Source organism: Hordeum vulgare, chromosome 4H (assembly GCF_904849725.1).
Source record: "Hordeum vulgare subsp. vulgare chromosome 4H, MorexV3_pseudomolecules_assembly, whole genome shotgun sequence".
Taxonomy (NCBI): Eukaryota; Viridiplantae; Streptophyta; class Magnoliopsida; order Poales; family Poaceae; genus Hordeum; species Hordeum vulgare.
The window spans coordinates 574,373,275-574,445,363 of NC_058521.1; the positions used below are offsets into that span (position 1 = coordinate 574,373,275).

The following is a 72,089-nucleotide window of genomic DNA, read 5'->3' on the forward strand; positions in this document are numbered from 1 at the left end:
CGTCTCCATCGTATCTACTTTTCCAAACTCTTTTGCCCGTGTTTTGGACTCTAATTTGCATGATTTGAATGGAACTAACCCGGACTGACGTTGTTTTCAGCAGAATTTCCATGGTGTTGTTTTGCACAGAAATAAAAGTTCTCGGAATGACGTGGAAATTTACGAGGATTTTTTATGGAATATATAAAAAATACTGCGCAAGAATCACCGGGAGACGTGGAGCCAGGATCCCACAAGCCTAGGAGGCGCGACCCCCCTGGCCGCGCCTGGCAGGCTTGTGAGGCCCTCTGGGCTCCGCCGCCTCCAATTCCAGCTCTATATATTCTCTCTCGCCCGAAAAAAAATCAGAGAGAAGAGTTCATTGCGTTTTACGATACGGAGCCGCGGCCACTACGTGTTCTTCCTCTGGAGGGCAGAGCTGGAGTCCGTTCTGGGCTCCGGAGAGGGGGAATCGACGCCTTCGTCATCATCAACCATCCTTCATCGCCAATTCCATGATGCTCTTCATCGTTCGTGAGTAATCTCATCGTAGGCTTGCTGGACGGTGATAGGTTGGATGAGATCTATCATGTAATCGAGTTAGTTTTGGTGGGGATTGATCCCTAATATCCACTATGTTCTGAGATTGATGTTGCTACTACTTTGCTATGCTTAATACTTGTCACTAGGGCCCGAGTGCCATGATTTCAGATCTGAACCTATTATGTTTTCATCAATATATGTGTGTTCTTGATCCTATCTTGCAAGTTGTAGTCACCTACTATGTGTTATGACCCGGCAACCCCGGAGTGACAATAGCCGGTACCACTCCCGGAGATGACCATAGTATGAGGAGTTCATGTATTCACTATGTGCTAATGCTTTGTTCCGATTCTCTATTAAACGGAGAACCTTAATATCCCTTAGTTTCCATTAGGACCCCGCCGCCACGGGAGGAATGGACAATAGATATCATGCAAGTTCTTTTCCATAAGCACGTATTACTATATACAGAATGCATGCCTACATTACATTGACGAACTAGAGATAGTTACAAATCATCCCATGTTATAGCGGTTACATGATGAATGTCACCCGACATAATTATCCATCACCGATCCAATGCCTACGAGTCTTTTCCTACTGGTCCTTGCTACGTTACTTTGCCGCTACTGTTGTAGTGATGTCACTGTTGTTACTGCTACCGTTGCTATCACACTACTTTGCTACTGAAACTTTGCTGTAGATACTAAGTATTTCAGGTGTGGTTGTATTGACAACTCAACTGCTAATACTCGAGAATATTCTTTGGCTTCCCCTTGTGTTGAATCAATAAATTTGGGTTGAATACTCTACCCTCGAAAACTGTTGCGATCCCCTATACTTGTGGGTTATCAAGACTATTTTCTGGCGGCGTTGTCGGGCATGCATAGCTCTATTCTCTGAGTCACTTGGGATTTACGTCTGTTGATCACTATGAGGAATCCGAGAGATCCAAAAACTGAAGTCTTGCACTCAACTACGAGGACAGATAAGGAACTGCCATCTAGCTCTGCACTTGATTCACCTTCAGTTATGAGTAAGTTTGCGGTACCACCACTTGCTAGAAGTTCTTATATGTCGCCTGTGCTTGATGATGCTACTTCTGCTATCCATGATTCTTATGATGATGCTTTGCTTGATACTGCTTTGCCACTGGGTGCATTCCTTGATGCACAAATTGCTAGAGTTGGTGCTGAATGTGATGATACTTCTGAAACTGCTGAGATTATTGAAGTAGAACCTGCTATTTCACCTGTTAGAACTAGCTCTCCTAGATATGAATTGCCTGATATACCTGAGGGTTATGTTATGGAGGGAGAGGTAGCTGAGGACTTTCTTGCTTGTAAGGATAGCTATGATCTTGAGAACTTATTGCCCAAGTGGAAAGAGAAATCTTTGAACGCTAGAATGAAATACGATCCTAAGTTTGCTACTTCGCCTATCTTTGTGACCGATAAGGATTATGAATTCTCCATCGATCCTGAGTTAATCACTTTGGTCGAATCTGATCCTTTTCATGGTTATGAGTCTGAAATGGTTGTAGCACATCTTACTAAGTTGCACGATATAGCCACCCTATTCACGAGTGAGGAAAAGATCCGCCACTACTATATCCTTAAGTTGTTTCCTTTCTCGCTAAAGGATGACGCTAAGACTTGGTTCACTTCTCTTGCTCCTGGTTGTGTGCGTAGTCCCCAGGATATGATCTACTACTTCTCTGAGAAATATTTTCCTGCCCATAAGAAACAAGCTGCCTTGCAGGATATATATAACTCTGTGCAAGATGAACAAGAGAGTCTCCCAGAAGCTTGGGGGAGGCTTGTCCAGCTACTGAATGCTTTACTTGATCACCCTCTTGAGAAAATTGAAATACTTAATATCTTCTATAATGGACTAACCGATGCTTCTAGGGACCACCTAGATAGTTGGCTGGTTGTGTTTTCACGGAACAAACTGTGGAACAAGCTGAGATTCTATTGAATAATATCTTGTGCAATGAGAATGCTTGGACTATTCCGGAACCACCTCCGAAGCCAACTCCGAAGAAAAGAGGTATCCTATTCCTCAGTCCTGAAGATATGCAAGAAGCTAAGAAATCTATGCAAGATAAAGGCATTAAATCTAAAGATGTCAAGAATCTACCACCTATCAAAGAAATACATGGTCTTGATAACCCGACACGGGTAGTAGAGGTAAATTCTCTTCGTAGATTCAATGAGAGTGATATTCCTTTTGATAAACCTGCTAGCTTATGCTTAGATGAATTTGATAACTTTGTTGCCAAACAACAAAGTTTCAATGATTATGTTAGCAGACAATTGGAACACAATGCTCGAACGCTTAGTCATTTAAGTGCTTGTGTGGATAGAAATGTCAACGATCTTCAGCTTTTGAATAAACATGCCTCTATGGTCACTACTCAAGTAGAACAAGTACTTAAGGCTCAAAATGACTTGCTCAGTGAATTGAATGACAATTCTGTTAGAGTCGTCACTAGAGGTGGTAGAATGAGTCAGGAACCTTTGTATCCCGAGGGCCATCCTAAGAGAATTGAACAATATTCTCAAGGAGTTAGCACTCAGGCACCTAGTCATCCTAGTAATAGGAAGAAAAAGAAAGATGATAGGAACTTGCATGCTAGCAAACCTACTGCTGCTACACCTGAGAATCCAAATGATATCTCTGTTTCTGATGCCGAAACACAATCTGGTGATGAACATGAGCCTAGTGATAATATCGATAGTGGTGTTCATGATGATGCTCAACCTAGCAATGATAAGGATGTGGAGATTGAACCAGTTGATCTTGATAACCCACAACCTAAGAATAGGAGATACGATAAGAACGACTTCATTGCTAGGAAGCATGGTAAAGAAAGAGAACCATGGGTTCAGAAACCCATGCCCTTTCCTCCCAAACCATCCAAGAAAAAGGATGATGAGGATTTTGAGCGCTTTGTTGAAATGATTAGACTTGTCTTTCTGCAAATGCGTTTGACAGATATGCTCAAAATGTCTCCTTATGCTAAGTACATGAAGGATATTGTGACTAACAAAAGGAAGATACCTGAGGTGGAGATTTCCACCATGCTTGCCAATGACACCTTCAAGGGTGGAACTACTAAGAAACTAGGTGATCCCGGAGTGCCAACTATACCTTGCTCCATTAAAGGAAACTACGTTAGAACTGCTTTATGCGATTTTGGAGCTGGTGTTAGTGTTATGCCTCTCTGTCTTTATCGTAGACTTGAATTGGATAAGTTGACACCTACTGAAATGTCTTTGCAAATGGCCGACAAATCAACTGCTTTCCCTATCGGCATTTGCGAGGATGTGCCTGTTGTGGTTGCTAACGTTACTATCTTAACGGACTTTGTTATTCTGGATATTCCCGAGGATGATGCCATGGTGGTCATCCTTGGAAGACCCTTTTTAAACACTGTAGGGGTTGTTATTGATTGCAACAAAGGCAATGCCACTTTTCGTGTTAACGGTAATGAGCATACGGTGCACTTTCCGAAGAAACAATATCGAGTACATTGCATCAATGCTATTGAAAAAACTTCATCGATTCTTATTGGAAGCTTTGAATGCCCTATACCTACTGTTAAGATGAAGTATGATTTGCTTGTTGGGGATATGGACATCCCCGTTGAGGTAACCTAGTGACTATTCGAAAATTCTCCGGTTTTATGCGATTCGAAAAAAGTTTGTCAAAGAGACTTGATCAACCTCATTGACATATTTCGTTTGATGACCATGAGATGGATGAATCTAGGAGTCACAACCCTATGTTCCAAACTTTTACTTTCGGTTCTTTAGAAGAAAGATGATAAATTCAGCTTTAGTTTTTCATGTTTTCTGTTTTTTGCGTCCCTTAGAAAAGTGTCCCGAAAATAAAAGTTCTTCAAATGCCCTGAAAATCAAGTATGATTTTTTTTGGATTTTTGATTTTTTTTGAGACAAAGAGCTAGTCAGGGGGATGCACTAGTGGGCCACAAGCCTAGGAGGCGCGGGCACCCCCTGGCCGCGCCTACCAGGCTTGTGGGCCCACGTGCCCCCCTCCACTTATTCCAGGTCCCATCTCCTTCTCCTACCTCCAGAAAAAATCATTCCACAGCTCAAACCCGTGTTCTTGCTCTTCTTGCTGCGTTTTTCGATCTCCTTGTGCAAGGCCTCATTCACCAAACTGTTTTGGGGGAATTGTTTCTTGGTATGTGACTCCTCCATTGATCCAATTAGTTTTTGCTCTAGTGCCTTATTCGTTGCGTATTTTTGCTGCCTTGGTGACCCTGTTCTTGAGCTTTGCATGCTAATTTTAGTTGGTCCCAAGTAGTTTTGATGCATGATATGGCCTCTAGGCACTTGAAGGAGTAGTGGCTATGAGTTTTGTTGAGCCTTGTTCACTTTTCTTTTGAGTCACTAAAAATTTCAGAAATTTTCACAGAAAGAGAAAGTAAAAGATGAGGAGGTTCCTAAGAGGCTCTTCAAGCTGCAACCCCAAGGAAGATGAAAATGAGAAGAAGAAACCCAAGTATCCGGTCCCCCGAGTTGCAGAAGTTCGAGCGTGCGAGTCGCCAAGCGATGTGTTCTTACGTGTCGCCGGTCTTTATGAGGATTTTTATTACTTGGTAGAGAACACAGGCCTTACCGCATTTGTTGAAGATAAGTGTCCACAATAACTCCTCCTCACTAATATTTTTGTGTAAAGCTTTAATTTATATCCAAGGAAGAGTCCTCCTATGGTTGATTTCAAGTTATATGATATCCCCCAGTGCATGTCACTTCAGGATTTTTGCAATTTTTGCAAATTACCTTATGTTGGGGATATTCATGAACCTCGTCCACGAGACTTGGAGGCTTTCATAGATACTATTGTTGTAGGAGAGGAGAGAGGAGTATCTTGCGCTAGAGTTGTTAGCATACATTTTCCCGTGCTTCGGTTTTTCTCATTATTCGTGAGAAAATGTTTGATTGGTCATGGAAAAGCTGGGGCTCTTAGCTCCACAGATCTTGCGGTATTGCGCGAAGCTCTTTATAATGATAAAACTTATAGCTTGGGCGCTATAGTGGCTCAACGGTTGAACACGAACCGTACTAAAGGCGTTGTTTATGGAGGTATCTATGCTACCTGTCTTGCCAAACATTTTGAGATACCTATTAGACTTCATGAGGAAGAAGAGATGCTTCTTCCCGAGAGATATCTAGATTATGATAGCATGGTTCGCCATGAATTTCTCGATAAAGATATAAATAAGAGGATGATTTATAACTTGGTATTTAGTCAGGGTACTCGTGAGACTATTACTTTGCCTGCTCCTTCTTTGTTCAATCTTCATCTAGGCAGGTACATTATTATGCCCTCGGACATCTACGCATATTGGGGCATAGCGCCACCACAGGCGCCCATGCCCGAGTTACCAATCGAGTACCAGACGCCAGTTTATCAGTGGGAGCCAGAGGAGCTCACCCAGCAGTGGCACCCTCGGTACACTCCGGAGTACCCCGGAGACGGTTACTTCCCACCTTGGGAGTAGACCAACTTAGGCCAAAAGCCTAAGCTTGGGGGAGTACGTGTTTCTCACCGACTTTATATTCATGCTCACGCTTTCACTTTGATAGTTGATGTTCACACTTTCCCACTGTATCATCCATGCTAGTTTATTTCTTTTTCTCGCTTTCTTCTCGTGTGTTTGTTTAGACTGAGAAAACCCAAAAAGATTTCCCGTTCTTCTTCTACTTGCTGGGAGCTTTCTCGTGTAAATAGTTTTCTTTTTCTTTGGGTCAAGGTAGAAGACCATGTTTAAAATGTTTAGTGGCTCTCAGATGCATATCTTTTTATCCGTCAAAGAGCCATATTACTTTGTCTTCTCCTTTGTGTTTGCTTGCGGATTCCAGCTTAGTCCAATGCACGAACACTCTCATTATGATTCACATCATCCGGTCGTGCAAGTGAAAGGCAATAATGACGATATATGATTAAGTGACTGAGCCTGGAAAAGCTGGTATGAACTCGATCTATTTTGTTTTTGTAAATATGACTAGCTCATCGTTCCTAATTCAGCTTTGTTATGAGAGAAACATGTTTGCAATGACAACTTAGAGATCATAGTTTCTGATGCCATGCTTAATTGGCTAGGAGCTTATAATGGTTTGTCTTGGATGCCAACATGAATTTCAAGATGATTATGATGTAGTATGATAGGATGGTATCCTCCTTTGAATGATTCAAGTGGCTTGACTTGGCACATGTTTACGCATGTAGTTGAAACAAAATCATCATAGCCTCTATGATATTCATGTTTATGGTGATTTATGTCCTACTCATGCTTGCACTCAATGTTGGTTAATTTCAATGCATTTTGATGACTGTTGTCGCTCTCTAGTTGGTCGCTTCCCAGTCTTTTGCTAGCCTTCACTTGTACTAAGTGGGAATACTGCTTGTGCATCCACTTCCATAAACCCAAAGTTGTTCCATATGAGTTCACCATACCTACCTATATGCGGTATCTACCTGCCGTTCTAAGTAAATTTGCATGTGCCACTCTCTAAACCTTCAGGTGATAATCTGTTTTGCATGCCTGAACCGCTCATGTGGTGACAAGGGGCGGTGAGTATCTTCCATGCTAGGCGTGTTATCCTCGATACGTGTTTATTCACTACCACTCACGAGAAAGGGGCCGGTAATTGGAATGCCCAGTTCCATGCTCAAATCGAAAAGATAATTGCAAACAGAACTCCCCCTGGATTGTTGTTGGTATGGACGACACCCGAGTATTCGGCTAGTCGTGGAGTGTGATTGATCGGTGGTGGGGGAGTCAAAACTTTACTTTTCTGTTTGGGGACCGCCTATAGCATGTGTAGCATGGAAGATGGTGAAAACTCTTGGTCATCGCGTTGACAATGAAAGCATGCCACCCAAAATTATTTATCTCTGTTTTAAAAGCTTGAGCTCTGGCACCTCTACAAATCAATGCTTCCCTCTGCGAAGGGCCTATCTATTTATGTTTCTGTTGAGTCATCCTCTTCTTTCAAAAGGCACCAATTGGAGAGCACCTCCGTCATTTTTATGCTTTGCTTTTAATTGTTATTGAGTATGACTGTGACTGGATCTTCTTTGCCATGAATTACAATGTTCAGTCAGCCCTTGGTCTTTGAAGGTGCTCTGCATTTATGTTTTGTGGTCTCAGAAAGAGCTAGCGAGATACCATCTGTTCATATTGCTTCATGATTGTTTTGATTGAAGTGTTGACGTTTGAAACTTATTATTATTGCTTGCTAGTTGATTATGCCATTGATATGAGTACATCTTGGGACCTAAATGTCATTGCTTATGTGGTTAGCTTATGATTTTGCTGAAAATCTGAATATGAGTTAGACATAATTGCAACAACAAGATCAAATAGAGTTCGTAAAAGTTTTTCTTTTGTCTCTTTCAGTTTGTCAACTGAATTGCTTGAGGACAAGCAAGGCTTTAAAATTGGGGGAGTTGATACGTCTCCATCATATCTACTTTTTCAAACTCTTTTGCGTTTGTTTTGGACTCTAGTTTGCATGATTTGAATGGAACTAACCCGGACTAACGCTGTTTTCAGCAGAATTGCCATGGTGTTGTTTTTGCGTAGAAATAAAAGTTCTCGGAATGACCTGGAAATTTACGAGGATTTTTTGTGGAATATATAAAAAATACTGGCGCAAGAATCACCGGGAGACGTGGAGCCCACAAGCCCAGGAGGCACGGCCCCCCTCCTGGTCGCGCCTGGCAGGCTTGTGAGGCCCTCGTGGCTCCGCCGCCTCCAATTCCAGCTCTATATATTCTCTCTCGCTCGGAAAAAAAATCAGAGAGAAGAGTTCATCGCGTTTTACGATACGGAGCCGCCGCCGCCACTTGTTCTTCCTCTGGAGGGTAGATCTGGAGTCCGTTCTAGGCTCCGGAGAGGGGGAATCGACGCCTTCGTCATCATCAACCATCCTTCATCGCCAATTCCATGATTCTCTTCATCGTTCGTGATTAATCTCATCGTAGGCTTGCTGGACGGTGATGGGTTGGATGAGATCTATCATGTAGTTGAGTTAGTTTTGATGGGGATTGATCCCTAGTATCCATTATGTTCTGAGATTGATGTTGCTACTACTTTGCTATGCTTAATGCTTGTCACCAGGGCCCGAGTGCCATGATTTAAGATCTCAACCTATTATGTTTTCATCAATATATGTGTGTTCTTGATCCTATCTTGCAAGTTGTAGTCACCTACTATTTGTTATGACCCGGCAACCCCGGCGTGACAATAGCCGGTACCACTCCCGGAGATGACCATAGTATGAGGAGTTCATGTATTCACTATGTGCTAATGCTTTGTTCCAGTTCTCTATTAAAAGGAGAACCTTAATATCCCTTAGTTTCCATTAGGACCTCACTGCCACGGGAGGAATGGACAATAGATGTCATGCAAGTTCTTTTCCATAAGCACGTATGACTATATACGGAATGCATGCCTACATTACATTGACGAACTGGAGCTAGTTACAAATCACCCCATGTTATAACTGTTACATGATGAATGTCATCCAACATAATTATCCATCACCGATCCAATGCCTACGAGTCTTTTCCTACTGGTCCTTGCTACGTTACTTTGCCGCTACTGTTGTCACTGCTGTTACTGTTACCGTTGCTACCGTTGCTATCACGCTACTTTGCTACTGAAACTTTGCTACACATACTAAGTCTTTCAGGTGTGGTTGAATTCACAACTCAACTGCTAATACTCGAGAATATTCTTTTGGCTTCCCCTTGTGTCGAATCAACAAATTTGGGTTGAATACTCTACCCTCGAAAACTGTCCCGATGCCATCCGAACGTTTCGGGAACCCTGGGGTCCGGTTACGGGGAACTCGTGAAAACTCACATTTTTCCTATTCTTGCAGTTTTGGCCTATTCTGGCCACGTTTGTATGCTATTAGTCACGCATTTTGGGTCCTCTTGTGATCCAAACATTTCGGGAACTCCGGGGTCCGGTTACGAAGAACTCATCCAAACTCGTAGTTTTGGCCTATTCCGGCCAAATTTGTATGCTATTACTCACCGATTTTGGGTCCCGCTATGATCCGAACGTTTAAGGAACCGCAGGGACCGGTTACGTGGAACTGTTGAAAACTCGCAGTTTTGGCATATTCCGGCCAGTTTTGTATGCTATTAGTCACTGATTTTGGGTCCCGTTGTGATCCGAACGTTTCAGGAACCCCGGGGTCTTGTTACGGGGAACTCTTGAAAACTCGCAGTTTTGGCCTATTCCGACGAGTTTTGTATGCTATTACTCAGTGATTTTGGGTCCCGATGTCATCCGAACGCTTTAGGAATCCCGCTGTCTGGTTAAGGGGAAATCATGAATACTCGCTGTTTTGGCCTATTCCGGCTAGTTTTGTATGCTATTACTCACTGATTTTTGTTGCCGTGCGATCCAAACGTTTCGTGAACCCCGGGGTCCGGTTACGGGGAACTCGTCAAAAATCGCAGTTTTGGTCTATTTTGGCCAGTTTTGTATGCTATTACTCACTGATTTTGGGTCCCACAACAATCCGAATGTTTCGGGAACCCGAGGGTGCGGTTATGTGGAACTCTTGAAAACTCACAGTTTCGGCATATTCCGGCCAATTTTATAGGCTATTAGTCACTGATTATGGGTCCCGCTGCGATACAAATGTTTCGGGAACCCCGGGGCCCGGTTACGTGGAACTCGTCAAAACACGCAGTTTTGGCCTATTCTGGCCAGTTTTGTTTGCTATTACTCACTGATTTTAGGTCACGCTGCAATCCGAACGTTTCAGGAACCCCGAGATCCGGTTATGGGGAACTCGTCAAAACACGCAGTTTTGGCCTATTCTGGCCACGTTTGTATGCTATTAGTCACTCACTTTGGGTCCTTCTGCGATCCGAACATTTCGGGAACCTCGGGGTCGAGTTATAGGGAACTCGTCAAAACTCACAGTTTTGGCCTATTATGACTAGTTTTGTATGCTATTAGTCACTGATTTTGGGTCCCGCTGCGATACAAATGTTTCAGGAACCCTGGGGTCCGGTTAGGTGGAACTCGTCAAAACACGCAGTTTTGGCCTATTCTGGCCAGTTTTGTATGCTATTACTTACTAATTTTAGGTCCGATGCGATCCGAACGTTTCGGGAACCCCGAGGTCTGGTTACAGGGAACTTGTCAAAACACGCAGTTTTGGCGTATTGTGGCCACGTTTGTATGCTATTAGTCACGCATTTTGGTCCTCGTGCGATCCAAACGTTTCGGGAACCCCGGGGTCCGGTTACGGTGAACTCGTCAAAACTCATAGTTTTGGCCTATTCCGGCCAGTTTTATATGCTATTACTCACTGATTTTGGGTCCCGCTACGATCCGAACGTTTAAGAAACCCCGGAGACCGGTTACGTGGAACTGTTGAAAACTCGCAGTTTTGGCCTATTCCGGCCTGTTTTGTATGATATTAGTCACTGATTTTGGGTCGCGTTGTGATCCGAACGTTTCGGAACCCCGGGGTCCGGTTACGGAGAACTCGTCAAAACTCGTAGTTTTGGCCAATTCCGACTAGTCTTGTATGCTATTAGTCATTAATTTTGGATCATAATGCCATCCGAGCGTTGAACCCCGCGGTCCGGTTAAGGGAACTCGTGAAAACTCGTAGTTTTGGCTTATTCCCGCCAGTTTTGTATGCTATTAGTCACTGATTTTGGGTCCCGTTGTGATCCAAACGTTTCAGGAACCCCGGGGTCCGGTTAGGGGGAACTCGTCAAAAATCACAGTTTGGGCCTATTGTGGCTAGTTTTGTATGCTATTACTCACTGATTTTGGGTCCCGCTGCGATACAAATGTTTCGGGAACCCCGGGGTCCGGTAACATACTAAACCTATTTGTTAGTATTCACGAACAAAGTACAAAAAATAGTGGTTTTGTATTGTTGAACTTGAGCAGTAGAAAATAAACCACACAGATGTCACAATTTCGTATGAAAATAGAACAATAGGTAGACTTGACCAGCAAACTCTGCATAGTGACACTGAGTCTTTTTTTACGGTTAACGAAACTGAACCTCGCACACAAGTAGTTGGAAGACGGTTTGATGCTCAACTAAGGCATGATCTAGGGTGCTTTTTGCATATTTCACACGGGAGGAGCTACCTATCACGCATGCATTCATCTTGTCCATTCCAACATGATCTAACACTCCAGGATCAATTGTAGCATCATACTGTCGTTTTTAGTCTTCATATAAATTTGTTCAAAGTCAAAGTATCTCTACTTTGATTAGATTTATAAAAAAAGAAATATCAACATTCATAATGCCAAATCAATATTGTTAGATTTATTATGAAATGAAGTTAGTTTCATAGTAGGAATTGACTAGGGAGCGGCGCCGCATATGTGCTCTCCGGTGCGACGACTGCTTGGGCCAATACGCACTAAAAGCCCGCAATTCCATGTCCCTTGGGCCATCTTCCCGCCGGGCCCGATGCGCGCGTCCGCATGGATGAGCTATCCGGTGACTAAAAAGCATACAACGCCTCAGACTGTCCACTCATACTAGGTTTGCCACTTAAAAAAAAGCAAAAAACACTTACAGAAGGCTGGCACTATATGTATGCACCTAAATAAAAAAATTGTTGTCACCATTATTATAAGTACGATTGCCAAGTTTTGCTGCAATACTTGCTTTCATGGTTGCCAGATTAATCATGTATCAAATTCTCATGAATATTTCATACGTTTTGTCATGCTTGTATACCCCTAATTGCCGTGAATATGCTTGTCATCCTAGACAAGCGTCGTTGCCATATAACATACACATGGTTGTTGTTTTTAAGCAAACATAATTGTCAGATATATTACATGTAGTTTGCATGTTTAAACTGGTGCAGCTGCCAACTTTAAGCGAAGGTATTTGCCAGATTCAAACAGTGGTGGTTGTGGGATTTAAGCAAAAAATAATATAATTGACCGATGAATCAGATTTAAGTGGGTAGTTGTCAGATATATATACACGTGGTTGTGAGGTTAAAAAAGATATAGTTGTCGGATTTAACACCTTGTTGGATTTAAGCTAAAATAAGAGCCTGTCTGGGACTGCTTCAATTCACCAAAATCAGCTTTATTTCATCAAATTCACTTTGGAGCAGTTTCATATAGAAGCTATAACCCTATCAAGAGAATGTTTTGCTTCCATCTAGCTCGGGCTTCAAGAATACTATAAAATTTGATGGAAAGAATCCATTTGATTGATTGAGGGGAAAGAAATGAAGGGGTATCCACTTACTGATGACAGTGGTGGATAATTTCCCCCTAACTCAAGCTTCTAGAGTTTTTTGGAACACCCTTTCAGGAGCTTCATAAAATCTTTAAAGTTTTACTCCAGATTCTTTTTTTTTACGGAGCGGCATATTATGGAGCTATCCCGTTTGGCTTGTCTTTTCTAAAGCAGATGAATTTTAAAGAGCAAAGTAGTCCCAAACAGACTCTAAGTACAATTGGCCGCTGGAAAAACATCGTACTTGCCACATTAAGTCTCAACGGATGAAGATAACTTACCAGATTAATTATCAGTTCTTCCCTAAGTTATATTATGCTCACATGCTTTTAACGCAACTAATGACTGGACCTGGAAGGGAAGATACGTGGGTGTTGTAATATTATATGCGTATAGTAAGCTGTAGCTAATCTCTTTAAAGAAAACCTGACATCTTTTGTTGTAGCGGGTCAACCTTTTGCATGCGAGCACCGATGAATGGTCGCACCAAATTTTACAATGATGTACGTCGGGCGCGATTTGTTGAACCAAACTCAATAGTCAACATTTTGCGGGCTCTGGATGAGGTGCGCGTGCGTGTAGTCCTGCCGCACGGGTCGACCTCCGTGCGCACGTTGCAATATAGATTTTTCCTTCATATTATACATTTACTATTTATAGATGTTGATATTTTTATATAAATTTGATCAAACTTTGTAAAATTTGACTTGATACAAATCTAATACTCCCCCGTCTCGGTTTATAAGTCATCTTACGAAACCAAATAATCTCAAAACACTAAGACGCAATGCATTAACTTTCACCTTGTTTTTTGTTTTTTTACTTGAATAAAGAAATCAACCAATAATAGATATGATGCATTATGTTTTTAATGACTTGAGACTAACTAGCACGACATGCACTGGTCAATTCATTGCATGCAATGATATTAATTAGCAAGTTAATATTATTTTTTCTTATTTTCCTTTCCATCTTAGTTGCATTACACAACCTAACATGACGACAGAGCGAGTACAAAGGACCGAAGAAAGTATTACTCATTAGCTATAATCAAAATATGAAGCAAGAGTACCTTTTTTTTTTGAAGAAAACAAGATCTTTATTCATTAGCTATAATCAAAACATCGTTTAAGAGTATCGATACAACTTCATCTGGTGGTTCATCAAACCAGTCAGAAGCCCTAGAAAATTTAGCTAATATAGCAAATTCATGAGCTACTTTATCAACTTCTCTATTACAATGTTCAAATCTACTAGCAACAAAATCACAAGCAAAATGGAAAACAGTCATAAAAAATTGTCGTCGCCGCTCCCGCAGATCGTCCTCCTTCTTCATTGTCTCAATAACCTTCATATTATCCGAGTTGATAATGAGACGATTACATCCCACCTTTTACGTCAGAGTTAGACCAAATCTAAGTGACATTGCTTCAACCATCAATACATCCGAACAATGGTCAATCTTGCTATTACCCCCGTAATGAAATGAAGAAAGTATTACCTAGTCTAAGTTACTCCCCACTATGACGGGCTTAAGAAGCTGTATCACCAGATGTATTCTCGTGCTCAGAAATAAAACAAGCCTACTTAAGGTTCTCCGCCGTGCTCATCTTAACCATCCATCGACGCTTGGTTTGCGATCAGACGGCCACGAGCGCGCCTCCAATCGACGAAAAGACACTAAAAACTGGACCCACCTGCCAGTCAGGTCCCGTTTCATCGGCGGCAGACCCCACGCGTCCCTGGTCGGGTCCCACTAGCCGCTTTCTTTCCCCACTCCAACCCGGCTCCGTGGAACCCGAAGCAAACCCCCGCACCGCACCCATCCATTCCCCAGTTCCGTTCCGACCCGGCTCCCTGGCAGGCGCAGGCGCTTCCGGAAGCATCCCCGAATCGGCGGCAGGCGATCGGGGGGTGTCGCCGGCGCTGGAGACGGAGATGGACGCGCCGGAGAAGCTGCGGTGGCGATTCCCGGACGGCGGCGTCACCGATCTGCTCGACGCCCGCAGTCTCCACGGCTCCCCCGTAAGCCCCCCCCTTGGAATGGCCGACCCCTTCCGTCCTCTCCGCGTTCTAGGCGTGGTGGCGCCTGTGCCTGTGCGCTCTTAGCTTTGGGGTGAAGTTTCTGGCCCGAAATGCCCTATTCGGCGGGATGGGTTCGCGTGGGCCAATCGCCGGTTGGCTCGTGAGCCGCGGGGGCTGGGGCCCGTGTCGCATTTCTCGGCCGGGGTTTCTCGACCGGGCTGGCATTTGGGAGGGTTTATGAACGTGAGGGATTCCATCGCTGGTTTGAGCCGTTCCTATGTTGGCACCGGGTTGGTGCGGATTATGGTAGCCTTTTTGATCAATTAGTTCGGGGTCTGCTGCAGTGCTGCCAAATAGCTCGACTGCTTGGAGTCTGAGAGCGATGCAGTTGCTTGTTGATGTATGTATCGGTTGGGTAATGTTGGTTCTGAAGTAATGTTATGTTGGTTCGCAGCTCTTGAGATGATTTTTTTATTCCGTGGGTAGATGCTTCTCTGGAAATTGGAATTGATTCTGAACACTGGGGGACGCCAGTATTACCTGTTTTATACTGTTATATGTGCAAGTGAGTTATTTATAATGTATGTAGGCGAAAGAATCAACAACCCTCCTAGTGTAGTTTTTTATGGTGTGGTGTTTTTAGGTTGTATTGTAGGAGAACAATATGGGCTGTGGCTAGTGAATTATTCCATTACTTGGCAATGTTATTGGATACCAATGTCTACTGTATTAGAAGTTGGAACTGTGGTTTGAGTTTGGGAGTTCATGATCTATGTGCTATGCTCCCGAGCCAGTTTCTTATCACTTTGACCTTGTTTCCGTATATGGTTTCCTTGAATGGAAACTGACTTTTTTTTTCTTTGCGGCAAGAATGGAAACTAGCGTGAGATGAATTCATAAGAACTAGTATTTTTTTTCAAAACCTCGTGTTGGATTCTTGGGCATTCTGCAGTTATGCCTGTTTTAATCACATTAGCAGTCATAGAATAATACCAATACATCTAGATACAATTAACCAATTTCTTCTTTTCCAGGACATTGGAAAGAGAATGCAGTTTCATTCTTCTCTAGTACAAAGGCTTGCTTTAGAAAAGGAGATTGAGGTATTTGATTTCTGTTGTTGTTTATATCTTATCATATATGCTAGTTTCCTCATAAGAACAGGGAGATTTGTTTGTTTCATGTGTTGGAATTTTTTTTTGCTTAGAAGGAAGCTGAAGTTGTGAAGTTCCTCGCTCTATCCTTGATTAATACTGGGATTGTCTTTTGGTTTCCTGTGCTATTTAACAGGGTCACGTAGGTTGCGTGAATGCTATTGCATGGAACTCAAGTGGCTCACTTCTGATATCAGGATCAGATGACACCAGAGTAAGTTTTTGGACGCCAATATCTCATCCATTATTCTCATACTCTCTGTAGCTGGTAGAGTTGCATGAACTCTTTACTTGTCTTGCAACATACTCCCTCCGTTCCTAAATATAAGTCTTTTAAGAGATTCCACTACGGACTACATGCGGGGCAAAATGAATGAATCTACGCTCTAAAATATGTCTATATACATCCGTATTTAGTCTTTAGTTGACTCTCTAAGAAGACGTATATTTAGGAATGGAGGGAGTATAATTTTTTTCTGCACTTATATTTACCTTTTTGTTACAACCTTAAGTGGAAAGCAATCTGAATGATATAACACAATCTTGAAGTTACAACCTTAACTGAGATATACCATTTTCTTGCAAAATAAATGTTGCTCAGAGCTAGAGGTGAAACAATCTTGAAGTTGAACATTTTCTATGTACATGATTTTGTTTCCAATGGTATATCCTTGGACTGGAAAAGGCCGGAGAGTTTGATGGTTGATTCAGTGTACTTCTGTAACAATACTTGTTTTGCAGGTTAACATCTGGAATTATGCTAATCAAGAGCTGTTGCATGAAATTGATACCGGACACTCAGCAAATGTATTTTGCACAAAATTTGTACCGGAAACATGTGATGAAGTAGTAGTTTCAGGAGCAGGAGATGCTGAGGTACAACCTTTTCTGGGATATGTTTTCACTTTTATCTTTCCCTGTTATCCTGAGGCATCCTTTTCAGGAGAAGTTTATTGATTCTTTTCCAGGTTCGTATTTTCAATTTGTCTCGTTTAAGTGGCATAAAGCCTAGGGAAATTTCCATGGAGCCAGCTGCAGTTTACCAATGTCACTCAAGGAGGGTCAAGAAACTAGCGGTAAGATCCTAGTCTTATGCTGAACGCCATGATTGGAATGTGGAACCGTAGAGCATGATGAATATGTGTCTTTGAATTGCATCTAAGTTTGACAAAGCGTTGAGGCTGTTCCTAAAATGTACACCCTTCTAGATTTTAGTATCTATTCGAGAAGAAGGAACAATGTCTTATTTTCAGATCTTCGCACTACTTGAGTTATGTTCTACTTACTGATGAATTAAGATTTCACACTGCCTGGTTCAACATTCATAATTATGTTTATCTGCAATATGTAGGTCGAAGTTGGCAACCCGAATGTAGTGTGGAGTGCAAGTGAGGATGGTACTGTAAGACAGCATGATTTTAGGGAATGCAGTTCCTGTCCTCGTGCAGGATCGGTTAATCAGGAATGCCGTAACGTGCTTGTGAGTATTCTATCTGTTGGGTTCCGCTTCTGATTCCACTTGAATTTAGCTTTTGTCCTTGAGAGCCAAATACAAGTGGCCACTTTTACTATGGTAGGACATTTTGTATTACTTTTAAATGTATCTATTTGTGCATCACTTTGCTATTTACCAGATAGGCTCAGTTGTATTCTAGCTGTTTGAATTTTGACTTGGTTCTCTGTTCTGTTCCATGAACCCTTGAATAAGAACTGACAGAACTAAGTGAGCCTATGTTGTCTTATGCTTGTGCATCACTTTGCTATTTACCAGATGAATGCACCTGTAATGCTTATGCGGACTATGGTCATATATTTAGTTTTAACTTTGCGACCAGCATGTTGTTGCTTTCAGTCACCTCCTCTTAGGATCGGTATGATCTCTTTGTTATTACGAGTCCTTTCGGAAATGCCATGATAAATACATCCATAGGATAAATGCTGGCTGTAAACTTAGCTTAGCTGGGTGTGGATTTTGTTTTGATTCGAGTTTCTATGTTACATGTGTTTTTGACAGCTAGATCTACGAAGTGGAGGAAAGAAGTCTTTAGCTGACCCCCCCAGACAACCGCTGGCGTTTAAGTCTTGTGATATTAGCTCAGTTCGTCCTCATCAGCTCCTTGTTGGTGGGAGGTAACTTGTTGTCATAAATTAGTCAGGGCATGACGGGCCTTGCCCTTCAACTTAAAAAACATCACCTCACAACTTGATATTTATGCAGTGATGTGTTTGCCCGGCTGTATGATAGGAGAATGCTTCCACCATTGAGCTCATGTCAGACAAGAAGGAAGCCACCACCTTGTATAAAAATGTTCTGTCCATTGCACCTTGCTGAGAATGTGAGTTTCCTCTTGTGCTTGAATAGTTTGTTGTGCTGTTCCAGATTGTGCATAGTAAAGGTGGCAGTAATTACTGCTTGCTGGTATCATATGGACTGCTCTTATATTTTAGAGCTGCGGGTGTGCTTTGACTTGATTATTTGAGAAAATACTTCTCTGAGTAGTTCTGATTTCTCCCAGAAATCGTGCTACAGTATTTGACATAGAATTGGCAACTTTGTCTAGTTGAATTCAGAATTCTGTTACCTGTTGCTTTCAAAGTGACTTTTCTTTACATACGTTGACATTCGACCTCTGCATTGTAATCAGAGGAAGTCAAATTTGCACCTTACCCATGTTGCGTTCAGCCCGAACGGGAACGAGGTTCTTTTGAGTTACAGCGGTGAACATGTATATCTATTTGATGTCGACCCAGGTATGATTGTTCAGCTCCCTTTGCGTATGTATCCTCATTTTTGATATCACACTTCTGCTTGCTTTCAGTCCACTGCCAGTGTTGGTATCTTTAATACTATACTGGTCAATCTGTATATATTTTCAGACAATATGAGTCCAGTGAGATACACAGCAGATGATGTACGTGATCAGTTATGTTCACTGCCTTTTCACAAAGAACCAAGAAAAAAAGAGCCAAAACGAGATAAGTTTCCAGCTAAGAGAAATTTGTGTAGGGTGAGCAATCTTCTCTCTGTGCATTTGCTTGGTTGCGCTTGCGCTTGCGCTTCTCACTTTCGTAAACATGGCCTCTTTGCATCACATTATCACATATGTTGCCTGGTCTGCGAGACATGAACTTCTCTGCCTTTCACGGCACCTGTTTCAGGTAGATATGTTGAAGAAACTTATGCAAGTCATGATAAAATCTTTGGAGACCGGCACAAACCTAATGCATGGCATTGAAGCATGCTGTGAAATACTCGAGGACATGGAATCTGATATTGATGATAGCACGAGGCATGATTGTTTGTGTACCCGTGCAGGATTGTACCTGAAGGTTTGCTATCATTTGTGTATTGGTTATTAAAATCTCTGTTCTGTAAAAAATACTGAACTTATGATTTACAGCGGAGGTGGAAAAATGATGTTTACATGGCTATTCGGGATTGCAACGAAGCAAGGAGTATTGACTTCGCATCATTTCAGGCACACTTGTTCATGGCTGAGGCACTGTTACAGGTAAAAATGTGTAATTATGTCAAAGATGCATGCTTATACTGCAAATAATGCTGTACCATCATACAAAATTGGTCTAACCCTAGTACCTCGAGTTGCTTTGCGCATGGTACCTCAAGTTGCTTTGCCTTTGTTAGGAGATTATAAATCAGTGTTCAAGCCTGTTTAGAATGTTCTGTTTGTGCTAGCTATTCTTTGTAAGATGTAAATGAGCATATTCTAAAGCAATTCTGGTTAGTTATATGCTTAGATCATACTGATTTGATCACACCTTTGGTTAATCATGTCTGATATGATTGGCTCCTTGTTATTCTATAAATGATGTATAGACTTATCCACAACCACATGCCTACCAATTGGTGCGTTTTGTTATCTCACTAGAATTCTTTATCTCCTAAATCCTCCCCCTTTAGTCTGGAGTGATGAATGAAGAGATGGTAAATCGGTACATTCTCCATCTCTTACAAATACGTGCTTTGCTTTTTGTAGTTAGGAAGACTGAAGGAGGCATGTGAATATGCAGAGGGTGCACATAGTCTTGTTCCACCAAATTCGGTGTCTGCAGAACAGGTGGAAAATATAAAGAAGCGACTTGCTGGTGGTGAGTTCATTTGACATAAAAAAAATTGTTTTGTCCCTCATAGCTGTACCATGTGAATTTATTATTTGGAGATTGTTATGTATTCACAGCTTCGCATGCTAAAAGATGGCCTCTCCAGTGCAGATAGCTCAGTAACCTGTTAATATTCCGTGTTCGGTAGTTATTTCTGTTAAGATGTTAGTGCTCACAATAAACATATAATATGCAAATGCACCAGTACTTCTATATATATAATATTTCATATTCATTTGCCATGTAATTTCTGCTGCCGCAGCTATTCGTAGACCCATTGTCTTTATTTTACAGCTTCAGGTATTGAATTTGAGGATTTGTTGAGATTGAGAATTCTATGATGCCAACGGATTCAATACTTGGTTGTTGCTTGTATCCAGAATATGTGATATGTTGCTGTTAATTTTTTGAAAGATCTGATGGATTTATGTTGTTCAAACAGCTGAACTTGAGAAAAATAAAAAAGATCAACAAGGAAATACTAACACTGATGCGCGGCATGGACGGTTACGGACATTGAGTGATCTACTGTTCAGATCAGATGGTAGTGTGTCATCGTCACTGGAGGGCCGAGAAGATTCAGATTTCGATGACGAGATGGAGTTAGACTTTGATACATCAGTATCGGGTGACGAAAGCCGTGATAGTGATCCAGGTGCTGTTCGAGGTAGCTTACGTCTAAAATTGCACCGCAGAGAGGATCAAACTAATGAACAGTCTGTTGGGAATGGATCAGCCGAGTCCACTTGTAATGGCGATTCTGCCTATGAGGTTCTTCCTTTCTCATCCTACTCTTTTATCTGAATGCTAGAGTCCCATACGGGATTCTCTTTTTTGCTGTCCTATATTTGTATACTAAGGCCCTGTTTGGGACTGTTCTGCTCCATCAAAAGCAGCTCCACTCCATCAAATCCACTTTGGAGCAGTTTCATACGAAAGTTGTAGCTTTTTCAAAGAGAACGTTTGGCTTTTATCCAGCTCCAGCTTCACTAATGGAAACTTTGGTGGAAAGGATCTATTTGATTGGATGAGAGGGGAGAAACGAAGGGGTATCCACTTACGGGTGGCAGTGGTGGGTAATTTCGCTCCAACTCCAGCTTCTACAATTTTATGAAGCACCTCCTAGAGAGCTTCATAAAAAACAGGAAGTTGGACCCTAGATTCTAGTTTTTTTGTGAAGCTGTATATCGTGAAGCTACCCCGTTTGGCTTATGTTTTCTAGAGCGGAGCTGAATTTTCTGGAGTAGAGCAGTCCCAAACAGGCCCTAAACATTGCATGGATTTAATACTAATCCTGTTGTGCAATGTAGCCGGATGTTGCCATTGATATGAAACAAAGATATGTTGGGCACTGCAACGTGGGGACTGATATAAAGCAAGCTAGCTTTCTTGGTGAACAAGGTTAGCCTATTAAGCTATTTCTTCTTGCGTGCATGTTCATTTTTTATTTAAGTCAATAGGCCAGCTATCAGCCGTTTGCATGATGGACTCTAGTAACAGAAGACATTGACCTTTCATGCAAGGCATTGAGCTGTATACCATTCATGCACATGTTGTTTGGTGTGGGCTTTTCCCTTTCCTTTCCGAATGAAAAAGCCCTTTGTGGTCGGTTTCTTATCATTGGGAATGCTTTCAGATTAATATAAGAAGTGCAAAACTTTTGCACATTCTCTAAAACTATGTTATCAAATACCCTTGGATGTTCAGAAATCAAATCATGAACCAATAGTGGTTAAACTACCCTAAATTGTGGTGTGGCATATAATTAGCTTACGCAAAATCACTTGCTTTAATTTGAATTTCCTTGATTTCATGCAAATTTACCAAATTATCACAAAAGTACACTTCTAAGAAAAGTTATCACCTAACCAGGCATTATTTGACATATATATATATATATATATATATCAAAATAACATATTTAATGAGTTCATGTTCTAGCTACTGCTATTATGAACCAGATCCACTTGTAAAGGCCATGTTAATTTTTGCCTGTTATATGACGACTGAGACGGAGCTGTCACGTTGGCCAATTGGCCAGGTGTGCCTCATTGCTCTGATGCTCCTCCGTGATTCTCACCCTTTTAACATCAACCGAGAGGTACATACTGATGTGTAGAGTTCATGCAGCGCTAAGATAATGTGTCATGCTGATCAAAGTTGGATGTGAACTCATTAGGGTGTAATTTTGCGATAGATATATCAAAACGGACCTGTAGTTTTGTCGAAAAACACAGCACAAGAGTGTAGTTTTGGGTAAAAGTAACTCTTAAAGCTTATTTTTGTGATAGTCTACTCAAAGTACGTGCAGACCATTAAATTTGTACTACAATTTATATATGTGCCTAATGCTGTATTGCTCTTACGATAGGGGATTTTATTGCCAGCGGAAGTGATGATGGTAGATGGTTCATATGGGAGAAAAGAACAGGAAGGCTTATTAAAATGCTTGCAGGGGATGGAGCTGGTAATTGCAATTTCATTTCTTACCGTGGCTATCCTTGAATACTGCTTCTCATGTGTGCCCCTATATCTTCTTTAGTTGTGAACTGTATACAGTCTCATCCCTATGATTGTGCTGTTGCAACAAGTGGAATTGACAATACAATAAAGGTATATGATCTTATCTTCTTTTTCCCTCTTGAATTACTTATAAATAATTTGACCTCACTATTCACTTGGTCTTTGTTTATGCTAGTTATGGACACCGGATGCAGAGGGTACTTCTATGGTTGATGGACCAGAAATTGATGTATTAAGTGCCATAGAGAACAATCAGAAGAAGTTATCCCGCACTCGTGAAACTTTGTTGTAAGCTGCCAAAACTTCCCTAGGAGTTTTTTGCCATATGCTATTTTGACTTGCAATTAAATTACCACAGCTATCATGTGCTTCCATGCTGTTTCTTCCGATCTGTCTACCAAGTTATATAGAAACTATCTACGTGCAGGCCTTTCGAGTTTTTGGAACGGTTTGGGGCGCATGAATTTGCTGAAGGAAGCATACATCCTTTAGAGTGTGCGCAGACTTGACCTACTATTGCTTGGTGTTGCTGAGGTACTGCTGTTTGCTGGAGATCTTAGGGCATTCCCAATATTTTACTCGGGCACAAATTGGATAAATACTCCCTCTGTTCCAAAATAAGTGCCTGGTTCACGACACTTATTTTGGAACAGAGAGAGTATGTATTGAGCTGGGTCACTGGATACAAATAACGTGAAACCTCACTTTTGCTCTGTGATTTCGGCCTTTTGATTTGTTTCTTCTTTCAGCTTTTCAGGAAAAGGGAGAAGGACATTTCATCCAAGTTATAAGCAACCAATGTTTAGGTAAGAATGAGATTGCAAGGTCCTGTTGCAATCATAGCCAGTGTTTTGCACACCTGCTTAGATGGTCTTGCAGGTGTGCTGGTATTGAGTTGTTGCTCGAGATGTGAATAGACGGTAAAATGTTGTTTGTTGGTACATTGTGTGGATCCATTCACTTGTACAGATTGTAGAAAGGCCAAGTCTTGTAATAAGTAAATCATTTGTACATGCTTCCATATAGAGCCGTCTGCTCTCACGTTCTGCTGGTTTGTTAGTTGAGCCCTAGGGGCAAAGGTCGGCGACTTGGATGCGACTTCGTTGGGCAAGTCTACTGATATTAGTATTACAGATGAGATCCCGGGTAGAGGCTACGGGAGAGACATACTGTGTGCTGCTTTGTTCTTCCTTGTGGTTTACTTATTTTGTTGGTCAGTTACACGCATGAATGGTTAGTTCCGTGTAAGTGACGTGATACAGCAGAGACATTGCCATCGACAATTCAGCCTACGTCCTAGGTTGAAGTGGTAAAGTGGGTAGGCAACACGATTGAACACACAAAGGCGAAGTGGACGTGTTTCTCTAGACAAGAGTTGGAAGTGCGTTTCGTTCTCCTGCAAGGAACCACAGCGACGCTAGGCTGTCTCGGCTTGTGTTTTATATAAAAAAAATAAAATCTTTTGCGCTGTCCGCGGCAAGGCCGCCGGCGTTTTGATAATGCCAGTTTCTCCGGGTGCGGAGGCCCTCCGGTACGTTCTCCGCCCCAGTTGCATCCGTCGGCTCGTATACAATGGAAGCAGGTCTGGCCGCACCGCACAGGGTCCAGCTGCAAGTATATTAGAATGTCCGAGCCTATCACCAGGTAACCAACAGTACGTTACGTGTACTACTTTTATATAGATATATATATAGAGTAGGACCAAGCAAAGTAAAGCAAACCAAATCAGCGCCCTATCACTAGTGGCCGGAGGCCTATAATCCAGAGGTTTTGCTTTAATGATGTCTCAATCGCGCCATCCCCATCCAGCCCGTGTCCAAGAGGGATTTTTTCACGATTTTGATCCATGGGATGAAAGTATTGCACGGAATGAACTCTTACTGAAACCATTTCACGATCTGACCTTTTTTGAAACGCCAGAGCCCGTGACGTTGCAGGCGCACATAGAAACGTCAGTCTAATATGGCGTTGCAGACACACATAGAAACGCCAGTCTAATGTGGCGTTGCAGACGCACATAGAAACGCCAGTCTAATGTGGCGTTGCAGTCCCACTCAAACGCCAGTCTAACGTGGCGTTGCAGGCAACACGTGAAACGCCATGGTCCATGGCGTTTCAGCAGTACACATGTTGCTGGCAGCATGCCGTGGGCTGGCTGGATGTCGTCGTTGCGTTCCATAGTGGGTCTGCAACACCAGCACTGTTGGCGTTTCACAATCGGCCTGCAACGCCACACTAGACTGGCGTTGCAAGAAAGAAAAAACGCCAGGTAGACAGGCGTGTCAATGTTGGACAGCACGCCAGCACTGTTGGCGTTTTACAGTGGGTCTGCAACGCCACTGTAGACTGGCGTTGCAAAAAAGAAAAAAACGCCACGGTAGACAGGCGTATCACTGTAGGGCAGCAACGCCACGGTAGACAGACGTTGTATAATGGGGCAGCAACGCCACGGCTTGTGGCGTTTTTAAAAGGGTCAGATCGTGAAATGGTTTCAGATCTGGTTTATTTTGTGCTCATGTTTAGAAAAAAGGTTAAAACAGTGAAAAAATCCGTCCAAGAGATCCAGCGCGAGAGATGAAAACCACCCTCGTGGTAATCGCGTCGACTTTGTTGAATTTTGCCCCCTATATAGATCAGGATGCCCTACGCCGTATCGCAGACGCACAGCCTTCTTTCTACTACTACCAAAACGACTTCCTTTTATGCAAAGAAGAAAAGCGAACTTCTTCGTAAAAAAAAAAGAAGAAGAAGAAGAAGAAAAGCGAACCGGTTCAACAAAAAGAAGAAAAGCGGACACCCGAGTGCCGATCCCTCGTCTGCACGCACTCGCTCGGTCCACGTCTCAGCATCGCAGCCTTCAGCGAGACTCGTCGAGGCTTATTACACGTACACAGAAGGAAAAGGAAAAAAAAATACAAGGAAAGTCAAAGGCCAACGCTTCACGTATGGAGTACGCGCGCGCGCGCGCGCGCGCACGCAACGCATCACGCCAATATACTAGGAAAAGAAAGAAATCGTCGTCTCGCCGTGAAGCACTTGCCTGTCGGTCCGGCCCGGCCTCTCCCCATCCGCTGGCTGGCTGGCTGGCTGGCTGGTATTCCTACCCACACGCGACAAAGTACGGCCACTGGGTCCAGGCGGGCCCCACGCATCACCTGGTATCCGATTGGCTGTCGCGGCATGCATGCCTATATAGTCAAACAAAACACACACACGCACACGCACACGCACCGACCCCCCGCCGTCGCTCATGGCCCCCCCCCTGTTTCCACCGGATTTACGGAGGCTGCCATCGCTTGACCTCCCAGGGTCTACCGGCAGGAGACCGTCGCCTGTGACCGACGGGTGGCCCGCCGGCGAGGAGGGCCCCGCATGTCGGTGAGGGACGGCGCAGATGCGCGTGGCGTTAGGGCGGGCCCACGTTTTTGTCCCGCCGTCCAACGAAGACCGTCCACCCAAACGCAATTATTCCTTCGAAGGGCAGGGGCTTGGTTTAGCCCCTCGATGTCCTCCGGTTTCACAGCTTTGCCACTGGAAAACGACGAGCTATTTTTTTTTGTGTTTTTTTTTGCGAGTTTTGTTTTTTTGCGCTTGTTACTCTGGCTGTTTGGTGTTTTGGTCCTTGTAAGGTGTGATATTCAGAGAACTGGCGGAGACATACCAGCGTATTGTATTTTTTCACAACGCAAGCGTGACTTTTCTACGTCGTGGACCTCCTCATCTAAGCTCAAACCTCACATTATTCTGGAAACAAGAAGATTACATTTCCGCGCACAAGCAAAATAAGTGTGGCACCAGGTATTTGCATGTCTTTGTTCTTTATACCTTGTGCTATAATTCTTGCCAAACGTGTATATATGGTTATGGTTAGATTTGAAGCGTGCAAGGGTCAAGTGTTTGAGTCGAAAACGTAAAACCGGACATATAAAGGCATCATAGGGTAAGGAAAACATAAAACTAGACATACGATCACGAAGGGGACGATCCGGCCGCCCATGACATGGCTGACAGAGTGACCGGACCGTGCGTGTTGCCATGGTCTAGATGCATCTGATGGCCTCGGCAAGCTTTGTCGTTGATTATACTGCGTCGATTTAGTACATGCGAAGGAGCATCCGTAATCATGCTCAAGGAATACATGTATTCATCACTCAACCACGTTAATAAGTATCATCTCTTCATGTACTCTCCCTGGTGGTTTAATGGCGTAAACTCTAACACCCTGAAGCTAAGAAAACACAATGATCTTATGGGGAAGACGTGGAATCAACTAAGATAGATGAGTTTATAAACAACTTAATGTGCACTGGTTGCGCCCATGATAACACACCTATGACCATGAGAATACGATTAGTAATGTCGCGTTGGTACTCATTCATCGTTTATACAATATATGTTTTTATCAATAACAACTCCTCTTTAGGAGAAAAGTTTCTTGTCATCCGATAATATCCACTATTTTTTGTGTTGAAAATTGTATTACTCTTCACATAATGTTCGTATAGTCAGCAAGAGCTAGCTCTAGAACAACATCCGGGCTAGAACCAACCAAAGTCATGGTTCGACCTTCAATTCTAGCAAACTTAGCTAAGCTATTGGGATCCTTATTTCGAGTGATACAATCATCGCAAAAAAAAATGAGTAATACAAGAATCATGAAGACACATAAGGTGCTCGATCCCCTTAACTATAGAAGAATAAATCGATCCGTCCAATTCCTTCGTCTGGATCAATTTGAGTGCAATGATAGAATCCATCTCCATGATGATTGGTAGGCCACTTCTTTGGATTCCAAATGACAGTCCTTCCATGCACACACACAATTCGGCTTCCAATGCTTTTGTGACAGGAACACAATTCTCTGTAAGAGGAGAAGACCTTTGTCGTTCCGTAGCACCATATCAGTTCATGTTTTGCCATCCTCGTCATAAGAACCATCTATGTTCAGCTTAACCTCAAACATCACCGGTTTTTGTAGAAATCCATTTCAAAGTGTATGTCCATGGAAGAAATTAATGATATAGAATTTTACAACTAATAAAGATAACTTTTATTGCGAGAATTGATAGAGGTATCAATGGCCATTTTTTATTTTTCTTTGCGCAAAGGGGACTGGGTAAAACCAACAAAGTAGCTGAAACCAAATTTTCCTCAGTTTAGTGAAGAGCCTCCGCAAAAAACCATAAACTCCAAGGTCCAAAACGCAAAAGTTAACTCACACAAAGTGAAAAAAAAAACACCAGGACAGCGTTACATGTCCGCCATGAGGGACGAGGCGGAGGAGGACAAAAGAGGGCAGCTTCCACAAGATCTTGAGATGTGTGAAGGCTGCAGACAACGCATCAGCTTATTAGCCAAGCAGCGCCCCCACCACCATCCTCCTTCATTCCTCTTCCCAGACCTGCCACAGGATTATTTGCCAAGCACGAACGATCGGAATCGATCTCATGCCGCAGCTGCTCCACCCATCCATCTGAGATCGATCGATCCCCGGGGCTGTATAGTTTCCATGGGGAGCGACGGCAAGCCTGGTCCGGGTTCCGCCGCCGAGGCCCCCGTCTGCTGCATGTGCGGCGACCACGGCCTCCTGCCGGAGCTGTTCCGCTGCGCCGCCTGCTCCCTCCGCTCCCAGCACACGTATGTATCTTGTTTATCCCTTTCTGTCCCTGCATATGCGTGATTAGAAGTGCTTATTTTGGATTTACTTGCATGGATATTCTTGGATACGGGGATAGCTAGGTTAATTGGCAACGACGGCTGGTTCGTGAAACTGGAGGAAATATTATTCTCTTCTGTGAAATCGTTCTAACCGATGACACATCATAACACAAACATGTGCACATGGAATTAGCTAGCTAATACACCAGCATACGCAAGCATTAATTCACCATTAATACTATACTGCATCGTCATCTAACTTTGAATCCCCAGTACGCACATAAGTACTACAGTAGTACGTACTTGTAGTGTACTCATGGATCATCTACTTAAATTCATCTAGCTTTGAAGTAGGAGTAGCACACAATGCCATCAGTCAACGGATTAGTTTCGTGCTTGGAATTGGATTCATCTGAATCAGAACTGTTCAATGCCATCCCCTTTTGAGTTTCCATTGGTATATTTGAGGACACGTTTGGCATACATATATATCATTTTCGCCACCCTGTGCCCGGCCCGCCCCCTACACCCAGCTAATTAATTTGTTCCGACTTTCTGCACGATTCGACCGAGAATTCGTCAACAAAATGGGGCCGGCCAAGACCCAAGAGATATACACACATCCGATCGATGTTGATATAAAGCTGTACGGTCGCTGTACCCTGTATAGACTAGCCGGCTGGTTCAGTCATCTGCATCGATCGGTCGCCATTGTTCAGTTTTCTGATCTTTCATGTGTCTACCATCTGAAAATGCGTGCGACAGTTCATGCAATAACGTTTTGTACATGCATGCACTTCATGTGTATCTACACGTTTCTAACTTCTTTTTCTAGATCAGATGTATGTATATAGACGTAATTTAGTGTGTTTATTCACGTATTTCAGTTTGTATATAGTGGTATTGAAATATCCAAAACATCTTATATTTGTGAATGGAGGGATTAATTGCCTAGCAACTAAATGTGTACACACGGTCATGTGTCACGTCAGGTACTGCACGGATAGGTACCCCAAGGCGGAGGCGTACGGCACGTGCAACTGGTGCCTGAGAGCAGGCCAAGAAAACGGCGGCGCCGCCACTCCTAGCCCGGCGAGATCAACCTTCAAAGCGCCCGCGAGGCCGCCACCGGCCGCTCACTGCGGCGATGTCCCGGCTTGCAGCAGTGTCAGCAGATCGTTGCCGGGGAAGGTTGCGGCTCGCGGCGACTTCACCGGGGAGCTGAACAAGCCTATCAAGAAGCAGCAACAGCGGCGGCGGCTCCTGCTGCAGCGTTCGGCGTCTGACCTGAGCAGCGGCGTCCGTGCCATCCGCGGCGCCGGCCCGCCCTCTCCTGGCGTTGGCCGGGGAAGACCGAGGGTGCGGAGGTACAAGCTCTTGGAAGAGGTCATCAGTAGCTAGCTGAGCGAGAGCGACGTGCATGCGTACATGGTTTAGCTTTTGTTTTTGTGGATGACGCGTGCGTATTTAAGCATGCAAGTATACATGTATGTACACGTAGACACAAGCAAGTGCGGCGCTGGGGTTCTAGCTGTCCTGTATGTGATGATGAGTTCTGATTCCTCTACTTGTTAACACGACGAGTTGCTAATATAACATGCAGCTCGATTATTCGCTTGATTGCGGGTTTAGACTTTAGAGAGAACCTCCTAATGTAAAGGGAACGGCTTATTATGAGTATGTGTGCATGCATGCATGCAAAGGGCAGCATTCTAAGCCTCTTTGATTCAAAATGATTCAGAAGAAGTTCACGAAATGTAAACCCCAATTCGTGTTTTATCCCCAATTCCTATATTGATCTGTAGATTTGGAATCCTTTGGATAAATGCATATATGTACATGACCTTTCTGCATAGGAAACATTTCTTGTCTCGTATCGTAAAGGCCTTAACGGTGTGCGTTTGATGAAAGATGGTGATGCTAACATTAAGAATATTCCACAATGAGTTGTAAACACGATATACATTAGTTGAAGAGGAACAATGGCTGGGTCACATACCACAAGTTAAAGGAGGTCACACCCACTTTCAGAGTGCCAATGGTAGAGGTGAGACCCAGACTAAGGACTTCAATTGGAAATAACCTAAATGCAGAGCAGGTGGACTTGACGGGCATAGATGACCCCATCACTGACGAGGAGATTAAAAACGCCATTGACGAGATGTAGGCTGACAATGCCCCTGGGTGTATTTCTTCGGTATACATGTAATCCTTTGAAAGAAATACACACTCATGTCATTTTCACCTAGGAACATTTCTTGTCTCGTGTATCATAAAATTCCTAACGGGAACCTCGGTGGCAACTGAGGGGCCGAGGTTAGCGCATAAGTTGTGACGCCGTCATTGATGATGTACAAACGATTGCGCAAATCAGTTACTCCCTCCATCACAGTTTATTAGACGTCGTTCAGAGGGCTCTGGGACCAAGATGATTTTCTATTGGAAGGAAAAATCGCGCCGGTAAGCTGTAGAAACGCCTAATGAAACGCAGAACCGACGCTTAGTAATCTCCACGTCCAGTAAACGCTGCATGCAATTTCCTTCTTCTCTCTCCAACGCTGCATGCAGTTTCCTTCTTCCTCCCCGCGCGTTTCCTTCTTCTCCCGCGTGCAATTTTCCTTCTGCGCCGCGCGTGAGTTTCCTTCTTCACCGCGCGCTACTTTCCTTGTGCGGCGCGCGCCGCGCGCGCGAGTTTCCTTCTGCGCCGCGCGCTACTTTCCTTTTGCAGCAGCGCGCTCTAGTTTCCTTCCGAGAAAATTGGTTATTTGCCATTTTCAATACCTGACTTCGCAAAATTGTCACTTTCAACGTTGGCTTCACAAAATTGCCACTCTGATCGTTGGCTCCTTGATTACCATACCACTTCTCTCTTTTTAGTGATTTCCTTTTTCTTTTTTACATTTATAAGCATAAGAAAAGACCAAACTATCCCTAATTGTACATACATCTGATTATCTGTATGGAGCTGGGAAGAACAAGCTGGTGACCGCCCGACCGACCGCCCCGCCCGAGAGACACATTGACAGTCCTTTTCAGAAAGTGGAAGAATAGCAGCATTATACCGTCCAGAATCCATGTATAAGGCGTCGACGAGATCGACGGCAGACGACGTTGACGAGAGCGTCAACGAGATCAGCGGCAGACGACGTTAACGAGAGCGTCGACGAGATCGACGACAGACGACGTTGACGAGAGTGTCGACGAGATCGGCGTCACGACGTTGACGAGATCGACGACGCACGACGTTGAAGAGATCGGCCGCTGTGTATAGGCGATTGGTGGCGGCAGCATACACGTTGTATCAATCAGGAGATCTCATCAATCAGAACGTGTAGTACGTGAACATATAATCAGAGGTAGTTTGGTATTTTCCTGTGTTTATAAATGTAAAAAGATAAAATAAAATCACTAAAAGGAGGGAAGTGGTATGGTAATCAAGGAGCCAACGATCAGAGTGGCAATTTTGCGAAGCCAATGTTGAAAGTGGCAATTTTGCGAAGCCAGGTGTTGAAAATGGCAAATAACCAATTTTCTCTTTCCTTCCGCGATCGTTTCCTTCTTCTCCCCCGCTTTATAAGTAGCTATGGCGGAACAGACGAAACAGACGACGCTCATCTTCTCTCCTCGGTCCAATGGTGACGACGCAACAAGGTCAATCAGATCGCCGGCTTCCTCCTCTTGGACTCCGTGGGCTTTCTAGGGTTGCTTTCCAACCGAGAGCGCCGCTGCCCGGAGGACTTCCTCCTCTTGGTCTCACCGGACGAGCGGGAGTTGCATCCTTCTCCATCGACACGGCCGGTTTCGACCATCTTCCTCCTCCAACGACTTTGCCTCGACGGCGCGTTGGATGTGATGAATGGAGAGAACACAACTGGTTCGGGCATTGGGTACCGAGGAACTGGATACAACCCAAATTTTGCCCATGCCGACGAATACCCTCCTAGTCAAGAGGCTGTACAAACCCAAAAACAACCAATTGATTTGAGTAAGCATATTTAGAGCATAGTTTTGTTTCCATATTTTTTGTTTATCTAATTATTTTTTCAACGAATCTAGATGTTATGTCGAACAAGGAGACAAGAAGACAGTACAATACAGATGAAAAGCGTCACATATATGTTGAGATCATTGCCCGTAATGGTACGGGTATAAGGTTGAAGCATGGAGTTTCTAAAGCTGTTGCACTAGCGTGTGACTGTCCTAGGAGGATAGTGCAAAGGGTATGGCAGGAGGCTAAAAAAGGTGGCGGTATTACTGGGGTAAAAAACAATTGAAATCTCAAATCAGGAAGGAAGAAGATTAATTTCGACATAGATGCATTGGAGGCCATCCCACCTGGAGAGAGAACAACATTAGAACAAGTTGCTGGACATTTGAACTTGTCAACTACCACTATTTGGCGGAGGTGAGCGTTGTCAATTTTCTACATGTCAACATTCTTTTATTATATGGAGGTGAGTGTTGTCAACGAGATATTTTTTATATTTTGCTGTAGGTTGAAGATGAAGGAAATGAGACGAAGAACAAGTGAATTGAAGCCTTCTTTGATTGCTGCAAACGAAAGGGCTCGTGTGGAGTATGCTCTTATGCATCTTGAGCGAAGTAGCCTAACATCCCAAGGCGATATTAATCCCACATTTAGGGCTGATATGGATGTGGTTCATATAGATGAGAAATGGTTTTATCGCACGCGGAAGACCTGGAACATGTATTTGAGTCATAGAGAGGAGTCACCACACCGGGAATGTAAACATAAAAACCACATTCAAAAAATTATGTTCTTGTCCGCAATGGCTAGACCAAGGTATGATGCTCAAGGCAATTGTGTATTTGATGGCAAGATTGGGGTTTGGGCTTACACAGAGTGGGTGCAAGCAAAAAAGAAGAGTCAAAATAGGTTGGTACTTGTTCTTGTTACTACTCCTACTTTCTGTTAAATTTTTATATGCACATTATTTACATGTTCTTTATTTCTATATTCTTAGGTTGAGGGGCATGGGAGTTGAAGCCATGCGATAAAGTGGACAGGGAGAAAAGTCGGGAGTACTTAGTGAAATACGTACTGCCGACTATAAAGGAAAAGTGGCGTGAGAGTGACAGATGGAACACCATCTACGTACAGCAGGACAATGCAAACCTCACATGTTGATATCGGGTTCGAGTAGGTTTGGAGTACCCTTGCACGTTGACGCAAAACTTCATCTTCAACCGGCCCTTCGACCTCTTGCTCTTGCACCACCTTGAGCACGCCTATCACCTCCTCCACGGCAGGAACCTCGAGCACGCCTAGCACCTCCTCCACGGCTGGAACCTCGAGCACGCCTAGAACCTCCTCCACGCCATCCATGGAGTCCATCGGTTTGGGTTTGTGTGTCACATGGACTCCTAGCATCTCCATCGTGTGGGGTTTTATATCCTGCTATCTATACATGTAGAACGTGTGAATGAGAAGGAGAGAATGTGAATGAGAATGAGAAGGCCGAGGATGTGCATGCAACCAGGTTGTGTGAATGCTTAGGAGAGAAGGAAAGAGGGAGAGGAGGCATGCATATTCTGTTCACACTTGCGGACAAGAACGACACACTTGCATGCAACCATGCGTGTGAACGCCACACTTGCATGCGGATGGAGTAAACACAAAACGTCCTAATTAATACAGTAATTAATGTTATGCGTCTTATTTCCTTCTCATTCTGAAAAATCCTGATTTTGGAGATAGGCCTAATATACTGTGATGGAGGGAGTAGCACTAATGGGTTGGAAGGGAAAAGCCCATACTTTAGATGTGTATATACCATTGCCAGTCTTCTATGATATATATGTTTGGTAGTCTGCATTTGTGTCCTAGTACAACTTGCTGAGTAGAAACAGTCTAAAAAGCCAAGTTCTGCACCGGTTTGGTAGCCTGCACATGGCATCCCCACATCAGGCCACCAATCCCTCATGCATTTGGTTGCATGCTAGAGATGTGTTGATGCACTACACCTCGTTTAGTTGCACACATCCATTCCGGTGTAGTAACCTTGTACCTCATGTGGCGAGCTTACATATGCCATCCTAACATACTAAACATGCTCTGACCATCGAGCTATTACGACATCTACCACAGTACCCCAACTGTGGTTTGGAAATTCCGTCTGATCGAAGAGGTTTAGGAACTTGATTACAATGTAATAGGATACTCTCACAACAAAGAGTTGAAATATAAGCACAAAAGAGAGTTGATCTTCAATTGTACATGTGTTGTATCCATGTTCAAAACCAAGTTTCAAATAATGTATCTCATGTGCTGAATATTTTGAAGATTAATGTATGTCATGTGTTGTTTTTCTTAAAAATGGACAAAAATTCAATTATAAATTCAACTATGTGTTTCGTCCAAATATCATCACCTTATCTTGAAATATGAAATGGATATGTCCATGAACATGATCATTTGACTTGAAACCCACAAACCTTCATATATGGTAGTCCATTTTGTGAACACTTTTTCTAAGAAAGCATTGCACTCCTAGTTTATTATTTTTCCTGGCAAAAGATTCAATGCAAAAGGATTCCATTTTAAAATCTTTTTTCCTTTTCTTCCTTTTTTTTCAAAATGGGGTCAACATTGTCAGCATGAGTACTGATAGCTACGGGTTGAATCCACCAACTTTGTGTGTGGATACTGCTTACAATACTACTTTGGTACCTTAAACAATTTTTTGCCAATTTTAAGACAATCCTACAACACACTTATAGTGCAATTTCGAATTACTTTCGGTAAATGTCCACAAAGTCATTTAATCATGGGAATAAAGGAAAAAGCTCAAAAAATCAAAATCTTTTGGTTGTAGGCCTTCAATATGGTCTACTTTGTGTGAAAATTGGAAAAGTACACTTTTGCATCTTATTTGTGCTGCTTTCTTAATAAAAAAGCCTTCTTTCGACACTTGAAAAGTGATTTTTTAACAAAAATTTGGAAACTCCCATTGGTAATATTGTTTGGCACGGTAAGCCCCGTATTTCTGCCAAATATCATCACCTACATGAACTTGGTCATTTGGCTTGAAACCCATGAACCTTCATACGTGGTAGTCCATTTTGTAAACACTTAAAAAATCATCGTATTCCTAGTTTATCATTTTTTCTAGCAACGAGTACACATAAAAGGATTCCACTTTTTGAATACTTTTATATTTTGATTCATTTTTTATTTCAAAATGGGGTCAATATTTTCAGCATGTCAATTCATAGATAGGGGGAATCACTCAACTTTGTGTGTGGATTCCTACAGTACTACTTTGGTACCTTAAAATAATTGTTGCCAATTTTTAAGACAATCCTATAATACACTTGTAGTGTAATTTTGAATTATTTTGATAAATATCTAGAAAGTCATTTAATCATGGAAGTATATAAAAAAACGCAAAAACTCAAAATCTTCTGGCAGCATGCCCTCAATATGGTTTACTTTGTTCGAAGATTGCAAAAGTACACATTTTCATCTTATTTGTGCTACTTGCTTTACAAAAAATCCTCTTTTGGCACGTGAAAAATGGTATGTTTATTTCGGTAAGAAAACTTTGGAAACCCCCTTTGGAATCCTCGTTTGGTATGACAAGCCCCGTGTTTTTGCCAAATATTACCACCTTATCTTGGAAATAATCAACCAAAGGGAAAACTTCTGAATTTTATTTAATGCATCCAAATTTCCTTTCTAAACCTTTGAAAATTTAGCAACATCTCATTTATGTATTTGGTATCCTCCCAAGGTTTTTACGATTATATTGGGGTTTTAAATTAAATCAATATTCTACTTGATTTGGGTTTTTATTCTGCTGTAGAAGGAATTTAAATCCAAAAAATTCTAAAATTTATCATGTGGATTTGGAAAGCTTCAAATATTATGTACATAAAAAGAATCATAAGCTTTTGCACTATTTTGAATTGAAGTTAAATTTAGAAATATCGCAAAGAAAGTAAGTAAAAAGAAGAATGGCTTATGTGTACCTGGCCCAACACAGTAACCGACCCATGACAATATGCAGTCGTCTTCCACTTCTTGCTGCGAGGATGAAGGCGAGAGTATGTCGCGTGCCCGCCACTTACATGCCACCTCTTGCTCGCCTGCCTACCTTCCCTAAAGGGGATAAGCTCGACCCCCTAGCTCCACCCCTCTCTTCCCTGTTCCTTCACCCCTCTCTCTCCTTCGATCTCAAGCACCACAACAGAAGTGCGAGAGAATCGCTCGTCGCCCATATAGCCACTGCCACATATTCTTCTTTCCACTGTGTCGTAGATCTTCAGTGCATAGCCCTCACCATATCCACATACTCAATGGATCCAAGCTACCCTTGTACTGTGTGCATGATCGTCATTTTTAGCACTGGCATCCGACGACCGCCACCATTGATTCACCATCTACAACCCTCCCAGTCCTCACCTACTCACCATTAGACTCTTGACGAGCACCTCACTGATACGTCTCCAACGTATCGATAATTTATGAAGTATTCATGCCATGTTTGCCTATGTTTACAATACTTTTATACGGTTTTGTTGCACTTTGTATAATTTACTTAGAACTAACCCGGACTGATGCTATTTTCAGCAAAACTACCGTGGTGTTGTTTTTTGTGCAGAAATAAAAGTTCTCGGAATTGGACAAAACTTTTTGACGATTTTTTGGAGGAAAAGAGAAATATTGGAGCAAAGAGCCACGAGAGGGGATGTAAGAGCACAATTTCTCCTAAGTAATTTTGGTGGTTGATGACGATACCCTTAGCAGACTAATTGTGTGCGATATGCTTTCAGAGAATTATCACGTGGCACGAGATGGTTATATTCCCCTCGGTAAGTGAAAGTGAAGACGGTGCCTAGCTATTGATTTAAGGTTGGTGGACTTGAGTCATAGATAATCCCATACTATCAAGAGGGGATTGATACGTCTTAAACGTATCTATAATTTTTGATGGTTTCATGCTGTTATCTTGTCATGTTTGGATGTTTTATGTATCTTTTATATCTTTTTTGGGACTAACTTATTAATTCAGTGCCAAGTGCCAGTTCCTGTTTTTTCTGTGTTTTTGGCTCTTTTTAGATCTGATTTTGGAACGGAGTCCAAACGGAATAAAAACACCGAAATGATTTTTTCCCAAACGGAAGAAGATCAGGGGGCCTCTGGGCCAAGCCAGGTGGGCTCCACGGAGCCCACAAGCTCCCACTCCGCCACCAGGAGGGAGGCGGTGGTGGCAGGGCTTGTGGCCTCCCTAGCCGCCCCCTGACCTAGATCTTTGGCCTATATATTCCCAAAAATTCAGCAAAAAAATCAGGGGAGCCTCGAAAATACTTTTCCACCGCCGCAAGCTTCCGTTTCCGCGAGATCTCATTTGGAGACCCTTCCCGGCGTCCTCCCGGAGGGGACTTTGGAGTTGGAGGGCTTCTTTATCATCATCATCGCCCCTCCAATGACTCGTGAGTAGTTCACTTCAAACCTACGGGTCCGTAGTTAGTAGCTAGATGGCTTCATCTCTCTCTTAGATCTTCAATACAAAGTTCTCCATGATCTTCATGGAGATCTATCCGATGTAATCTTCTTTGGCGGTGTGTTTGTCGAGATCTGATGAATTGTGGATTTGTGATCAGATTGTCTATGATATATATTTGAGTCTTTGCTAATTTCTTATATGCATGATTTGATATCCTTGTAAGTCTCTCCGAGTCTTGGGTTTTGTTTGGCCAACTAGATCTATGATTCTTGCAATGGGAGAAGTGCTTGGTTTTGGGTTCTACCATGTGGTGACCTTTCCCAGTGACAGTAGGGGCAACAAGGCACACATTAAGTAGTTGCCATCAAGGGTAACAAGATTGGCTCTAGCGTTGATATGAGATTGTCCATCAACATCATGTCATCTTGCTTAAGGCGTTACTCTGTTCTTTTGGACTTAATACACTAGATGCATACTGGATAGGGGTCGACGTGTGGAGTAATAGTAGTAGATGCAGAAAGTATCGGTCTACTTGTTTTGGACGTGATGCCTATAGATATAATCATTGCCATAGATATCGTCACGACTTTGCGCGGTTCTATCAATTGCTCGACAGTAATTTGTTCACCCACCGTCTACTTGCTTTTATGAGAGAAGCCACTAGTAAACACTACGGCCCCCGGGTCTATTCACATCCATCGTTTACACCTCCGCTTTTACTTTGCTTTGTTACTTTGTTGCTTTCATCTCTCACTTGGCGAACAATCTATAAGGGATTGACAACCCCTTCATAGCGTTGGGAGCAAGCTTTTGTGTTTGTGCAGGATCTTGTAATACTCCTCCACTGGATTGATACCTTGGTTCTCAATCTGAGGGAAATACTTACCACCGCTGTGCTACATCACCCTTTCCACTTCGAGGGAACACCAACGCAAGGCTCCAAGGCCACGGGGGAAATCCTTTGCATATTTGCCTAGGAAGTCCCTTAAGGCGTAGCCGTAGCAGAAGGATTCCTGGTGCCATTGCTGAGGAGTATCAAGCAACACTCCTATTTATGGCGTCGTTGGAAGGTCTTTTTTTGCAGTAGCAGAAGTATTTCTGGCGCCGTTGCCGGGGAGGAGAAATCAAGATCTATCCAAGTAGGTCTCACAAACTCTTCTCTTGCATTTACTTTTGTTGCCAGTTGCCTCTCGTTTTCCTCTCCCCCACTTCACATTTGCCGTTTTCATTACCTTTTTCGTTTGCCTTTTTCATTTGCTCTTTCGTTCACCCTTTTCTCTCGCTTGCTTTCTGTTCGCTTGTGTGCCATGTGCCTTCAATATGCTTGCATCTTCGCTTGCTGAAAATCTAGTGATATGGATCCTCATCCACTAGCTAATCTCTTTAAGAGACCCACTTATGTGGAACGAATTGCTAGTGAGTTGAGGGCACTTGACTATCTTTATGGAGTTTTGCTTCAGATGCATGAATCTGAAAATCGTGATGAAGAAATTCATGAAGTGATTCACGAGGGCTCCTTGGATGAAAAGCATGATTGCAATGGTTTCACTATAAATCCTATTAGTGACAATCATGCTAAAAATATGCAAAACCCTAAGCTTGGGGATGCTAGTTTTGCTATGTCCCCTACTTGTTGCAATAATCATGATTGGGGTGATGATCTTGAAAAAAAATTCAAACCTCATGATGAATATGATATTTGCAATAATATTGAAAGTGGGTTTGGAGACGTCATGACTTTAGTTGATGATAATACCACTATTTTTGAAGAGCGTCAACTTTGCATGCTTGTAGATCATGAAAAGAAAGCCTTAGGTGCTGGTTATATTGTTGAATTCATTCATGATGCTACTGAAAATTACTACGAGAGAGGATCATATGCTTCTACTTATTGCAATAGTATCAAGCTTCCTCTTCATGTGTTGAAAGTTTTGAAGCTATGCTTGTTTTGCCTTCCTATGCTAGTTGATTCTTGCTCCAGCAAGTTGTTTGTTCACAAAATCCCTATGCATAGGAAGTGGGTTAGACTTAAATGTGCTAGCAATATGCTCCATGATGCTCTCGTTGTGCTTCAATTCTTGTCTTTTGTGTGAGCATCATTGAAATCAATGCCTAGCTAAGGGCGTTAAACAAAAGCGCTTGTTGGGAGGCAACCCAATGAATCTATCCTTTTTCTTTCTGTTTTGTGTTTTCCACACTTTCATAATTCTTTTATGATTGTGTTTTTTGTGTTTCTTTTTGCATTTGTGCCAAGCAAAACCGTTATGATTAGTCTTGGGGATGATCGTTTGGTCATGCTGGAAAAGACAGAAACTTTCTGCTCACGATTTTTTTTTTCATTTTTGTTATGTAAGAGCTTTTGCGTTGATTCTTTCTGCTGCTGATTTCTAAGCAAAATTTTCAGACTGTCGTAATTTTTCAGAATATTTGAAGTACGAGAGGTATACGAAATATACAGATTGATACAGACTGGTCTGCTGTTAACAATTTCTGTTTTTGTTGTGTTGGTTGCTTATTTTAATGAAACTATGGATAGTATCGGGGGTATTAGCCATGGAAGATTGAAAATATAGTAACCCAACATCAGATAAGTAGAATTTAAGTTTGCTACAGTACCTAAGGAAGTGGTGGTTTGCTTTCTCATACTAATGTTATCACGAGTTTCTGTTTAAGTTTCGTGTTGTGAAGTTTTCAAGTTTTGGGTGAAGTTCTTATGGACAAAAAGATAAAGAGTGGCAAGAGCTCAATCTTGGGGATGCCCAAGGCACCCCAAGAGATTCAAGGATGCTGTAAAAGCCTAAGCTTGGGGATGCCCCGGGAAGGCATCCCCTCTCTCGTCTTCAATCCATCGGTAACGTTACTTGGGGCTATATTTTTATTCACCACATGTTATGTGTTTTTGCTTGGAGCGTCTTGTATCGTAGGAGTCTTTTATTTTTGTTGTGACACAATCATCCTTGCTGCACACCTAGAGAGAGATACATGCACTCACCGTGATTTTGTCGAGCTTCACTTATAACTTTTGGTAGACAATTCAGCTCACATGTGCTTCACTTATATCTTTTGAGCTAGATACTTTTGCTCTATGTGCTTCACTTATATCTTTTAGAGCACAGCGGTGCGTGGCTTGTAGTTGATCTATGCTTTGAAATTAGTCTCAAAAGGGGTAGTTATCCAAAGGGATACAAAAACTTCCACCTTCATGTGCATTGAATACTTAGAGAAGTTTGATTCATCTCAATTAGTTTTGAGTTCTGGTTATGGTAATATTGAAGTCATGCTAGTAAGGTGTTGTGGATCTAGAAATACTTGTGTTCAAGTTAGTGATTCCCGTAGCATGCACGTATGGTGAACCGCTATGTGATGAAATCTGAGCATGATTAGTATATTGATTGTCCTCCTTTGCGTGGCGGTCGGGATCACGCGATGGTTTATACCTACCAACCCTTCCCCCAGGAGTATGGGTTGAATGCTTTGTTTTGATTACTAATAAAACTTTTGCAACAAGTATATGAGTTCTTCATGACTAATCTTGAGTCCATGGTTTAGATGCACTTTCACCTTCCACCATCACTATCTTCTTAGTGCCGTGCAACTTTCGCTGGTGCACAAAACCCACCATTAGCCTCCCTCAAAACAGCCACCATACCTACCTACTATGGCTTTTTCAAAGTCATTCCGAGATATATTGCCATGCAACTGTTGGAATTATGCCCTAGAGGCAATAATAAATATAGTTATTATTATAATTCCTGTATCAAGATAATCATTTATTATCCATGCTATAATTGTATTGAATGAAGACTCATTTACATGTGTGGATACATAGACAAAACACTGTCCCTAGCAAGCCTCTAGTTGGCTAGCCAGTTGATCAAAGATAGTCAGTGTCTTCTGATTATGAACAAGGTGTTGTTGTTTGATAACTGGATCACATCATTAGGAGAATCACGTGATGGACTAGACCCAAAATAATAGACGTAGCATGTTGATCGTGTCATTTTGTTGCTACTGTTTTCTGCGTATCAAGTATTTGTTCCTATGACCATGAGATCATATAACTCACTAACACCGGAGGAATACTTTGTGTGTATCAAACGTCGCAACGTAACTGGGTGACTATAAAGATGCTCTACAGGTATCTCCGAAGGTGTTGGTTGAGTTAGTATGGATCAAGACTGGGATTTGTCACTCCGTGTGACGGAGAGGTATCTCGGGGCCCACTCGGTAATACAACATCACGCATAAGCCTTGCAAGCAATGTGACTTAGTGTAAGTTGCGGGATCTTGTATTACGGAACGAGTAAAGAGACTTGCCGGTAAACGAGATGAAATAGGTATGGGGATACTGACGATCGAATCTCGGGCAAGTAACATACCGAAGGACAAAGGGAATGACATACGGGATTATATGAATCCTTGGCACTGAGGTTCAAACGATAAGATCTTCGTAGAATATGTAGGATCCAATATGGGCATCCAGGTCCCGCTATTGGATATTGACCGAGGAGTCTCTCAGGTCATGTCTACATAGTTCTCGAACCCGCAGGGTCTGCACACTTAAGGTTCGACGTTGTTTTATGCGTATTTGAGTTATATGGTTGGTTACCGAATGTTGTTCGGAGTCCCGGATGAGATCAGGACGTCACAAGGGTTTCCAGAATGGTCCGGAAACGAAGATTGATATATAGGATGACCTAATTTGATTACCGGAAGGTTTTCGGAGTTACCGAGAATGTACCGGGAATGACGAATGGGTTCCGGGAGTTCACCGGGGGGGGGGGGCAACCCACCCCGGGGAAGCCCATATGCCTTGAGGGTGGCGCACCAGACCTTAGTGGGCTGGTGGGACAGCCCAAAAGGGCCCTATGCGCATTGGAAGAAAAATCAAAGAGAAAGAAAAAAAAAGGAGGAGGTGGGAAGGGAAGGAAGGACTCCCACCCACCAAACCAAGTCCAACTCGGTTTGGGGGGGGGGGGGGCAGACCTTCCCCCCTTGGCTCGGCCGACCCCCTTGGGGCTCCTTGAGCCCCAAGGCAAGGCCCCCCTCTCCCACCTATATATACGGAGGTTTTAGGGCTGATTTGAGACGACTTTTCCACGGCAGCCCGACCACATATCTCCACGGTTTTTCCTCTAGATCGCGTTTCTGCGGAGCTCGGGCGGAGCCCTGCTGAGACAAGGTCATCACCAACCTCCGGAGCGCCGTCACGCTGCCGGAGAACTCTTCTACCTCTCCGTCTCTCTTGCTGGATCAAGAAGGCCGAGATCATCGTCGAGCTGTACGTGTGCTGAACGCGGAGGTGCCGTCCGTTCGGCACTAGATCCTGGGACTGATCGCGGGATAGTTCGCGAGGCGGATCGAGGGAAGTGAGGACGTTCCACTACATCAACCGCGTTCACTAACGCTTCTGCTGTACGGTCTACAAGGGTACGTAGATCACTCATCCCCTCTCGTAGATGGACATCACCATGATAGGTCTTCGTGCGCGTAGGAAATTTTTTGTTTCCCATGCGACGTTCCCCAACAGCAACTACCACCATGACATGTGCCACCACGTCTATATTGCCATCACATGATCGTAAGATAGCTAGCATGATGTTTCCATTAATGTCTATGCCATGCTAGATCATTGCCACGGTACACTACCGAAGGCATTCCATATAGAGTCATCGTTGCTCTAAGTTTTGAGTTGAAAGTGTGATGATCATCATTAATGGAGCATTATCCCATGTGAGGAGATAAAAGAGGCCAAAGAAGCCCACCAAAATAAAAAAAAGAGGCCAAAGAGCCCACGACAATAAAAAAATGAGAGAAAAAGAGAGAAGGGACAATGCTACCACTTTTTCCACACTTGTGCTTATTAAGCACCATGATCTTCATTATTGAGAGTCTCTCGTTTTGTCACCACCATATAGCTAGTGGGAAATTTTCATTATATAACTTGGCTTGTATATTCCAATGATAGGCTTCCTCAAAATTGCCTTAGGTCTTCGTGAGCAAGCAAGTTGGATGCACACCCACTAGTTTACTTTAAGAGCTTTCACTTACTCGTAGCTCTAGTGCATCATTTATATGGCAATCCCTACTCATTCACATTGATATCTATTGATGAGCATCTCCATAGCTCATTTATATGACTAGTTAATGTGATTATCTTCTCCTTTTTTGTCTTGCAACCTCCACCACATTCCACACCATCTATAGTGCTATAACCATAGCTCACGCTCATGTATTGCGTGAGAGTTGAAAAGGTTTGAGAAAGTAAAGGTGTGAAACAATTACTTGACCAATACCGGGGTTGTGCATGATTTAAATTCGTTGTGCAATGAAGATAGAGCATAGCCAGACTATATGCTTTTGTAGGGATAACTTTCTTTTGGCCTTGTTATTTTGAAAGTTCATGATTACCTTGCTAGTTTTCTTGAATGATTATTGTTTCCACGTCAATAGCAAACTATTGTTTTGAATCTAATGGATCTGAACATTCACGTCACATAAGAGGAATTACAAAGGACACCTATGCTAGGTAGCATGAAAGCATCAAAAAATCATTCTTTATCACTTCCCTACTCGAGGACGAGCAGGAGTTAAGCTTGGGGATGCTTGATACGTCTCAAACATATCTATAATTTTTGATGGTTTCATGCTGTTATCTTGTCATCTTTGGATGTTTTATGTATCTTTTATATCTTTTTTGGGACTAACTTATTAATTCAGTGCCAGTTCCTGTTTTTTCTATGTTTTTGGCTCTTTTCAGATCTGATTTTGGAACGGAGTCCAAACGGAATAAAAAGCCCGAAATGATTTTTTTCCCGAACGGAAGAAGATCAGGGGGCCTGTGGGCCAAGCCAGGTGGGCTCCAGGGATCCCACAAGCTCCCACTTCGCCACCAGGGGGGAGGTGGCGGTGGCAGGGTTTGTGGCCTCCCTGGCCGCCCCCTGACCTAGATCTTTGGCCTATATATTCCCAAAAATTCAGCAAAAAATCAGGGGAGCCTCGAAAATACTTTTCCGCCGCCGCAAGCTTCCGTTTCCGCGAGATCTCATCTGAAGACCCTTCCCGGCGCCCTGCCTGAGGGGACTTTGGAGTTGGAGGGCTTCTTATTCATCATCATCACCCCTCCAATGACTCGTGAGTAGTTCACTTCAGACCTACGGGTCCGTAGTTAGTAGCTAGATGGCTTCTTCTCTCTCTTGGATCTTCAATACAAAGTTCTCCATGATCTTCATGGAGATCTATCCGATGTAATCTTCTTTGGTGGTGTGTTTGTCGAGATCTGATGAATTGTGGATTTGTGATCAGATTATCTATGATATATATTTGAGTCTTTGCTGATTTCTTATATGCATGATTTGATATCCTTGTAAGTCTCTCCGAGTCTTGGGTTTTGTTTGGCCAACTAGATCTATGATTCTTGCAATGGGAGAAGTGCTTGGTTTTGGGTTCTACCATGTGGTGACCTTTCCCAGTGACAGTAGGGGTAGCAAGGCACACATTAAGTAGTTGCCATCAAGGGTAACAAGATGGGCTCTAGCGTTGATATGAGATTGTCCATCTACATCATGTCATCTTGCTTAAGGCGTTAGTCTGTTCTTTTGGACTTAATACACTAGATGCATGCTGGATAGCGGTCGACGTGTGGAGTAATATTAGTAGATGCAGAAAGTATCGGTCTACTTGTTTTGGACGTGATGCCTATAGATATAATCATTGCCATAGATATTGTCACGACTTTGCGTGGTTCTATCAATTGCTCGACAGTAATTTGTTCACCCACCGTCTACTTGCTTTTATGAGAGAAGCCACTAGTAAACACTACGGCCCCCGGGTCTATTCACATCCATGGTTTACACCTCCACTTTTACTTTGCTTTGTTACTTTGTTGCTTTCAGTTCTCACTTGGCGAACAATCTATAAGGGATTGACAACCCCTTCATAGCGTTGGGAGCAAGCTTTTGTGTTTGTGCAGGATCTTGTAATACTCCTCCACTGGATTGATACCTTGGTTCTCAAACTGAGGGAAATACTTACCATCGCTGTGTTACATCACCCTTTCCACTTCGAGGGAACACCAACGCAAGGCTCCAAGGCCACGGGGGAAATCCTTTGCGTATTTGCCTAGGAAGTCCCTTAAGGCATAGCCGTAGCAGAAGGATTCCTGGTGCCGTTGCTGAGGAGTATCAAGCAACACTCCTATTTCTGGCGTCTTTGGAAGGTCTTTTGTTGCAGTAGCAGGGATCTGCATTTGGAAAACTTGGGTGGAACACTATCTCCCATTCTTGCTCCCCATCCTTTTTTCATAGCAAAGGAGCTGCCCTGAAATACTGCCCAAGAAATTGCAGAAGTGGTAGTACCGCTCTGGTGAGGTACTACCGCATACCAGAGCTGGCCTCTCTATCGCTTGTTTTTTCTCTAGTGTTTGGGGGCGTTTTTCTTTGTTTGGGTGAAAGTACCGCCCAAGGGGAGGGGTAGTACCGCTCTAGTGGTACTGCCGCCCCTTGTGTTGGCCCCACTTCGGTTACTATTTTTCTCTGGTGTCTTACCTCTCCCCGACCAGGCTGAGTGGAAGTACCGCTCCCGCAAGACGGTAGTACTGCCCTAGCTCACCGTACTACCGCTTAGCTGGCCCAGTAGGGGCTGGTAACGGTCAGATTCCCCTCACTATAAATAGGGGTCTTCTTCCCCGAGGAGATCTCACCTTTTTCCTCTCCAGCTCCATTGTTCCTCCAAAATCACAAACTTGCCCGATCTCCCTCCCTAGACGTCGATTCTTGTTGATTCTCAAGGTTCAGAGGAGAAGGCCTCCCCCCACACTTCCACCAAGGGAAAAGTTGTTCCCCCCATTAATTCCTCGAAGATATTGTTACTCTTGGTTGTTTGAGCGCCCTAGACGGGAGAGGTCAACTCGAACGCATATTCCATTGTGGTGAAACTTCGTGGTCTTGTTGGGAGCTTCCGATTAAGTTGTGGAGATTGCCCCAACCTTGTTTGTAAAGGTTTGCTTGCCGCCTTCAAGGGCACCACTTAGTGGAATCACGAAACCTCGCATTATGTGAGGACGTGAGGAGAATACGGTGGACTTAGTGGCATCTTGGGGAGCATTGTGCCTCCACACTGCTCCAACGGAGACGTACTTCCCCTCAAAGGGAAGGAACTTCAGAAACACATCCTCGTCTTCATCAGTTCCACTTGTGGTTATTTCTTAACTTCACTCGTATTTACTTCTTGCTTATTATTGTTGTTGTTAGCATCATATAGGTTGCTCACTTAGTTGCATATATAGACAACCTATTTGTTGCTAAATCTAATTTGTTTAAAGAAAAGTTCAAAATTTGTTAGTTGCCTATTCACCCCCTCTAGCCAACAATATCGATCCTTTCAATTGGTATCAGAGCCTCGTCTCTTTATTAAGGGTTTCACCACCCAAAGAGTATGACTGACGACGAGGACCGGGTTGGGGAGGTGCCCGAGGGAGCTGCTGCAAACTCGGTCACCCGAGAGGAATTAAATGAGGTCATGTCCACATTTAAATCCTCAGTGGCTATCAAAGTCAAGAACATGCTTAAGGATTTCCTTGATATTTACAAACCGCCTACTGACCCGTTGTTGGTGGCTAATCCCACAACTTCGGATACAGGGGCAAATTCCGAAAAGGAAAATGCTAGTAGTGAAAAAGATAAATCGCCTCAAGGAACAAGTGGGGCAAATGCCTTTCCCCGAGTTCGTCCTCCCATGGTCTATGGAGGACCGATCCACCAACCGCATATTATTAATCTAGGTCCTCCACCAAAGCTTGTTAAGAATGATTTTGCTAACTGGGTTTTCGTATAAAGGCTCATTTGTATCACAGCTCAACACAACTTTGGAGAATCATCGAGAAAGGCTACTACCCTCATGATCCAAGAAACCTCACTCCAAGAGAAGAGGTTGACAATCAGCTTAATCACTCAGCCATGTTCATCCTTCAAGCAGTTGTTCCCATTGAAGATCTTTCACATTTGCATCCCTTCACTCGTGCCAAATATTGTTGGGAGCACATCATTTCCATGTACAAGGGAAGTTCTAGTATTCAACGGTCAAACTATGAAGTGATACTCGATGAGGCCGATGAATTTGTTATGATTGAGGATGAAGATCCTCGTGAGCTATATCGAAGGGTGACTACTCTTGTTTTCGCTCTCCAAGATCATGGAAGCAAGGATATGGATGAAAATTGGATCAAGCGTAAGTTTCTCAAGGCTATTATGCCCTTCAACAAATCCATGTCCTCTGTCATCCGTCAGAGGCCATACTTTCACTCCTTGTCTTCAAGCGATGTGTTGGATGAGTTTATTGCCATGAACATATTGAACAACACCGCTAACAATGCTCTTTCTCGTGTTCAGCGGTCAAGAAAAGACTCTCCCAACCTTTCCTTGAAGGCCAAGGATGAATTGGAGGAAGATGAGAATGAAGAAGAGGAATTGTGCCCCGAAGACAGCAAGTATGCTTATCATGGGCATATGGCTCTTGCATCAAGACAGTTTTGGGGCAACAAGAGAAACTCAAAGCCAAATTTCTCCAAGAACAACTCAAATGGGCCCAAATGCAAGCAACGTGTGAGGACTCTAAGGAGTAACATCAGTGGTGAGTTAAACCGGTGTTTTTGGAGTTAACTTCGGAGCCGAAGAAGAAGAAGCCGTGCAACAAGCCTATCATGGGGCCCAGTACATCCAAGAAAGGTCCGGATGGAGTGGGCATCCCACCCTCGACACTCATCAAGACACTTGAGGTGATTGTCCAGGATCTTGGCATTGAAGCAGAGAAGCTTTCAATGGAGCAGCTTATGGCTGCTCCCGCGAAGAAGCCAAACGATGTTTCTGATGTTTAGCTGCTTTAGCAACGAGTGGGTCTGGTGCGCCCCTAAGTCTGCCGTTATTTCCCTGCTTAGGTTCAACTGTCGAGAATTATGTCTTATTTTGGTGTTATGTACATTTGTCTATCAAAGTTGTAACGATACATCTTATTTGTGGATGCGTTTGCGTTTGGCTAGTTACTACCTAGCTTGCCATGGAATGCTCGTTCTTATGGTTTTAAATGAGTAGTACTTATCACAAAAATTGGAATGTTCTGTACTGGAATGTTCGAGGGTTGAATTCTCGAGCTAGGCAGAGAGAAGTCAAGCAAAAATTGGAGGATAGTCAATGTGTGGTTTTCTGTTTTCAAGAAACCAAATGTGGATCTTATACACTTAAGGAGACCCGTTCCTTTTTCCCAAAGAAATATGATAACTTTGCCTTTGCTCCCTCAGAGGGCGCTTCTGGGTGACTTTTGGTTGTTTGGAACTCCTCAGTGCCTCATGGTGCTCTAATTGAGGTACAATCGTTTGGAATGGTAATTAAATTCACTTCCAAAATGAGTTCAGATGTTTGGACCTTGGTTAATGTGTATGGACCATGCTAGGGGAATTAAGAGATAGCTATGTTGATTGACTTTACAATATGCAAAGTGCTTTTGAAGAAAATTGGCTTCTATTGGGGGGCTTCAACTTTATTAGATCCCAAGACAATAGAAATCTGCGAGGAGGAGATATGAATGATATGTTCATCTTTAATGAGATTATTGGGCATCTGGGTTTAGTTGAATTACCAATTCAAGGCAGGTCATATACTTGGTCGAGTATGCAAGATAATCCTTTGGTGGAACAAGTGGATTTTTTTACTTCCACCAACTGGGTCAGCTGCTATCCTTTGACTGAAGTTTACCATTCTCTACGACTACCTCTGATCATGTTCCTTGTGTGGTAGTGTTCACAACTTCAATTCGTAAATCTAACATTTTTAGGTTTGAAAACTTTTGGACTAAAGTGGAGGGATTCTTGGAATGTGTAAATAATTCTTGGAATAAGCCTTCTCACAAGGCACAACCTGCAGCAGTGTTAGCACATAATTTTAAAAACCTGACATATGACCTGAAGAGATGGAAGTTGGGGATTTCCAAGATGAAAATTTCTATAGATAAATTCAACAAGGTGATTGAATGGATTGACAGTATGGAAGAATTTTGGTCCCTTTTGAGGAAGGAATTCAATTTTAGGAAGATTGTAAAATTACACTTTGAGCATTTGTTGCACCTGCAATACTTATATTGGGAAAAGAGATGTACTATTCGATCCATCAAGGTGGGGGAAGAGAACACAAATTTCTTCCATGACATGGCTTCTAAGCGGCATCAAAGGAACTCAATTGCAAGTTTGACATTGGATGATGGTACACTGATCTTTGAGCATAGCCAAATGGAAGGAATTTTACACTACTAGGAAAAGGGCTATAGATAATATAGACACTAATGGCGCATCAGACAAGTGGTGCACCACTACTATATAGCAGTGGCGCACCATGTGCAGGTGCGCCATTAGTGTGATGGACACTAATGGCGCACCACACATACGGTGCGCCACTACTAACAATTTTTTTTTCCAAAAATACTAATGGCGCACCGGGGCAGAGTGCGCCATTACTAGTTTAACTAGTAATGGCGCACCACTCACCCAGTGCGCCACTACTATATTTTTTTTTTGCAAAACTACTAATGGCGCACCACCAGCTGGTGCGCCATTAGTAACCAGGGTTACTAATGGCGCATTTGTAGGTGGTGCGCCACTAGTAACCTGGCGAGTGACCAGTCACAAATGCACCGCACCATCTCCATCTTGCGGCGAAAGAAAGGGAAAAAAAGAAAGAAGCAAACCACACCCCGCGGCCAGGACCCTCAAGATCTGCCGGCGGCGGCGGGCAGCGACGGCGGCGCTGGCGCTGGGGGCCGGCGCGGGCGCCCACGCGGTCGCCACCTCCGAGGACCCGGCCAGGACCCTCAAGATCTGCCGGCACCTGCCCCCGCGCCTCCTCCGCGACTCGGTCGCCGCCGCCACCATCGCCTTCGACTACCACTACTCCCTCTGGGGCCTCCAGCCAGACTCCCCCGCCTGGCTCAGCGCCAAGCGCGACGCCCACCTCCGCGCCGCCAACCGCCTCCAGGACCTCTGCTTCCTCAACGGCGACATCTACATCAAGCTTGGCCAGCACATCGTGCAGCTCGTACGACAATGGGGGGGATCCCAACCCTCCGCCTGAATTCGCTTTGGGTTCATTTATCTGTTTGTCTGTAAGAAGATTGGGTGATTTTGTCGCTGAGGATGGGCTGCTTGTTTTTTTCTTTCTTTCCAGGAGTATGTCCTGCCGTAGGAGTACGTGCAGACGATGAGGGAGTCGATGCTCAAGAGGTGCCCGGTCTCCTCATACGAGGACGTCCAAGGGGTCTTCAAGAAGGAGATTGGAGAGTTGCCAAAAACCGTTAGTTCCTCCACCGCATTACTGCATTTTCCTAGTACATCCTGTTGGAGGAACTTAGCTGCTGTATTGATTTCCACAACCGCACAATTGGATTGAGCATGTTTACTTCAGTTGTTCACATTGAATCAGAAGATGGGCTTATGCTCAGCTTGTTTTTAGTTTATAGAAGAAGCTCTGGCACAAAATTTATCTTCCCCTGTTCCTGGTGTGTCTGACTCATTTCAAGGATTGGATCAACATCTTGTTGATCTGAAACCAAAGACTGGCGATCTTTAGTTCATAATACAAGGATATATTTCCTTAGCTAAAATAACGTGATGAAAACACTTATCTTAACACTGTGGGTAGACCAGTTGTATTGTCTATCTATGTTTTACATTATAATATATGAATGTGTATAGTGTAATGAAATGCTCAAATTGTGAGTGCACTTACTCATGTATGTTTTGAACTCTTTGCAGTTTCCTTGCATTGTATCACAAATATTTGGTTAGCATATATCATGATCTCTTGGGCTATCGCACTTAGGGATATTCGGAGTTCTTTCTTTTAAAAGCATAATTATTCCTATGCTCTAGTACCAAGTACTAAGTCTTGCTTCTTTGCCTTTTCTTGCAGACTTTGCGAAGGTGGTGAACTATTGGACCGGATTTTGGCAAAGTAAGATCAGATATATTCTATATTCTGCTTTTCTTGTTCCATATATCAATTTCACTTCTGGTTCCATTTGGTTGCTAGATTTAGTGGCATCTTTTAGTTCCCACAAATTTTAGCCTCGATGTTCCCGGTGTCTTCATTAATCACTTTTTGGTTGTGAAAACAAGAACCAGTTCTCATTGGCATTTTTATTTTGACAGAAAAACAACCGCTACAGTGAAAAAGATGATGCAGTAGTGGTGCGCCAGATGCTCAAAGTGGCTGCTGAGTGTCATCTGTGTGGGTTAGTCCACCGAGATATGAAGCCTGAGGTAAAAATTGGCCGGTTTTGATATCTTGGCACTTAGCGTACAATTTTGGTGATACTTCACTACTTCTTAGGTCATGTAAGAATGTGCCTATTTTCCTTCCCAGAACTTCCTTTTCAAATCAACCAAGGAGGACTCGCGTGTGAAGGCAACAAATTTTTGTTTGTCAGACTTCATAAAACCAGGTGCCTACTTCAATATCTTTTGTATACATGCATCATTGTTATGTGTATCATGTTGCGTCAAATCTTAACTCAATAATTGCTCTGGCTCATACATCTTTTAAATGCATGATTACAGGGAAGAAGTTCCGTGATATAGTTGGCAGTGCCTATTATGTTGCACCGGAAGTATTAAAACAACGGTCTGGACCTGAGTCGGATGTTTGGAGCATAGGAGTTATTAATTACATTTTGCTCTGTGGGAGGCACCCCTTTTGGGATAAAACAGAGGACGGTATATTCAAGGAGGTAAATGGATTGTCTTGCATTGATTATGCTTCCATGTAAAATGTGCTTGGTGACTGTGGTGAGCTTTATCGTAGTGTTTTCAGTGAACTCACGAAATGGAGAAGCTGTGTTTTTTGCAACTTTTGCACTATGTAATGTAGAAATGTTACCTTATTAAGTGTTAAACTTAGACATGTGCAGTCTCTGCTCTTTAGGCAATTTCTGTAGTAGCTGATGCATGCCAATTTGTTTGACATAATGCAGTCTTAAATTGTATAGTCCTTCCCCAGACCCCATCTGGTGTGTGAGCTTCTAGCACTGGGTCCGTCCTTTTAATACAGTCTTAAATTGCCTACCATCATTTGGACGTGTTAATGTATAACTGTAACCCATCTCAGAAATGAATATATAAAAATAGGGCCCACTTACATGTATAAATGCGCAATCTATGGCGCCAATCCTCTCGCAATCTGTGCATAGCTGCTGGTATAGCTAGTGGGAAATTTCATCCTAGGATCATCCATGTTAAATGTATGGTATATTGACTTAGTTTTAGACATGCACCTAAACTTAGAAATTTATAGTACTACCTCCTGGTATTATTTTTCCAGCCAACTTAGGTTGTAACTATTTTAAAAACATGGGGTATTAAAAAAACAATTTGCTGCCTTTCCTACTCGCTTGCTAGAAAGTCTGGCCCCACATGCCACGATAGAACATTTTTAGTTAATTTAGAAAATAACCATTAAGTTAAAAATTTACTCACCAGTAAAAAGGTGTTGGATAATATGCCCGTCCACTTCAATCTACTGTCATTTTTTTGTAAATATTTCTATGCATGTACATCAGCAAAGACAAAATCTTGATAGAATACATGATCTTATGCATTCTATTAATTTCTCATAATCAGGTTCTACGAAACAAGCCTGATTTTCGTAAGAGACCTTGGCCAAGCACCACTTCAAGTGCTAAAGATTTTGTTAAAAAATTACTGGTGAAGAACCCAAGGGCGAGATTGACAGTAGCTCAAGCTCTTTGTAAGTTCCATTATAATGTCAATACTTTACTATTGTATCCATGATGCTTAGGGTTGCTGTTTCGCCTATTCTTTTTTCTGCGTGAGCAAACACACATGCATAGTGCCAAAAAAGAATGCACATGAGTACGTCTGCAATCTGCATGCTAAGTGCTGTGCATACATACAGCCTGAGGACAATTCTGTCTTCCATCACAAAATCTTCTGTCATTTTCAAAATATGATGCTAGAATCAGATGTTGCATTCTGATTTCAAAAGTAACATAAAGTTCTCTAACAAAAGAAGCCTTATGAAATCTAAAACTGCATGTGGGTTATTAAGTTTCTTTTAGTGACCTCAGACACTGGATGTCTGCTGCAATACCTTTTCTCTTGGATGTATCTTATTGGAGTTTATTTGATTGTACAAAGTCACTTAGTGTTAACATGTACTCCCTTTTTTTATTTACTCTGCATATTAGCTTTGTCCTAAGTCGAACTTTATAAAGTTTGACCAAGTTTATAAAGTTTACAAAGTTCGACTCAAGAGAAAGCTAATATGCGTTGTAAATAAAAACAGAGGGAGTAGCTTACACTTTTTAAACATAAATTTATGAAGAGAATTGCAACAAGAGTGTGTAGTACTCACCGTCTGTGATGTTTACTAATTCTGACTGTGCTTGACATGATTAGCACATCCATGGGTGAGAGAAGGAGGAGATGCATCTGAGATCCCTGTTGATATATCTGTACTGTACAACATGCGCCAATTTGTCAAGTACAGCCGTTTTAAGCAATTTGCGCTGCGGGTAATTATTGCAGTCTTAAATTTTATTTTATTTTCAAACATGGTCCCTTAGGACCTCTCATTTTATTCCTTACATTATTGTTCCATTGACTTTCAGGCTTTAACAAGTACAGTCAATGAGGAAGAGCTAGTGGATCTGAAGGACCAATTTGATGCAATTGACGTTGATAAAAGTGGATCAATTAGCATTGAAGAAATGCGGCATGTAAGATTTAGAGTCCTTTTTATATGAGAACGTTTTGCACTCGTACTGGATGGTGCTCATGATCTTTGTATGTTTCAATAGGCCCTTGCGAAGGATCTTCCTTGGAGATTGAAGGGCCCTCGTGTTCTCGAGATTATTCAAGCGGTAAGCTTTGGGAAGCTTCTTTTCGGTCTCCCTTTTATTTCACAGCAAGCAGTTGACATAACCTCAACTGATCTTATTTTGTATGGTAGATCGACAACAGATGGCCTTGTCGACTTCAAAGAGTTTGTTGTGGCAACTCTCCACATACATCAGATGGCTGAGCTGGACTCTGAAAGGTGGGGCCTGCGCTGCCAAGCTGCTTTCAGCAAATTTGATCTGGATGGTGATGGATACATCACCCCTGATGGATGCTATGGAACTATATGTATATATGGATGCTATGGAATTTTGGATGTATGGATGTTATGGAATTTTGATATATGGATCATGAAATTTGTTATGCAACTTTGCATATATGTTATGTGTTGTGGGTCAGTAAAACTATTGGGCACATATTATGTATTATATATTTGATATATATGTTATGTGCTGTTGAATTTGTGGTTTTGAAACAAAACACATATATATATGCTAGAATACGAGATACTAATGGAGCACCATGGGCTATACTAATGGCGCACTGCCTGGTGTGCCATTAGTATATATGCCCTGGGAGGCATACTAATGGAGCACCATGGGCTATACTAATGGCGCACTGCCTGGTGCGCCATTAGTATTTATGCCCTGAGAGGCATACTAATGGAGCACCATGGGCTATACTAATGGCGCACTGCCTGGTGCGCCATTAGTATATATGCCCTGGGAGGCATACTAATGTCGCACCATGGGCTATACTAATGGCGCACTGCCTGGTGCGCCATTAGTAAAAAATTCTAATGGCGTGATGCTAGTGGCGCACCTATAGTGCGCCATTAGTAGCCAAAACAGGTGCGCCACTAGCAGGCCTTTTCCTAGTAGTGTTATGGTCTTCGTATAAGGGACGCATGGGCACTGCTAAAGGTATTGTTATGGGCATTGATCTGCCCAATCTGATCTAGCATGTTCCAGGACTTGATGTGCTGACAGAACCCTTCACTTAGGAGGAAATGGATCAGGTGGTTAAGTGTATGCCTATTGATAATGCACCAGGTCTGGATGGTTTCAATGTGCTGTTCACGAATTCTATAACCTTGCCAATCACTTCTTTGAGGGGAAGGCAAACCTGGAAAGTATTAATGCTTCTTTCATCACGTTGGTGCCTAAGAAGCCTACCCCAGAGAATCTTGGGGACTGTAGGCCAATATCTCTGACATGATTGGGTATTAAGTTCCTCACCAAAATGGCCGTTAATAGACTCCAAAACGTAACCCTTGATTGTGTTCGTAAAAACCAGTATGGATTTATTAAGACTAGAAACATTGAGGATTGCATTGGATGGACGTTAGAATACTTACATAAGTGCCATCAGTCTAAAAGGCCCACACTCATAATCAAATTGGACTTTGAAAAGGCATTTGACTCCATTGATCATGAAGTCATTCTTGAACTCTTAAAGTACATAGGTTTCAACTCGAAATGGAGAAACTGGATCCATGAGTTCCTCACTTCTAGGTCATCATCAATTATCCTCAATGGAGTTCGTGGGAAGCAGTTTCAGTGCAAAACTGATGTTAAACAAGGAGATTCCATCTCCCCATTGCTCTTTATTTTAGCAGCTGATCTTTTACAGTCAGTGGTTAATGACATGTTACTCAAGGGTCACATTCAGTTGCCTATCCCATGTCATGATAACGGTTTTCCTATTATTCAGTATGCTGATGATACTCTGATTGTTTTCCCAGCTGAGGAGGAACAACTTAGGGCCCTGAAAGAGATGTTACATGTTTTTTTTCCGAACCAACAGGGCTGCATATCCACTATGGAAAGTCATCAATGGTACCCATTAATGTTACCACTTAGGAAACTAAGAGGCTTGGCGAGGTCTTTGGATGTAAAGTTTGATCTATGCCTTTCACCTACCTTGGCTTGCCAGTTGGTACCTCCAAGCCTATGATGGAGCATCTGATGCCATTGGTTACATGTATGGAAACAAGGATGTCATCCAGCTCCTATTTTTTGGCTCAAGGTGGCAGATTGCAGTACTTAAACTATGCTTTGTCTTCTCTGCCTATCTTTTTCCTCTGCAGCTTGTCAATCCCCCCGGTATTCTCAAACAGTTGGAAAGGATTCAAAGGCTATGTTTTTGGAGAAGGACTAGGCATGAGCACTCACCATCTCTCGCTCCTTGGGATTTGATTTGTAGACCCAAATAACAAGGGTGGATTGGGTAGTCTCATTCTGGGCTGCAAAATGCTGCGTTATTAATGAAGCATGCCAATAAATTCTTTTACAGAAAGGATATTCCATGGGTTAATTTAATCTGTAATACTTACTAAAATGAGAGGGTACCACAGGGCACAGAGCCTTGTGGCTCATATTGGTGGAGGAACATTCTGAAGCTCTTGGAAAACTTCACAAAAGTCACTTGGGTGCAAGTTAATCAAGACGATAATGTCTTATTTTGGCAGGATAAATGGAACATTGGGAATTTAGTTATTCCACTCAAAGAGAGATTTTCTACACTCTTCTCATATGTGAAGGACCCTTGGGACAATGGTCAAGGAAGGATTAAACACTAATGACCCGTCCACATGGTTTAACTTGCCCCTTTCAGAGCATGCCTATATGGAGTTGTCAATACTACAAGTCCTCATAGGGGAGTTTGAGCTAAGCCCCAACCAGAATGATGTCTGGTCTTGGATGGGTACTAGCAAGTCTTATACCCCAAAGTCCTTCTATTCTTATGCGCATAGAGAGCAAACATTCAACCCTTTGCTCAATTGGACTTGGGCCACCTACTGCACCCTAAAGATCAAGGTTTTTGCTTGGATGCTTATCATGGATAGATTGAATACCAAGGATATGGTGGAAATGAGGCATTGGCATATGGATGATGAAGTGAATTGTAGGATCTGCCATGCTCAAGTAATGGAAGACATGAATCATTCTTCTCTTGCCACTTCAGTAGTAGAGTCTGGAATTATTTGCAAATTGACTGGGGGAATAGCAATGAAATGTCCATTGCTGCCTCTCATGAAAAAAAACTCATTTGAAAAACCATTCATCTCTGAGGTGGTGTTTACTGCTTGTTGGCATATTTGGCTCGTCAGAAATGCAAAGGTTTTTCAGAATGTCCATCCTAGTTTTGCTATCTGGAAGTCAGGTTTTGTAACAGATATCCTGCTGCAGGCGCATAGGATTAAAGCCAAGTTTAAGGAGGATCTGCTGAAGTGGGTTTCTTTCCTGCCCCCCTCCCTTGAATGTTGCCTGTGTTTTTAGGTTAGGTGATGTAACTCTCTTTATTTTCTATTTGGGTTGCCGAGGTAACTCTATACATATTGTAACATCTTATCAATAAAGTTTAAAGGTTATGGGGGGGGGGGTTCACCCTTACAGTGTTCAGTCAAAAAAAATGTGTGAGGACTTGCTACAACTATGGCAGTGTTAGTCACTTTGTGGCTGATTGTCCTTATGAGAAGAGGGAAGGCAATGGTGGCAAACTTATTCGGAAAGACAAAGCCAAACACTTCCCCAACAAGAACAACTTTTTCAAGAACAAGCCTCAAAAGGTGTTGATGGCTCAAGAGGAGTATCTTTCCGATGAGGATGAGGATGATGATGCAAGTGGTGAAGTGATGAGGATGGCCACCGTGGCCATTGCATCCTCTTCTCCAAGCAAGGTGTCCTTCTTCAACGCCCCAACAAAAACCGCATTGCCAAGCGTCCAACAAGGTAACATCCAACATTAAAACTTCCAATCTCAATGCTACCATTTCCACTACCTCAGTTAGTGGTGATGAAAAGGAAGAGGCAGAGGAGGAGGAAAACTCATTTGATAAATTCATGAGAAAACTCAAGGGTAAATCTAAGAAGCATTTTGTTGCTCTCTTGGAACAACTTGGAGAGGCTAATGACCTCATTGAATCTCATGAAGAAACTATCTCTACATTACAAGGTCATAGTGATGACTATGCCAATAAGATTGAGGATCTTTCTATTGTTGTTGAAGAAGAGCAAGGACTTTGTTTGACTCTTGAGGAGTCACATAACGATGACCTTGCTATTTTAATGAAAAGAGTGCACTTGGGCTTGATCATGTTAGACTCAAGGAAGAGCTTGCAACACTTGACAAGGCTCACAAGGCCTTGAAGAGTTCTCATGTCTCTTTAAAAGAGTCTCATGCTCAACTCCAAGTAAAACTCACTAAGGAAATAGCCACTTGCTCTCCATTTGTTTTAATTGATAATATCCATGCTACTAACCCCTCTTGTGAGCAGGCACATAATGTGGAGGAGAACACCAAATTAAAAGACTAGCTTGAGAAAGGCCTTGTGACATGCATCAAAGGTGAACATAATCTTAATGACCTTTTGAGCAGTCAAAAGGAAGTGGTTGCAAAGGAAGGAGTTGGGTTTGTGATACGTCTCCAACGTATCTATAATTTTTGATGGTTTCATGCTATTATCTTCTCAAACTTTGGATGTTTTGTATGCCTTTTATATATTTTTTGGGACTAACTTATTAACTCAGTGCCAAGTGCCAGTTCCTGTTTTTTCCATGTTTTTGACCCCTTTCAGAGGAGGATTTTAAACGGAGTCCAAACGGAACGAAACTGCCAAAAAGATTTTTTCCAAAACAGAAAAAGACCGGGAAGCCTAAGAATCAGGGCAGGGGGCCACCAGGGACCCCACAAGCCCCCTAGCCGCGACCAGGGGGGCCCGCGCCTCCCAAGCTTGTGGGCTCCCTGGGCCTCCTCTGCCCTAGGTCTCTTGCCTATAAATTCTCTAAAATCCCAGAAAAAATCAGGAGATCATCGAAAGTACTTTTCCGCCGCCGCAAGCTTCTGTCTCCGCAAGATCCCATCTCGGCACGTTCTGGTGCCCTGCCGGACGGGGGATTCAGATACGGAGGGGTTCTTCATCAACACCATGACCTCTCCGATGATGCGTGAGTAGTTCACCATAGACCTACGGGTCCATAGCTAGTAGCTAGATGGCTTCTTCTCTCTCTTGGATCTTCAATACAAAGTTCTCCATGATCTTTATGAAGATCTATCCGATGTAATCTTCTTTTGCGGTGTGTTTGTCGAGATCCGATGAATTGTGGATTTATGATCAGATTATCTATGAATCTTATTTGAGTTTCTTATGATCTCTCTTATGCATGATTTCATATCCTTGTAATTCTCTTCGAGTTGTGGGTTTTGTTTGGCCAACTTGATCTATGATTCTTGCAATGGGAGAAGTGCTTGGTTTTGGGTTCATACCGTGCGGTGACCTCACCGACTGACAGAAGGGGTAGCGAGGCACACATCATGTTGTTTCCATCAAGGGTAAAAAGATGGGGTTTTCATCATTGGTTTGAGATTATCCCTCTACATCATGTCATCTTGCTTAAGGCGTTACTCTGTTCGTCATGAAATCAATACACTAGATGCAGGCTGGATAGCGGTCGATGTGTGAAGTAATAGTAGTAGATGCAGAAAGTATCGGTCTACTTTTCTCGGATGTGATGCCTATATGTATGATCATTGCCTTAGATATCGTCATGACTTTGCGCGGTTCTATCAATTGCTCGACAGTAATTTGTTCACCCACCGTAATATTTGCTATTTTGAGAGAAGCATCTAGTGAACACTATGGCCCCCGGGTCTACTCCACACCATATTTTCAGCCTTACACTTTTTCTTCGTTTCACTTTCCGCCTTCAGATCTCACTTTGCAAACAATCTTGAAGGGATTGACAACCCCTTTATAGCGTTAGGTGCAAGCTCTTTGTTTTTGTGCAGGTACTCTGGACTTGACGAGATTCTCCTACTGGATTGATACCTTGGTTCTCAAACTGAGGGAAATACTTACTGCTCCTGTGCTGCATCACCCTTTCCTCTTCAAGGGAAAACCAACGCAAGCTCAAGAGACGACAAAAGGTTTCTGTCGACGTAGCAGAAGGATTTCTGGCGCCGTTTCCGGGGAGGATCAAGTCAAAAACTCATCCAAGTAAGTGTCGCAAACTCATCTCTTGCATTTACTTTGTTTGCCAGTTGCTTCTCGTTTTCCTCTCCCCCACTTCACAATCCTTGCCTTTTTCGTTTGCCTTTTCATTTGCCCTTTTTCTTGCTTGCTCATTGTTCGCTTGTGTGCTTGCTTGCTTGCCGAAGTCACCATGACTGAAAACACCAAACTTTGTGACTTCTCGAATACTAATAATAATGATTTTATTAGTACTCCGATTGCTCCCGCCACTAGTGCGGAGTCATACGAAATCAATGCCGCTTTGCTGAATCTTGTTATGAAAGAGCAATTTTCCGGTCTTCCTAGTGAAGATGTCACATCCCATCTCAATACCTTCATTGAGATTTGCGATATGCAAAATAAGAAAGATGTGGATAATTATGTGATTAAGTTGAAGCTTTTTCCTTTCTCGTTGCGAGATCGAGCAAAAACTTGGTTTTCGTCTTTGCCCCAAAATAGTATCGATTCTTGGGATAAGTGCAAAGATGCTTATATATCCAAGTATTTTCTGACGGCTAAGATTATCTCTCTACGTAATTATATCATGAATTTTAAGCAACTTGGTCATGAACACGTTGCACAATCTTGGGAGAGAATGAAATTGATGATTAGAAATTGTCCCGATCATGGCTTGAGTCTTTGGATGATTATACAAATCTTCTACGCTGGCTTGAATTTCGCTTCTAGAAATATCTTGGACTCCACCTCAGGTGGAACGTTCATGGAAATCACGTTAGGAGAAGCCACGAAACTCCTAAACAATATCACGACGAACTACTCTCAATGGCACACTGAAGGTCACCTACTAGTAAGAAGGTACACGTTATAGAAGAAATTAACTCGTTGAGTGCTAAGATGGATGAGTTAATGAATTTGGTTGCTAGTAGAAGTGCTCCTTTAGATCCCAATGATATTCCCTTGTCTTCTTTGATTGAGAGTAGCAACGCTAGCTTGGACGTTAATTTTGTTGGTAGGAATAATTTTGGCAACAACAATGCTTTTAGAGGTAACTATGTTCCTAGGCCTTTTCCTAGTAACTCCTCTAATAACTTTGGCAACTCCTACAACAATACTCATGGAAATTACAATAGATTACCCTCTGATCTAGAGAGTAATATCAAAGAGTTTATCAACTCGCAAAAAAATTTCAATGCGTCCATAGAGGAAAAACTACTCAAAATTGACGATTTGGCTAAGAGCGTTGATAGAATGTCTAGTGATATTGATGCTTTGAAAGTTAGATGTGCTCCTCCCAAGATCAATATGGATGAAACTTTGAAAGCTATGTGTGTTTCCATGATTGAGAGAAAAGAAAGAACCGCCCAAATTCGTGCTAGACATGAATGGCTTAAAAAGGCGTGTTCTCGTGATAAGAATCACGAAGATCTTAAAGTGCTTGGTGTGACTCCCATTGAATCTTCGTTTTCTTGTGTCAAACCTAATTATGATGGGGCTGGATATGAATCCACTTTGGTTGAAAAACGCCCCAATGATTCGAAGTCCATCCATCTTGATGCTAAAAGCATTGAAAGTGGAGTAGAAGATATTAAAACTTTGAGTAGTAATGAAATTACTACCTTGGAATTCAAGGAATTCAATTATGATAGTTTCTCCTTGATTGGATGGATTTCCTTGATGCAATCCATCCTAAACTCTCCACATGCTTATAGCCAAAACAAGGCCTTTACCGATCATATCGTCGAAGCCATGATAAAATCTCTTGAAGAGAAACTTGAATTGGAAGTCTTTATACCTAGAAAGCTTCATGATGAGTGGGAACCTACTATCAAAATCAAAATAAAAAACTATGAATGCAATGCTTTGTGTGATTTGGGTGCTAGTGTTTCCGTGATTCCAAAGTCTTTATGTGATGTTCTGGGTTTTAATGAGATTGAAGAGTGTTCTCTTAATTTGCATCTTGCGGATTCTACTGTCAAGAAACCCATGGTAAGGATCAATGATGTTCTTATTGTTGCAAATAGGAACTATGTACCCATGGATTTCATTGTGCTTGACATTGATTGCAATCCTACATGCCCTATTATTCTTGGTGTACCTTTCCTAAGGACTATCGGTACTATCATCGATATGAAGGAAGGGAATATTAGATTTCAATTTCCTTTAAAGAAGGGCATGGAGCACTTTCCTAGAAAGAAAATAAGATTGCCTTATGAATCCATGATGAGGGCTACTTATGGTTTGAGCACCAAAGACAACGATACGTGATTCTATCGCCTTATGCCTAACTAAGGGCGTTAAACAATAGCGCTTGTTGGGAGGCAACCCAATGAATTTATTTCCTTTTTATTTCTGTTTTGTTGCGTCCACACCATCATAATTCTGTTATGATTGTGTTTTTATTGTTTCTTTTTGTGTTTGAGCCAAGCAAAACCTTTATGACTAGTCTTGGTAATGGTTGTTTGATCCTGCTGGAAAAAGACAGAAACTTTTCGCTCACGAGATGATTTTTCATTTTTATTAAGAAACATATTTTGAGTTGATTCTTTTTGCTGCTGGTTGATATGCCTTTTTCCCAGGCAGTCGTAATTGTTCAGAATTTTTGAGGTACCACAAGTATATAGTCACACGAAAGAAGTCGCAAAGGACAACTATGCTAGGTAGCATTCCACATCAAAAATTCAGTCTTTATCACTTCCCTACTCGAGGACGAGCAGGAGTTAAGCTTGGGGATGCTTGATACGTATCCGACGTTTCTATAATTTTTGATGGTTTCATGCTATTATCTTGTCAAACTTTGGATGTTTTGTATACCTTTTATATATTTTTTGGGACTAACTTATTAACTCAGTGCCAAGTGCCAGTTCCTGTTTTTCCATGTTTTTGACCCCTTTCAGAGGAGGATTTTAAACGGAGTCCAAACGGAACGAAACTGTCAAAAGGATTTTTTCTGAAACAGAAAAAGATCGGGAAGCCTGAGAATCAGGGCAGGGGGCCACCAGGGACCCCACAAGCCCCCTAGCCGCGGCGAGGGGGGCCCGCGCCTCCCAGGCTTGTGGGCTCCCTGGGCCTCCTCTGCCCTAGGTCTTTTGCCTATAAATTCCCTAAAATCCCAGAAAAAAATCAGGAGATCATCGAAAGTACTTTTCCGCTGCCGCAAGCTTCTGTCTCCGCAAGATCCCATCTCGGGCACGTTCTGATGTCCTGCCGGAGGGGGATTCGGAAACGGAGGGCTTCTTCATCAACACCATGACCTCTCCGATGATGCGTGAGTAGTTCACCATAGACCTACGGGTCCATGGCTAGTAGCTAGATGGCTTCTTCTCTCTCTTGGATCTTCAATACAAAGTTCTCCATGATCTTCATGGAGATCTATCCGATGTAATCTTCTTTTGCGGTGTGTTTGTCGAGATCCGATGAATTGTGGATTTATGATCAGATTATCTATGAATCTTATTTGAGTTTCTTATGATCTCTCTTATGCATGATTTCATATCCTTGTAATTCTCTTCGAGTTGTGGGTTTTGTTTGGCCAACTTGATCTATGATTCTTGCAATGGGAGAAGTGCTTGGTTTTGGGTTCATGCCGTGCGGTGACCTCACCCAGTGACAGAAGGGGTAGCGAGGCACGCATGATGTTGTTGCCATCAAGGGTAAAAAGATGGGGTTTTCATCATTGGTTTTGAGATTGTCCCTCTACATCATGTCATCTTGCTTAAGGCGTTACTCTGTTAGTCATGAACTCAATACACTAGATGCATGCTGGATAGCGGTCGATGTGTGGAGTAATAGTAGTAGATGCAGAAAGTATCGGTCTACTTGTCTCAGACGTGATGCCTATATGTATGATCATTGCCTTAGATATCGTCATGACTTTGCGCGGTTCTATCAATTGCTCGATAGTAATTTGTTCACCCACCGTAATATTTGCTATTTTGAGAGAAGCCTCTAGTGAACACTATGGCCCGCGGGTCTACTCCACACCATATTTTCAGCCTTACACTTTTTCTTCGTTGCACTTTCCGCCTTCAGATCTCACTTTGTAAACAATCTTGAAGGAATTGACAACCCCTTTATAGCGTTGGGTGGAAGCTCTTTGTGTTTGTGCAGGTACTCTGGACTTGACGAGATTCTCCTACTGGATTGATACCTTGGTTCTCAAACTGAGAGAAATACTTACTGCTCCTGTGCTGCACCACCCTTTCCTCTTCAAGGGAAAACCAACACAAGCTCAAGAGACGACAGAAGGTTTCTGTCGACGTAGCAGTTTGCACCCAAGTCCAAGAAGAACACTAAGAAGAAGACCAAGCAACCTCCCCAACTTATGGAACCCTTTTTCAAATCTGGGGAGGGTACTCATGAGAAGAAAAAGGACCAAGCTAAGGGTGGTAATGCCATGAAGGGAAAAACCCCTCGACCCAACACAGTCGTCGACTTTAACCCCTCTTGTGTTTTGTGTCGTTGAAGTGATGGGAATGTTTTTGCTAAGGTTGTTACTTATGATGAGTACATTGAATGGTCTATTTGGGTTCCTAAGACCCTTGTTACTAACCTCAGAGGAACCATTAATGAATGGGTACCTAAATCCAACCATTGATCTTATGTAGGAGTTTGCTTCCGGTGGGGTGTCATGGTTGCTTGATAGTGGAGCAACAAATCATATGACTGGAAGCAAGGACTTGGTGGTGGACGTCCATTGCCATCCAAGTCTCCTTTGGTCATGATGCGATTTCAAAGGTATCGGGTCTTGGAAAGGTGGTAATTTGTCTAGAACTTACCATTGAAAAGGTTATGCTTGTTGAGACCCTCGCATACAATTTACTTTTCGTTCATCAACTTGCACTTATCTGCTTTAGTACTTCCTTTGGCATTGACTCTGTGGCCTTTTTCTGGAGCAAGCCTGTTAAAGTAGCCTTTGTTGGGCATGTCGAGAAAGGTCTCTACGTAGTTAACTTTTTGGAGCGACCCACTAAGACCGCGACTTGCCTAATGGCTAAAGTTGATGTGGGCTGGCTTTGGCATCACCGGATAGCCCATGTCAGTATGAGATCTTTGCAAAGTCTCCTAAAAGAGGATCATGTTCTTGGACTAACAAATGCGATTTCGCCAGAGATCGTGCTTGGAGTGCGTGTATTGAAGGAAAGATTCATGAGACAGCTCACCGCCCCATGACTATCTTATACTCAAAAAGGACCTTGGAGCTCATATACATGGATCTCTTTGGTCCGCCATCCTATGACAGTCTTGGGGGAAGAAAGTATTTCTTGGTGATAGTGGATGATTACTCAAGATATACGTGGGTATACTTTTTCAAGAGAAACAATAAGACTCAACAAACCGTCATCGACTTGGCTAATGAAGCTCAATGCCAACATAATGCAAAGATATTGATGATTAGATGTGACAATGGCACCGAGTTCAAGAATTGCACCTTAAATGAATTTATGAGTGATGAAGGAATCAAACATCAATACTCTACACCTTACAATCCTTAACAAAATGGTGTGGCGGAAAGGAAGAACCGAACATTGATGGATGTGGCAAGAACCATGATGGCACAATTTAAATCTCCCTATAACTTTTGGGCTGAAGCCATCAACACCGCATGCCATGCATCCAATCAGCTCTACCTTCGCAAAGGCTTGAACAAGACTTGATATGAAATTCTTACCGGCAACAAGCCCAACCTCAAGTACTTCGGGGTGTTTCGATGTAACTGTTTCATTCTTAAGAAAGGTGCTCGATTGTCTAAATTTGAACCTATAGCATAAGAGGGCATATTCGTTTGTTATGCTACAAACTCTTGCGCTTACCGTGTCCTCAACAAGTCCCCATGACTCATTGAGGAGACGTGTAACATGGAGTTTAATGAAAATAATGGCTCCCAAGTGGAGCAAAGTGGTCTTTGTGATATAGGTGATGAAATTCCTCCCCAAGCCATAAGAAGAATGGGCGTAGGACACTTCCTCCCCGTTGAGGAACCCCTTGTGGGTGAAGGAGAAGGACAATGTTCCACTCATGTGGAACCATCACTGACGCAAGACTCACACCCTTCCGAAGAACACTCTGCAGGCCCTCATCCCCATGATCCCGATCAAGGAGAAGATCAACCTCAGGATGGTCCTACACCAAGTGATGTCCTTGATCTAGCTCACCCCTCTGAGGCTGCTTAAGATCAAGACCAAGTTCAAGATCAAGAGCAAGCACAAGAACAAAATCAAGCTCAAGATCAAGGGCAAACTCAAAAAGGTGGTAAAAGTCTCAAACAGGTTCCTCAGCTTACCCCTGAGGAGATTCAATAAAGACATGCTGCCAAGACTGCCAAAATGCTCAAAAATAATTCTCATGTGTTGGACAATGTTACGCCATCTTACAGAGAGGGGTAACCACACGTCGTCAATTATCAAACTTTAGTACCCATCATGCGTTTGTTTCTTGCATTGAACCACTAAAGGTACAAAAGGCTCTCGAAGACATGGATTGGGTTGAAACCATAAATAAAGAACTCAAGAACTTCGAGCGCAACAAAGTGCGGCGACTGGTGCCAAGACCAAAGGAGAACCACAATGTCATTGGGACAAAGTGGATCTTTAAGAACAAGCAAGATGAGAACGGTGTCGCCACTCGCAACAAGGCAAGATTGGTAGCACAAGGCTACTCCCAAGTCGAGGGCACCGACTACAATGAAACCTTTGCTCATGTCGCTCGCCTTGAATCTATTCGCATGTTGCTTGCATTTGCTTCTCATCATAACTTAAAATTACACCAAATGGATGTGAAGAATGCATTTCTTAATGGTCCCCTTAAGGAGTTGGTTTATGTCAAGCAACCCCCGGGGTTCGAGGATCCCAAGATCCCTAATCATGTATATGTTCTCAATAAGGCACTCTATGGCCTTAAACAAGCCCCACGTGCGTGGTATGAGCACCTTACCAAGATGTTACATGACCGTGGATTTTAAGTTGGGAAAATTGACCGCACTCTTTTTACTAAGAAGGTCAAGGGGAGCTTGTTCATATGCCAAATATATGTTAATGATATTATCTTTGGTTCTCCTAACAAAGCTTTTAATGAAGAATTTGCCGCACTAATGACTAAAGAGTTTGAGATGTCTATGATGGGAGAGTTGAAGTTTTTCGTTGGATTCGAAGTCAAGCAACGAAGTCAAGGAACATTCATCAATCAAGCAAAATACACTCAAGACATGCTCAAAAGGTTCAAGATGGATGATCTCAAACCATCCAAGGCCAGCACTCCCATGCCTCTCAACTGCCATCTTGACCTCGATCCCAATGGTAAAGCGGTGGACCAAAAGGTATATTGTTCTATGATCGGCTCTCTGCTTTACCTTTGTGCATGTAGACAAGATATTATGTTGAGTGTGGGAATTCGTGCGTGATTTCAATCCGCGCCTAAGGAAAGCCACCATGTGGCAGTTAAGCGAATCTTTCGATATTTGGCTCATACCCCAAAACTTTGGTTTATGGTATCCCAAAGGTGCTTGATACACCCATTTTGCGTCATGCTTTTATATCAATATTTATTGACTCATGGGATGTTAATACACATTATGGTACAATACTTATGCCTTTTCTCTCTTATTTTACATGGTTTACATGAAGAGGAAGAATGTCGGCAGTTGGAATTCTGGACTAGAAAAGGAGCAAAACTGAGAGACCTATTCCGCACAACTCCAAAAGTCCTGAAAAGTTACGGAGAATTGTTTTGTAATATATAAAAAATATTGGGCAAAAGAAATACCAGAGGGGACCCACCATGAGGCCACAAGCCAGGGGGCGCAGCCAACCCCCCTGGACGCACCCTGCAGGCTTGTGGGCCCCCTGGCAGGCCTCCGGTGCCCATCTTCTGCTATATGAAGGGTTTTGACCTAGAAAAAATATATAAGAAGAGAGCTTTCGGGACCAAGCACCACCATCTCTAGGCGGAACTTCGGCAGAACCAATCTAAAGCTCCGACAGAGCAATTTTGCCGGGGAAACTTCCGTCCTAGAGGGGGAAATCAAAGCCATTGTCATCACCAACGATCCTCTCATCAAGAGGGGGTCAATCTCCATCAACATCTTCATCAACACCATCTCCTCTCCAAACCCTAGTTCATCTCTTGTATTCGATCTTTGTCTCAAACCTCAGATTGGTACCTCGGGCTTGCTAGTTGTGTTGATTACTCCTTGTAGTTGATGCTAGTTGGTTTACTTGGTGGAAGATCATATGTTCAGATCCTTAATGGTTATTAATACTGCTCCGATTATGAACATGAATATGCTTTGTGAGTAACTACTTTTGTTCCTGAGGACATGGGATAAGTCTGGCTATAGGTAATTATGTGAATTTGGTATTCGTTCAATATATTGATGAGATGTATGTTGTCTTTCCTCTAGTTATGTCATGTGAACGTCGACTACATGACAGTACACCATTATTTGGGCCTAGAGGAAGCCATTTGGAAGTAAGAAGTAGATGATGGGTTGCTAGAGTGACAGAAGCTTAAACCCTAGTTTATGGGTTGCTTCGTAAGGGGCTGATTTGGATCCATATGTTTCATGCTATGGTCAGATTTGTCTTAATTCTTCTTTCGTAGTTGCGGATGCTTGCGATAGAGGTTAATCATAAGTGGGATGTTTCTCCAAGTAAGGGTAGCACCCAAGCACCGGTCCACCCACATCTCAAATTATCAAAGTAACGAACGTGAATCATATGAGCATGATGAAAACTAGCTTGACAGAAATTCCCATGTGTCCTCGAGAGTGCTTTGCTTTATATAAGAGTTTGTCCAGGCTTGTCCTTTGCTACAAAAAGGATTGGGCCAAATTGCTGCACCTTTGTTACAATTGTTACTTACTACCTGTTATGAATTACCTTATCACAAAACTATCTGTTACCGATAATTTCAGTGCTTGCAGAGAATACCTTACTGAAAACCGCTTGTCATTTCCTTCTGCTCCTCGTTGGGCTCAACACTCTTACTTATCGAAAGGACTACGATAGATCACCTATACTTGTGGGTCATTAATACTCTTTTCTGGCGCCGTTGCCGGGGAGTGAAGCACCTTTGGTGAGTGGAACTTGGTAAGGAAAAAAATTTATATAATGTGCTCAAATTTACTGTCACTTATCACTACGGAAAATAATCCTTTGAGGGGCTTGTTCGGGATATCTTCACCCTGAAAGGAAGCACAAAGAGATGCTCCTCGACCTTCTGCACCTTCTGAAAATATTTGTTATGAAATACCTTCGGGTATGATAGATAAGTTGCTAGCTAATCCTTATGCAAGAGTTTGAACACTACATCCTGATTTGCATCTAATCTATGTGGATGAAGTTTGTGGATTATTTAAGCTTGGAGGTCTGCTCGAGGATGATGTCATGAATAAGGTCTTTCCTTTATATTTTAAGGAAGGCATTGACGTGGTACAGGCTATGTGATGATACTAGTTCATTGAACTACAACCTATTGAAATTGGAATTTCATCAGAAGTTTTATCCTATGCAACCGGCTCATCGTGATCGAAATTATATTTATAATTTTTGGCCTCATGAAGGAGAAAGAATCTCTCAAGCTTGGGGGAGGCTTAAGGCAATGTTATATTCATGCCACAATCATGAGCTCCCGAGAGAAATTATTATTCAGAATTTTTATGCTCCGCTCTCTCGTAATGATCAATCCATGCTCGATACTTCTTGTGCTGGTTCCTTTATGAAGAAAGATATTGATTTCAAATGTCACTTATTGGAAAGAATTAAACGCAACTCTGAAGATTGGGAACTCGACGAAGGTAATGAGTCAGGTATAAGCCTTAAGTTTGATTGGGTTAAAACCTTCATAGACATCGATGCTTTTCGTGATTTTAGCACTAAATGTGGACTTGACTCTGAGGTAGTAGCTTCATTTTGTGAATATTTTGGTACTGATGTTGATCTCCCCAAGGAGAAGATGTTTAAATACCATCCTCCATTGAAGTTAAAGTAGTTTAACCTATTAAAGTTGAAGAAGAAACTATTATTTATAATGCTGATCTTGTTATTCCTACTGCTTATATTGAGAAACCACCCTTTCGTGTTAGAATAAACGTACATGCTAAAGCTTCAACTGTGGTTCGTAAGAGTTGTACTAGAGCCCCTATACCTCCTGAACAAATGAAAGTTTAATCTAATATTGCTATGGTTAAAGATCTCTTGGTTGATAATATTGATGGGCATGTCATTCATTTCCGTGATGAAGCTCCTAGAATTGCTAGACCTGATATTAAAGCTAAACACAGACCTATTGTTGGCATGCCTCTTGTTTCTGTTAAAATAGGAGATCATTGTTATCATGGCTTATGTGATGTGGGTATTAGTGTGAGTGAAATACCCTTTACCTTTTACCAAGAAATTATGAATGATATTGCACCAGCTGAATTAGAAGAAATTGATGTTACCATCAACCTTGCTAATAGAGATACTATTGCACCAATTGGGATTGTTAGAGATGTTGAAGTCTTGTGTGGGAAAATAAAGTATCCTACTGATTTTATTTTTCTTGGTTCCCCACAAGATGATTTTTGTCCCATTATATTCGGTAGACCCTTCTTTAAACACTGTTAATGCTAAGATTGATTGTGAGAAAGAAACGGTTACTGTAAGTTTTGGGGATGTGTCTCATGAGTTTAGTTTCTCAAATTTCCGTAGACAACCCCATGACAAAGAATTGCCTAGTAAAGATGAAATTATTGGCCTCGCTTCTATCACTGTGCCTCCTACTAATCCCTTAGAACAATATTTGCTAGACCATATAAATGGTATGCATATGAATGAAAGGAATGAAATAGACAAGAATTTTTTATCGACAACCTATTTTCACAACCTGCCTCTTGAAATACTTGGGGATCCTCCTCCACCCAAGGGTGATCCCATGTTTGAGCTTAAACAATTACCCGATACTCTAAAGTATGCTTATCTAGATTAAAAGGAGATATATCGTGTTATTATTAGTGCTAACCTTTCAGAGCATGAAGAAAAGAGATTATTGAAAACTTTGAGGAAGCACCTTGATGCTATTGGATATTGATACCTCTCAAATGTATCTATAATTTTTGATGGTTTCACGCTGTTATCTTGTGTTCTTTGGATGGTTTCTGTACCTTTTATATCTTTTTTGGGACTAACTTATTAATTCAGTGCCAAGTGCCAGTTCCTGTTTTTTCTATGTTTTTTGACTCTTTTCAGATCTGATTTTGGAACGGAGTCCAAACGGAAGAAAAACTCCGAAATGATTTTTTTCCGAATGGAAGAAGATCAGGGGGCCTTTGGGCCAAGCCAGCTGGGCTCCAGGGAGCCCACAAGCCCCCACTCCGCCACCAGGGGGAGGCGGCGGTGGCAGGGCTTGTGGCCTCCCTGGCCGCCCCTTGACCTAGATCTTTGGCCTATATATTCCCAAATATTC

General features: G+C 42.6%; 3 protein-coding genes across 3 annotated transcripts; all 3 read left to right on the forward strand.

The window, feature by feature from the left end:
- Positions 1-14,629: 14,629 nt before the first annotated feature.
- LOC123449658 (protein ALTERED SEED GERMINATION 2) lies at positions 14,630-23,670 on the forward strand. Its single transcript, XM_045126948.1, has 20 exons — positions 14,630-14,852; positions 15,887-15,955; positions 16,143-16,220; positions 16,748-16,882; positions 16,975-17,082; positions 17,358-17,486; positions 18,021-18,136; positions 18,225-18,342; positions 18,652-18,757; positions 18,884-19,014; positions 19,166-19,336; positions 19,408-19,518; positions 20,005-20,116; positions 20,571-20,899; positions 21,439-21,529; positions 22,500-22,595; positions 22,671-22,741; positions 22,827-22,939; positions 23,079-23,185; positions 23,401-23,670. The coding sequence occupies exons 1-19, from the start codon at positions 14,766-14,768 to the stop codon at positions 23,158-23,160; spliced, it is 2,253 nt and encodes a 750-aa protein (XP_044982883.1). The 5' UTR covers positions 14,630-14,765; the 3' UTR covers positions 23,161-23,185; positions 23,401-23,670.
- A 4,229-nt stretch (positions 23,671-27,899) lies between these two features.
- Positions 27,900-30,065, forward strand: LOC123447156. The gene is made up of 2 exons (XM_045123736.1): positions 27,900-28,288; positions 29,302-30,065. The coding sequence occupies exons 1-2, from the start codon at positions 27,906-27,908 to the stop codon at positions 29,708-29,710; spliced, it is 792 nt and encodes a 263-aa protein (XP_044979671.1). The 5' UTR covers positions 27,900-27,905; the 3' UTR covers positions 29,711-30,065.
- An 18,413-nt stretch (positions 30,066-48,478) lies between these two features.
- LOC123450791 (calcium-dependent protein kinase 4-like) lies at positions 48,479-56,424 on the forward strand. Its single transcript, XM_045127879.1, has 14 exons — positions 48,479-48,646; positions 50,490-50,858; positions 51,006-51,113; positions 51,753-51,773; positions 51,971-52,081; positions 52,185-52,263; positions 52,379-52,548; positions 53,438-53,564; positions 54,236-54,351; positions 54,448-54,555; positions 54,637-54,713; positions 54,789-54,964; positions 56,142-56,307; positions 56,421-56,424. Exons 1-14 carry the CDS (start codon positions 48,479-48,481, stop codon positions 56,422-56,424), a joined length of 1,800 nt encoding a protein of 599 aa, XP_044983814.1.
- Positions 56,425-72,089: the final 15,665 nt, after the last annotated feature.

Coding starts and splice junctions, on each gene's coding strand:
- LOC123449658 (XM_045126948.1), top strand. CDS start 14,766: ATGGACGCGCCGGAGAAGCTGCGGTGGCGATTCCCGGACGGCGGCGTC. Junction 17,487..18,020: donor AGGAATGCCGTAACGTGCTT/GTGAGTATTCTA, acceptor TGTTTTTGACAG/CTAGATCTACGAAGTGGAGG. Junction 20,900..21,438: donor ATGGCGATTCTGCCTATGAG/GTTCTTCCTTTC, acceptor TGTGCAATGTAG/CCGGATGTTGCCATTGATAT.
- LOC123447156 (XM_045123736.1), top strand. CDS start 27,906: ATGTCCGCCATGAGGGACGAGGCGGAGGAGGACAAAAGAGGGCAGCTT. Junction 28,289..29,301: donor TCCCTCCGCTCCCAGCACAC/GTATGTATCTTG, acceptor GTGTCACGTCAG/GTACTGCACGGATAGGTACC.
- LOC123450791 (XM_045127879.1), top strand. CDS start 48,479: ATGGGGCCCAGTACATCCAAGAAAGGTCCGGATGGAGTGGGCATCCCA. Junction 54,352..54,447: donor TTAAGCAATTTGCGCTGCGG/GTAATTATTGCA, acceptor ATTGACTTTCAG/GCTTTAACAAGTACAGTCAA. Junction 54,965..56,141: donor TGGATGCTATGGAACTATAT/GTATATATGGAT, acceptor TAAAGTACATAG/GTTTCAACTCGAAATGGAGA.